The sequence below is a fragment of the Trichogramma pretiosum genome, unplaced genomic scaffold, assembly GCF_000599845.2.
Source record: "Trichogramma pretiosum strain Unisexual culture from Peru unplaced genomic scaffold, Tpre_2.0 scaffold105, whole genome shotgun sequence".
In the NCBI taxonomy this organism is placed as follows: Eukaryota; Metazoa; Arthropoda; class Insecta; order Hymenoptera; family Trichogrammatidae; genus Trichogramma; species Trichogramma pretiosum.
Window position 1 is genome coordinate 378,486 of NW_019641673.1, and position 72,089 is coordinate 450,574.

Below are 72,089 nucleotides of genomic sequence, written 5' to 3' on the forward strand. Positions count from 1 at the left end.
CTCCGCGCATCGCGTATCCGATATATAAAATAAACGTACATATATATACGTTTCGACTCGTCGAAATATAGGTCAATAATTATTTTCATTCCTCGCACGTTCGCCAGCTCGCTCTCTCGCTCTGTCTGGTAACGTCGTTGCAGCGAGTCGCACATACGCGCCATACATACGTACGACGCAAGCTCGCAAGCTCGCAAGCTCGCGCGCGCCGTGCGGTGTATATAATAACCGCAATTAAAGTGTATAGCTTGGATGACACACACACAGACACATAGACAGACGCAAACGCACAAACACAAATATACACACACCTGTGCGCGAGTAAAGCTGTAATCCTCGTATACACGTATAGTTTATTATATATCTCTATATACGCGTATTAAAACGCGCGTCGCTCTTGGCGCGTCTAGAGATACACCTGCGCGAGCAGCACACATATATAGATACAGAGATATATGCATGAATTTTTATCTGCGAGCGCGACGAGATGCAAGTTCATTAGCGAACAAACACACGTGCGCAGTGCACACACCCACATACACATACACATTTATATATATATCTGTATACGGGCTGCGCAAGCACGACGAGTCTCGTCCCCCCTTATATACAGCCATGTAGCATATATAATTAGCGTGTCTCGGGCGGCGTGCGGCTCTGCGTGTATATGTATGCGCGACCCTGCTGTGCTATATATCGTATATATAGCGTATACGAGTGTGCGATTCCTTTCCGTGAATGACTCGGCGCGACCGGCGGGCCAAGGGATTGAAAGAGCTGCATTTCTCGACATTCATTCGTACATATACACCGACGACGACGTTATTAATTGCGCAGACTCTTCTCTCTCTCTCACTTTTTCCATCTCTCACTTATGGACATACATACACAAATGTACCTGTGTGTTTGCGCAAAAAAAAGGAGAGGAGCGAGGCTTTGACAGTATTATGTATATCTCTCTCTCTCTCTGCGGGGACATTGCTACTGTGTACACATACGTATACAAAGCTCGGAGCTTTCAGATATGCACGAGTTAAAACTCGGACGATTGAATCCCGTCCGCGTAGTCCGCGCGAGAGACGCATGCGAAAAACGAATGCGGCGCGTATACACGCGACTTTTCTCTCTCTCTCTCTGTCGCAGGTTATATAGCCATATAGATGGACTTTTTTAACTGCGCCGAGTGTGTGTGTGTGTGTGTGTGTGTGTGTGCCGAAGGGAGAAGCTGGAGCTGCTCGGCAGCGTGCATAAATACACACACACACGCGCAAGCACAGACGGACAGGAACGAGCTTTTTGCAGCTCCGTAAAGGGATTTCGTCCGAGAGATACGATCTTATATCTTTTTTTTCGGGATATTATGTACGTATGGGAGAGTTGCTGCGCTCGAGACACGATTTGGAGAGGATTTTATTTTACTTTACTTACGTTACCGCTTTTTTGATTGAAAATCCTATGTAGGGATGATTTATTGTTATTTTTTTTTTTTTGTTTTTTCGATCGACCAAAGTCACACAGCTGATCTATGACGGAATGTGATTCAGCAATAAAAACTCGTTCGAGCGCTATAACATCGTATGTATCCTACGTACTAATAAAAAAAAAAAAAAATAATAAACAATTTCTGCGTGTGCGAGGAAAATATCAGATGGAAAAAGATACCTCGTTATCAATTTGCCCATTTAATTGCAGCTAATGGCTGATCGGAATTTGCGACGTGTGATAATTTTATTAAACCGAAGCTTCGAATAGCTATTTCATTATCAGCCCATTTTCGAACGTCCAAGAGACGAAGTCGTCTAGTTCAGTGCTCTATTATTCGTGTTGATTTTCGTGTTGATCAGTCGGCTATGCGTGCTCGCGTATAAGTTGTGTTTACGCGAGAGTATGTACTGGATGATTGTCGTGAGATCGCAAATCGCCATTTTGTATTGTATAGTTTTTTTCGCGAATAATTATGTGTGAAGTTTAAGTGTATTGAATACATCATGTTTTTTTTAATTAAATAAATGCCTACTGCCATTATTTTCCTGCAGCACGAGACTTAAATATTAAACATACTTACTCCAAAATAAAACAATAAGTGTACCAAGGATTCTTTTGGGATAATTTCACGAGCGTAAGTCATTATTTCTTTATAGAATATATAGAATAAATCAACCTTGAAAAAAATTAGAAAACCGTCCCAAGAGCCGCGAGCATTGAGTTTTATAGAAGAGACACTCTTTCATCGTTTGCGAGTTCCATATTAAAACAAAACGCGCTCCTCCTAGCGGCAAGAATCAAAACTAATCGCGATCTACCACCTGTATTCCTAGAGATTCATTTTTGTACTGTGTAAAGTAATAACGCGTTTCTTTTTTCTTACGAATCGTGACGTTTCCTATTCGCTCGATCTCAAAAAAGACAACTGCAGCATGAACCGTATTACACGCACGCGAAACGCACAGCTCCTATATAGGAGCTACTTTCTCATCGCATCCTCGCTCTTTTTTTTTCTCTCCCTCTTACTTCTCGTTCGTCGATAATCTCAACGACGCACGAGATATGGCGGTAGGCGTATACACACGCGTATATGTATCTATCGAGCCTCGAGCCTCGAGTAAGAGAGCTGTGCAGGAGAGGCGCACGCACAGACATCGATGACGCTATACATATTGACAAGACACTCGACGCGTTGTATAGCTGCCGCGGGGGGGTCCTTATATACATATCTCCCCGGCGCAAAAGCTCCTCTCTCTACATACGTGCGCTATATGTGCGAGAGTCCGTTTTCGCGTATGGTCCAACGCGCGCTCTTGGATATCTCGTGTATTAAAGCCGCACACGTCGTCGTGCCTCTCTCTCTCTGTGACACGTGAAGATGCCAATTAGGTGCAGCAGTGCCTCTCGTCGAGCTACACACACAGCAGCCTCCGATCGAGAGCTGCGGGCAGGAGAGCAGTACGGGTATATATAGCTATATAGCCGATTCCTATACGTATATGTACATCGCATCGTGTATAATGCGTACGCGTGTGCATGTGTATGCGCGCGAGGAATCGCGCCGAAGTCAGCTAAAATCGTATCGTATTCGATGGATGTGCGGTGACGCTGACTCGCGTGTGCATGTGTGTGTGTATGTAAATGTGTATATAATTTTCAACCCGTGTGTGTATAGGTATTGAGCTTGTCTCGGATTTCAGCTCAGCTGTGATAATAATGCTACTATACACTGTGTGCGTGACGCTGCACTTTTCAATTATAAATACGATATGCACGCAGGAGCCATATGTTATTTACCTTCGCTTCCATCCTCTCAAAAAACCCAGTCATACGTTTGTCGTATAATTTTCTATTCATTTTCTCTTTTTCCAAACACGTATATAACATAAATAAACAGGATACATCTGTGTGGGTGTACGTATGAGTGTGCGCCTAGAATAATGCGACGAACTCGTATAATTACTCGTCTACCCGGGGCAAATCCACCTCTGCTGCTGCTGCAGCTGCAGAACAAACGCAGCTCCCCGGTATTATACCCGGACGTAGAAAATAATCATTGCCACTCGAGCGTGTATACGTTGTTGTACGTAGTCGTCGTCGTCGTTCGATGTTACGTACAATGCGAGCCGATACATCTCTCCTCTCGATTGTTCGACTTTGCAGACTATATGACTCCGTCCGATATATATAATATGCGTAGAAAATCGAGCTTTTGTCGTTTTCGAGAGAATTTCGCCCGACTATATAACGTTTCGACTTCTTTTTTTTCTTTCATGTATCTATATATCGGAGCTCGCCGGTGATCGCGTAAATCGCTTTATCGTTTTATTATTATGTATCTGTTGCGCGCTTATGTGCTCCGGATTATTATCGTCGATATTATTATATACGCGATCAGCGATAGAAATATGTCCCGCGTGCATCGCTTTCTCTCTCTCTCGAGATTTTTGTTCTTCGTGTTTCGTGTATTATACGATGACTGTGACGATTTGTGCTTCGGCGCGTGGGCTATCGGTCATATACAAAACGTTGTGACCGATACTATATAGGCGTGCGGACAACGAGGTAAAGTATTTTCCATTGTACCGATGCAAGATGTACGAGAGAAAAATAGTTGGCTCTTTGTTTTTTCAGAGCTAATGAGTCTGCAGGTTCGCTTGTTTCTGGTACGGCGAGTAGAAAGCGCGGGTATATTGCGCGGCGCTCGCGATTATTTACACACAGCTGATTAATGGATTTTCAAAATGCAGTTGTATTTTCGTCGCAAAGTGTAAGCTTTATAATAATCCAAAATTCGTTCGGTATCGTAACAAGATCTATCGTGATGAAAGATGACACGTTCGAGTTCGAGCTTTCCGATTACATCGACAGATGGAGTACGGTGAAGCGAGCCATCGCTCGCAAGTGGTCGAAAAATTTCCGAAAGGTATATATTCTTCTTTACTCGTATCTATTATCGCAATTTTTCCAGTAATTTTATCGAAACGTTCTAAGTGCAAGAATCGCGTATAGACACACTTACTCGGTCCGCGCCGCGCAGATTAAAAACCCATATATACGACAGACGAGCCGTTTGAAAATTGTATATTTCTCGCACGCACATTTCGCTAATTGAATACGAGCGAAAAACGAAGCGCGATAGAAAGACGTTCTCGAATCCTTGTCATCTGTATAATACAACAACGGGCGGAGTAAAAGAAAACCTTCCGTCTCATCTCGCTTCTGGTCCTCTCTCTCTCTCTCTTTTCTTTGTCATCATATTTCAAACCCATACATAGTCGTCGTCGTCGTCGTCGTCTTCTTCTTCTTTTGCCTTTCTATCTCCAGAGAGAACGAGAGGACCGGGCTATATAGGGGGGACTGTGAGATGGCGTGCGAGGCGCGTCGAGATCTCTACGGTCGTCGTCGTCGACGTCGAGTGTCATACTGCGAGCGAGGCTGCTGCTGTTACCCTTTTCTCAAGCACAAAGACCCGCTGCAAGCTGCAGTATTATAATACAACACACTCGGCGCCGAAGGTGCGACGACGGTACTCGCGCGCACATAACCAGCTCGAGGCTCTTTTGCCTTTTTTTTTTGAACTCCTGCATCGTATATAATTTTTCAAGTTATATCACACGGCTCGGGGCATTTCCAGCTGATTTTTCGAATACGAACTGTGCGGCGCGTTTATTGTATTATAAATATTATACGCACGTAAAGTGGGATATTCGCTCATTTTTTTGCACGAGCGCAGCAATTATTTCGCGGATTATATACATCCGCATCCACTCGTCGCTGCCTACAGCCGAGACCGAGAGAGAGAGCTTATTAAAAAATTGAAAGGGTCGAAACAATGGCTCAGCTTTCGACTGTACACGTTTATGTATACGCACACTCGGGCGACGCATCCTACTATTTCCGGGGCGCGTACGTGTATATGTGTGTCGAGCGCCTCTCTCGCCACGCGGGTATCAGAATACTACAGCATCAGCATCAGCAGCAGCAGCAGTGGCAGCAGCGGAGAGTGGCTAGTTCGTACGATAGCTCCTGCACACACGTACGTATATACATATATATATCTGTACGTGGCAGTGAGCTTTAAGCCGATTATATCGAGAAAGGCGAAGGGGAGAAGAGGAGGAGGAGGAAAGGGTACATACAGAGAGGAGTGAGTGGCAGTGCGCTCGTGCACACAGCCTCGCGTATGGGAAACGAGGTCATAGGTGAATTCGACGCTGTACGTCCACGTGCGCTTGTACCCACTCACACACTTACACATATAGACGTACACGTACGATGTCCTTGTTACAACTACCTATACCGCTCGTTAGTATATCCAGCTGAAAGGGGGGGGGGGACAGGAGAGGGACAGAGCGGGAGGACGGTATATACGAAGCGGTCAGGAAGGAAAGAGCCCGGTTGCAACGTAGCTATATATATATATGTAGAGGGCTAGAGCTTGAAACGTCGAGTGAGCGAGATGGGCTTGATGGCTCGGACAAACTCTACTCTGCTCTTCAACGTCTATGTGTGTGTGTGTGTCTGTGTGTCTGTGTGTGTGTGTGCGATGCGCTTCGTCGTATAACCCGGTACCTATATATACCTATAGGTATATACGTACGTTATATATATACCTGGAAAGACTCGTCGCTCGTTCGCTTTGTTTTCTTTTGCACTTGCACCCCGAGCGAGCGAGCGCTATACTCTCGAGAGCTGCCCGTGTGTATGTGTGCGCCGCGTTATATACAGTACGCGAGTGAGCGAGATAGATAGCGAGAGAGAGAGAGAAAGAAAGAAAAAGCCGGGGTTATTTTTTCGACGGGAAAATGGACCGAACGTATATATAGCTATCGGGGAGAGAAAAAAGTTTACTCTCTCGTCCTTTTTTTTTTTTTTAACTTTACTACGTTTTTACCTTGGCTAGGAGCGTGTCGTAATTTTTCATTGGCCTGCACGCGCTGCGCGCAAGTATAACGCAGTAGTGCTAGTGGTGGTAGTAGAAGCAACGTAAAAGTGAGGCGAGCCGATGCCTCTGCCGCTGATGCCATCGAGATGGATTCGTCGTTGCCTCGTCGATGTGCACGTGTGTAATATTATATATGTGTATACCCGAGCGTCCGCCATATGATATATATGATAAAAAATGCGAATTCATCGTGTCTGCACGAGTAAATCTTATACACCCACACTGACACACACACGCGCGTGTGTGTGCAATATTGGATGGATATTAGATAGAGAGAGAGTGCGGTAAGAAGATCGAAGCGGATGTGGATGCATCGGTACATTGACCCATCATCTTGCCTGCGCTCTGCTGCTACTGCATACGAGGAAGAGAGAGAGAGAGAGAGAGAGAGAAACTCGCGTCACGATCTGAATACTAATGCCTCGCGCGTTTAATCCAGAATATGTGCTCCCCAGGTCTCTCTCTTACATTTAAACGCAAAAGCGAGTGGATAGATTTACACGCCTCGCGCATATATACGTGCTTGCGCGCCGAGCTTTTGCCGTTACGCAGCAGTTCGTTTTTCCCGCTCGCGCGCGCGTGCATAATATAGTATATATAATATCTGCTGCGCTGCGTACTACGCGAATGGTACATAAGCGCGTAAAAAAGATGGATGGACGAGGTGTGTTGTACGATCGATGTACACACGTATCCAGTTGCTCAGCTGGACGCTCTGTAAAAAGGCGCGGGGGGAGGATTATATCCCGTACCACGTACTGTTATATTATAATGCCAATATGGCGTATGACCCACAGCGAAGAGCGAGAGAAATTTATACTTTTGCGGTCGAGATAATCGTTGCGTGTGTGCGAGCTTGCAAGCTCGAGTTGGAATTATTATACGAAGCGATTGTCTAATTTTATGTATATCCAGGTGCGATCGCGTTCACGTATTACGGAGATCGTACCAAGCCGATACCGTGAAGGCACGTCTTTTTCTCCTATTATATATTACGAATCGATATATTTATCCACAAAAACAAATACACACGTATTCCTACAGGTTTTGTAATTTTACCTTTTTGACAAAACTCGATCGCATGCCTGTATGCAAGCTCGAGTTCGCGAAAGCGTGAATAACCACTGCACGAGGGAGAGAGAGACAGAGCGGAGCGAGCTTGATGAAGCCCGATGCGTTATCGCTGCTCACGTAGACGAATACACACGTCGATGCCTACAATGCATACATACATACATCGCGTAACCGAACGATCTCTCGTTGATACTGTATACTCCACTACGCGTTGTCGTGATAAATGTATATTACGTTGCTCGCGCGCGCGCGGGGTCGAATTCCGTAACGGCCAGAGAGAGCATCGTCGCGCTGATGCGGCCGATTTTTCTCGCTGACTCGGCGCGGCGGCGATCGCACACACACACACACACACGCGTGCTATATTACAAAATGATCTATTACAGTAGCATAGAGAGTCGAGTGTGTATATATGAGAATCTCGGCCCGCGATAGATACGTACGAAAATATATATATCAGTTTCTGCGCTCATTGGCACGTGCGCGCATAAATATTACACAGTATATTCTTACGATAAGCGCCCCGCGTATAGCTTTTATCCACACAGCTGCATCGCTCGTTCTCGAGATGATTTTCCAACTACGTATATAGCAATAACAATACACACGCAAAGCTCGATGTTATATATTATCGACACTCAAACTCGCGCGTCTGTGTATATATGGACAATTTCGGGCTACGATTTTCGTGCTTTACGACCGGATCGATCGATCGTCGTCACAGTAGCAGCAGCAGCAGCAGCAGAACAAAGCGTAGAGTCGTCGTCGTCGTATAGTCGCAAGCTCGCTCGAGAGCTGTTTCTATATACAAATATGCGCACGTATGTGCGCCAGTCGGTGGGCGCCGCGCGTCGATACACGTATAATACGTCGAGCGCGTCGAATATTTTTCCGAGCGCGCTTTTATCCCCCCTCGTTTTCTTTTTTTTTCTTCTTTCTCTCTCTTTCCTTTCATTCTCTCGCGCACGAGGACACATTTTAATTATGCACTATGAAAACTCGCGCGCGCACACACACACATGCGTGTTTTTAATACATAGGAACACATACACGCACACATACATCATATATATCGAAGCTTGTCCGCGCGCTATTCTGCATTTATATTGCTTTTATGACGAGTAAACGATGTTTCGCCGTTAGCCGGGGCTGCTGCTGCTGCTGCATATTTGCCTTAATACATATATCTATCTGTGTATATGTGTATGAGTGTGCGTACGCTACATAACTTACGATTAAAACGCCAGCGCGTGAAAAGAAATTGTACGGAGTTAGTTTATTCTTAATTCATATTCCGATATAGAAGGAACGACAACAAAAATGAAATAAAAAAAAAACGAAAATGTCGCTCGACGCTTGCGAAAAAAAGTTAAAAGGTCGGTACCATGAAAAAAAAAACAATTGAAATCATCGCGTCATCGCGGCTGCAGCCATTCGCGCGCGCTACACTCGAATAAGTATACAGAGTGACTGTATAGCGTAAACGTGAGTGTGTGTGTATATATAAAAAAATACAACACAAAAAAAGCTTCATTCGATTTATCCTCGCAAGCTCTATCAATTGGCGTGTGACGAGAGTCGCTATAGTTTGCGTATATTCTGCCGAAACACATACGCGGGCGAGGTGGAAAAAACTGGTTCGGTGGATATGTCTTTACATGTGTGTGTGTATGTGTTCCATCAGCAGAACCAGCCGCGTCTATATAGATATTGCCGTATATAATTCGGACAAAAAGCGAGAGAAAAATCAACGCCGCATTTCTATATAGGTCTGCGTATGTGCGCGAGCGCCACCAGCAGAAAACCACCCGACGTTGGGCGCAGGACGTATTGTACGTACGTGTGCTCGTGTGCGAGTATGTATCAGCCAGTGCACTGAGGGGTTATTTCGTCCCACACATACAGCCATCCTATATATATATGTGTGTGTATGTGTGTGTATGTACGGATACTCTGCTCATCGGTCCAGAGGACGTGAGAAATCGATAGACAGACAGACAGACAGACGTATTCCCTATACCTATCCCCGATTGATATATGTGTGAGTGTGTATGTGTGCGCGCATTTGTAGCTATTCTGCGATCCGCACACACTGCGATGCTTTTCCACTCCAAGTGCTCCTCTCGCCCATCTATATACCCTCCCATAAAAGCGAATACGTACATACGTATATGCATATACGCGTTGATGATTTCGTTACAGCCGATATAAACCCACACACATATAGCTGATTTATATAGATCGCGCTTGCGCAAGCACGTTATCGTCTCGTTGAGCGACCAACGAGCGATTGACTATACATTACAATACGTCTCGCAAGCTCGCCTCGACATCTCCGAGGACAGTAGAAATAAGACGATCGCTTTTTCGGATTGATACTGCGTATATACGTTGCAAGCTCGCGTGGCGAAGGATACGTCGAATATCGAGCGTGCGGGCATTTTTTGCGCGCGTGATACGTACGCGAGCGCCACGACCGCCGCTCTGGCAAGCACGTATTACGAGCTGCTGCCTCGCCTACACACACACACGCGCGCTGATTGGAAATGAGAAAATTACGATCGCGCGCCGATAAAAAAGGCGAGATGCTCCGTCAACGTAGCGGCACACACGTGCGCGCGAGCGGGGCAGAGCAGCAGTGTGCGGTTGCTGTTGCGCACATAACGTCGATGAAACTCGACGATCGCGATCGATCGTACCCCGTACACGCGTATACGCGCGCATCTCGTTCGTGCCAGGTCGATGTAGCTGCCCTTACCCCCTACAGTGTGTGTACTATATATACTCTCCGCGACGCGCCTGTTTAGCTACATTGTTCACGTTGAGTTTTTCTTTTTCAATAGTCGATACCCCTTTTTTCTACCGTAATAACAATCCGTGATGAAGCTCCGAGCACTCGAGCGCTCGATGTGTAATTTTTCTTTTTTTTTTTTTTCATTTTGCATGCCTATTTTTGCGACTTCGTTCTCGTACGGATGTGATCGCAGTACATACCGAATCGAATGTACAATGAAGCGCGCTATCGCCCGCTTCGTATTGAACTTTTTTGACGGCGCGGCGTGCAGCAGTGCACACACACGGGCGTCATTGTTCATTTCGCGTTTTTGCTTCATTAGTAATACGGCGCGTCCGAGATATTTCTCATAGATTGAAACATCCGGCGTACGATGGGCCGAGTGAAGGATTGAAAATTTCCCATCGGGTGACGTATATATATGGTTGTGCAGAAACTTGGACATTTCAGAATGAAAATTTGAGAATGACAAATTATAAAAAAAGCTGATCATTTGTTAAAGTAATTTACGTTTATTTAAAAATATTTGTATATACAATAGGTTAAATTGATTGGAGATGAAACAGCTCGTTGACATCTACATTACTCAGCAAGATTTTTGTTTTTCCTTCTTTACCTGGATCTTGCACTCATTTGAAAATTTACAAAGTCCTATGCACACAGTCCTTCCAGCTGCGTTCGAATAACATACGACCGAACCTTCTTTATCATTTCGGATCTTTTTTCTAAGCGTAAGTGGCGGCCCTCGCCGCCACATCGGCGATCTCGTTGCCTTCGATGCCGTGATGCGCGGGGATCCAGACACATTTTACGACTTTCCGCGAATTCGGTTCGATGCAAGCCTTATACAAGCGTCTGGCACAGATAAGTAACGCGGGCTTGCAGTCGCTGAATATCACGAAGTAGTTTTCGCGATGACCTTGACAGTACCTCAACGCCACCTCGAGCGCTTTGCACTCGGCCTCGACGCTCGAGTGGTGATTTTCGAGGCTAACCAGGATCTTGACGTCGTCGGTGGGAACGTAGACCGCCGCGCCTACGTACGGAGCACTACGCCACTTGCTCCCGTCCGAATAGACGGCAATTGCTCCGTCGTGAAGTTTCATGTACTCGTTGAGCAAGTCGTTGGGCAATTTTGTCGCTTGTAGCTGCTGGCCGAACTTCAAGTCCATTTCCAGGCCCCAATTATTGGAGGAGCTTCTAAAAGAATTCGTAGGGACATCGCTAATCGAGGAAGGAAATCGTTGTACGTATTTATAACGTCGGCGATCGGATGACTGATCTTCGCTCTCGACGTAGCTGCTGATCGTTACGTTGTTGCTACGACCGAGGGCTAGTTGCAGCAGTGGATCGCCCAACCTGTGCGGCGCGTCGATCACCAACTTACGCGCCAGGCAGACGTTGCGATTGAAAAAGATCGCCAGCGCGTCGGCGTCGAGATTGCGACAAATGACGTCCACGGCAGTCAGGCCCCAGACGTTGGCCAAATTCGGATCGGCGCCCCGTCTCAGCAACGACTCGGCTAGCCTCTCGTGGCCCTTGTCTACAGCCAAGAGCAACGGAGTGTCACCCAACTTGGCTTGGCCGTCGATCCGCACCGTCTGTCCAACCGCTTCTATGGCTTTGAAAAACCACTCCAAGTCATCGGCCGTACCTCGATCGCTGAGGACGTGCAGCGGTGACAGTCCCCACTCGTCGGTCGCGTTCGGGTCTGCCCCTCTTTGCAGCAGCGACTCGACCAGCTGCTGGTTGTCCGAGAGAGCAGCGTGGTGCAGAGGTGTGTTGCCCCGCTTGTCCTGGACATTGACCAACAGCGTTTGCGGAATATCTTCGTTGACTTCGAAAAGTATCTCGGCCAATCTGTTGTACTTGTTCCGACAAATCAGGATTAGCGGCGTGAATCCGTCTCTGTTGGTCGCCGTCGGATCGGAGCCTCTCCTCAGCAACCATTCGGACATCTCTTCGTCTTCATTTTCCAGAGCCCTGAGCAGGGGCGTGCGGCCCCAATCATCTCGGGCATGGATCTTCACCGGCCGACGTTTCGTATTCTTGATACCAAAGAATATCTTCGCCAAAACCTTGTATCCTTTTTGATCGATGATCTGACGAGGCGTCGACCCGTATTTGTTGGCTAAACTCGCATCGGCGCCTTTTCTCAGCAGTAATTCGGCCAATTCCTCGTGTTCGTTCATCAGAGCCCGGTGCAGCGGTGTGTTATCGTATACGTCTCGAGCATCGATTGGCATCGCCCGCTGGAACAAGCCGCTGTACTTGAAGAGCAGCTTCGCCAAGCCTATGTCGCGATTTTTCCGACTGCTAACGAGGTGTAGAGGAGTTCGTCCATCCTTAGTGGCTGCACTCGTATCAGCGCCATTTTTCAACAGCAATTCGACGATCGTCTTGTTGCCGGAGACCAGAGCGACGTGTAAAGGCGTCGAACCCTTCGCGTCGGCCAAATTTGGATCAGCCCCGCGTCTCAGCAGAGATTCGGCGAGTTCCATGTTTTCGAGATGCGCGGCGTAGTGAAGTAGAGATTTTCCCCATTTGTCCCGAACATTGACTCGCAACGTCTGCTTAGTGTATTCGATGACTTGGCAAATTGTTGCCTCTGAGCCAGGAAGTCCGATCGTTCGACAAATAGGATGTAGAGGAGTATGTCCTAACGTCGAGCGCATCGAAGAATTATCTGTTTCTTGCACGAGGCGATACAGATCTTGACCAAAACGCAGACATTTCTGAAGGAAATACGTGAAACAATCGTATATTTTACCAAATTCACGCATCACGTCGTCCGCGACGCGTGTAATGCATCTAACTGCATGATGGTGCAGCGGACGCGACGAGAATTCGCGAATCAAGAAGCGAATGATTTGTTCTCCTCGACGATCTCTACCCAAGTTACGTATGAAATCCACGAGTGGATGCTCGGTTCTTTTGGGATGAATTGGAAGTTGGCCCTTCCAATTGCAATTGCTGGATATATCTTTGATTGAAGACATTTTTCTGCGCACTCACACACAACGAACAACACAAGCACTAACGAATTGATATATATTTCTTGATTATTGCACGTAAAATCACTCGTCACAGTGAAGATACTACTTGACCTTAACGCGTCGACGTCTAAAAGTCAACTGTCCTCCATGTGCGCAACAGTCTACGATATATTGACTTTTGTGAAAGTACGCAGCTGCCTTTGCCTAGTCTTACGATCTAATTACAAAGTGAAAAGCACAGACGCCTTAGAACTATGGCTACTAAAAGTAATGCCCACTATGAGCGCGAGAATTCAAATTCATGTAAAGATGTAGATTAAAACATCTATTGTACAATTAAATTTTTTATGAATTTATTGAAATAAAAACACAGTTGTCAATCTAATATTGTGCCGGAAAACCCGAAATATAATTATTATAATTTTTTTTGCGCTAATTTTCATTGTTTTTCTCAGTTTTGCAATGCTTATTTTCTCTTCGGTGCTCATTGGATGATAAATAAATATTATCACGTTTATTTTTCAATTAAACAAAAAAAAAACGTGATTTTTCGATTTAAATTTGTATTAAACGCGTTCCGTATATAAAATTGAAACACGTGTTCGGTATATAAAATTAAAACACGCGTTGGTAGCGGCTAGTATAGCTCAAGCTGATGTACGAAAATAAGTAGCATATAGAACTGTAGCAGCCACCCGCGTGTATATTTTCATTACAATATTCGAAAATGTTGTAAAAACTTTGCTATTTAAAAAAAAAGATTTATAAAATATTACAGTAAAATAATCGTGATTTATTGTACTTATCAATATTATTTACAAAAGTAACAAAAATATCGCTTATCAGTTATGCCTAGTAACAACATAATTCTTATTAACTAGTTCAACAAATAACAATGGTGAAGTTTTGGATAGTGATTGAACCTCTACATAAGTGTGGCGATTTGTTTCAATGACCGACTAAGCATGAATATGTGTATCAAATGATACAGTTTCTAATAAGTTTACACGGAAAAAATTAATTTATCCGTTTTGTATATGTTATAGCCAGCCAGCTAATAAATAGTGCCATGCGTAGCAGTAATCATCCCGAGTTTTGGCTTTATAGCGGTGGTTCTGACATGTGCATTGTCGATATCGCAATTTACCTTCACGCGTGAAGCCAAATTCTTGTCACAGTGACAAATGATTCCCTTCAAAATATTAGTATACTGTTTTGTGTTCACTGTGTCATAAATAGTTGTTCATTTGATGAATATAAGATGTATTCACGCTGTAGAGATATATTATTCAGTGCAAAATTTTTTCAGTGTATATAGCGTCTGTAGCCAGAAGCACATGGCTGGGTATAGGCCACGCCCCTACTTCGCTACTTTCTCTTTCTAAAGCTACAATCGAGTTAAGGCCCAAAAATGAATGACGTCAGAACAGGCGGCTGGCGTGGACACACACATACGCGCATTTTCGTGTCTTAAAGTAGTGGGGAGATGATAATAATAGTAATATCGACAGATGGATAGAATAGTATAGATTTGACGAATTCAGATAGGTATTTACAAGCATACGAGGCACAGCTTTGGACAAAATCACGAAAAAATTCATCTTTAATAATAAACATCTCTTTAAGTAGTTCGTTGGAGAGGCATATTAAATTATATCAATAGCAAGGGGAGTATTCAAGCTATCTACTCGTATACTTTTTATTCATATCTGTGCGCAGATAACCAAGATGAAGTTTATTAAGTGCGATTTCTGGCCCTACGCCCATAAGAGATCGTGTTAAAGACGTGACTTTTACATTAATTGTTGTTGAAAGTTAGTTCCATAACCGAGGCGGAAATTTTGGGAAATATCAAGGAAGTCACTAAGAACAAACAACTCCTTAAATAATCAAAACGATGTATTCATTTTCGATTCATCACCCAACTACTTTAAGTAGGTAACGATCAGAAAAAGTGAAAGTTCGGCCATGTGTTACTATTATCGCGCTACGAGTGCATCTGCTACTCTTATACTTCTATATACTAGTCACTGCACACATCTCGATTTAACTTGTATTTCCTGTATCTACGCATTTGTTTTTTACTCTCTAACTGTAGTGCATGTGAATAAAGTCTATTTCAAAAGTTCATAATACTTTCAAACTGCAATTAATTTCTTCGCTATTGTGAAATTCCCAGGGTTATTTGGAGAATAATAATCATCCCTGTATCGAGTGTAATCAAAATTTGTGGCGCCTCAGTCAACCGCGCGCGTCACGCGCGCCTCTGCCCGTCGAGCCGCCTCAGCTGCGGCGAGAGGGGGAATTGTTAATTGATGTGATACTCGTTATTTAGTTTTAAGTTAGTATGTAAGAGATAGGCAATAAAGCCACACTTAATTGAACACGCAAGTTATCTTTTCTCCTTCGTCCTTACCCCGAGAACTACAAATTTAACATGTGCTACATATTGAATTCAATCGTAATAAACAATTAAAAATTATGATACTGAAAAATTAAAAGGATAATCATTTCTATAGATATTTATTGATTGAAATATACTAATTTATTCAAATTAATTGATAGTATTACAATTTATTAAACAATTATTTGGAATTATTATATTCTAACAAATTTGATAACAATGTATAAAAGATAAGAAAATTTTGTTTTTCTACATGCTTTTAATAATATACGTAAGTAGATTAAATTAATTCATCATTTGATAAATAAGTATAGTATTTAATCACAATTATTAAAATAAATTGTTCGCTCAGCTTTAGCAGCAATTTTTGCCACTAGACTATAATTTTTTTTTTACAATGTAAAATTCATGCACAAAATTTTACTTTTGCGCGTTCATGTGGTAAAAAGGCGATTAGCTAACCAGCTTATCATACTTTTGTTTCATAGGTCATTGTGTGATTTACAAGAAATCGAATGATTTCCAGAGTACATTATTTTTAGACTCGTCTTAACGTAATCGCCTTTTTACCACATTAACGTGCAAAAGTAAAATTTTGTGCATGAATAATTCAAACCCGTGGTAATACTTTTTTCAAAAGTTTAAATAGGGGCAAGTGTGACAGCCTGATTCTTTTGATTTGAGTCTAAATTTAAAATCCTCTTGTTTTTCAAATTGTTGAAACTCTTAATCTCAATCCACTATTAATTAATTACTTGGCTATGATAGTAATGAAATCAAACATATTAAGACATAAGTACTCACGCAGATGTAATATTTTTATTTCTTAAACGATAAAGACCACTCAAAGTTTGTGATAGAATAATTCAATCAAATATTTAATTAATATAATTATTAAAATTCATAGTAACTCTTATTCAATTGTCAATTACGTCTATAATAACTTGGTATGATTACTAAACATTTACTCGTTTGAGATATTAAATATCATCTGCTATGATGATTCCTTAAAAGCTATTCATGTTTTTCGGTTTAAACTGAAAGTTTAAAGTGACGAGAATAAATAATAAAAAGTTCAAAATTATTTAATTTAACGAGAGATAAGATATTCATGTCTATAGAGCCTGTTCGATATAAACTGTGTTATGGCTATGAGTTGTTGGTCGTCACGGTAAATGATTTCTACTGCGCATAGCAGGAGATTTCAGTTTTTAATTTTCTGATAAGTACGGTACACTCGCAAATATTGCGAACATAATAAATACATTGTATTATAAGTATTCTATATAATTAAAATAGGAATGAATCCCGGGGATTATTTTTCTTTATCATTTGTCTCTTTGCACAAACGCAATAATTCGTCGTAACTCATATATTCGGCAACTCGGCGGCATACGACATAAGGTAAATTTAATTTACAATGATCACTCATGAACAGATCGGATACCATCAATTCCAGCTGAGGTCTTATAAAAATGTTTGCTATGTGTCTTTTGATAATGATGTTGATCCAAGTGTGCGATAAATCATGTATTGGTGGGACACGCCAATTGTTTACATTTTTCAATATCGAGCAACCTTCACTATAGCTCATTTGACAAAGTTTCAACAGCGAGACATCGTCGGTTAACATAATATTCTCGATTTTCGGAGCTTCTACATCATACAAAATATAAAAAAATTTATTCCAAATTTTAAAATAATGTGGGCATATTGAATTCATTATTATGTCCGTTTCTCGAAAAAATTCCTCAACTTCTTTATGTTCATAAATAGTAAGCACAACATAAATTTGGCAGTTCCAAAAAATCGGCTTGAGGGCAGTCATCGTGTCTTCCGGGCGTACTGAATAAATTAACAAAAATAAATTAATGAAAAGTAAACAAAATTGATTGTGTTGGTAAAATTATACAACTTACTAGTGAATTCGGGGATCAGATGGTCAGTGTCGTTTCCCCGAACTTTTATCCAACATTTTAACATCTTGAGTCTGGAGTGAAAGCTCATGTTATAGTCTGTCGACTGCAATAATTGTACCATCTCGATGATATTCAGTGTGAGAGGATAGTTTCTTAATTCGTTCGATGTGAATTCTGCGCTGAACATTTTCTCTTCGTTCAAATTAGCAAGAATCGCGCCGTGTTTCAAAAGCGATTTGACAAGCTGCACATCAAAACGAGAGACCGCCAAATCCAAAGGACTATTACCATCACTATTTCGTGCTTCGATGTTGGCTCCATATTTAATGAGCACTTGAAGTATTTTGTCAGCTGGTCGCCGATAATCGCAAAATCTGTAGGCGTTGGTGCACTGGCATAAACACAGTCTCGCGAGTGCGTGAAGAGGTGTTGACTTCTCCACGTCCTGCTTATTTGGATTGGCTCCGTTCTCCAATAAAATTTGTACTATTTCCTCGTGTCTGTACTGAGCTGCAATATGCAACGGTGCATACTTGTATGAGTCGAGATTGACATCCACGCCTTGGCTCAAGAGTAGATTCACTGCTGTAGCGTTGCCCGACATGCAGGCTCCGTGTAAGTACGTGTAACCATGCTTGTCGCCGTAGTTTTTACATGGATTTTGTAAAAAATATTCCATTACCTTTAAGGTTTCTGATTTTGGGCGTAAGGTGTCTATATCAGTCATCCCATAAACTACTTCAGCCAAATAATGAAGAGCAGACTTTCCATCTACCAATTCAACCTCGTGTATTTTAAGCTCGTTCGCCTCGAGCAGTTTTATCATTTTCAAATTGCGTCGCTCCAAAGCAAATTTGAAGAAATATATTTTATCATCACCACTCGGGAATAGGATTTCACAGTTCATCAAATCTTTCACAATTCTGTCCATTAATTCGTTTTCTCTCGATATAGACCAACTTTTAAATACACGGCAGAAATCGTTGCGTCGAGCGTCGCCTTTTTTTACACTTTTAAGGCGATTTTTCATTTTTCGTAGGCGAGTCGCGTATTCTTTGTTATAAGTCAATGACATTTTGAATGAGCTACTTATAATACTAACTATACCTCGATTAATATTGACGAGTATCGCACTTAACACTGAACTATTAATACTGAGCAACGAGCACGTGGTCGAAGACGCTGTCGTACATAGAGGTTTTCTTCTTTTTCCCGGCCTCTGTGTCAACTGAACAGAGTTCTACGCACTTCTGTTTCTTACTTTTACTGGCCTGGGAGTCGAATGTTTTAGACTCTTGAACTTCCACAATACACTTTCTCCAAACCACTACCACTGCAGAGTCATTAAAGAGGCTCTACACCAATCATGACAATAGTATAGCGAGGCATCTATCTGTCTCTTTCTCGAGACATGTGTCTGTCTCTTTCTCGCATTAGGCAGACAACCGCTCGCACTATTCGAAATCAATGATTTTGTTTAATTACTCATTAGTTAGTTCGTTGAGGGGTAATTTTTAACATACCAATCGAAAGCTTGGAACTTTCTCTTTCATAAAATATATTTTTTATTAAGGAGGCTCGAGCGAAAATCACTTTCTGACAGATATGTCTGAAACTTTGCGAATTTACTCCTTTCATCAATACACATCTATTGTAACAAAAAAAAATATGGGTCAACACGCTTATTTAAGAGATAAATCCATGTAAAGTTGGTCGATTTAACATGGGTCTTATGGGAGCATCTTCATGATTTACCGTTCTTTAATCGTTCACGATTAAAGTACGTGACAGATATTGATGAAAAACTAAGGCTAGAAAGAAAAAATTATAAGCTTTCGAATGATGAAACAAAAAAGGGGGCTCAACACATTAATTAATAAAATATTTTAATGTAAAGAGTGACAAGAGTCGAAATCGTGAGGTTAAAATGTTTTGCGCGATGCGGTCACAGCACGAAAAATGCCGCGCTATTTGAATTTTGAAGCGCACAATATATTATTAAAACTTAAATGCATTACGTAATATATTTATTAAATATTATTTGCTTTTTCCATCTTGTTAGTAATTAAAAAACGTGCTAATTGAACGATACACGCGTAGACATGCGTAGATAATTACCCGCGTGTTCGACTATGTATAAAGTGTAAATACTACAACCGTAGCAGACGTGCGCACTAGGCGCGACGCAACCGCAGTCAATGCGTAGATGCAAGAGGTACGACGCGTAGAACGCACGAATGCAGGACAGCTACACGCGCTCGAGCCTCCTTTGAAATTAGTTATGAACAATAAAATACCGCGTCCCGTAAGAGCCCGTGTTAAAATTGCGATTTTCAAACTTGTTTATCTCGAAAGTTAATTCGTCAACCACATTTTTTTTTTGGAATCTCATTTTGAAGATCTAACAAATCGATTGATATAAGTTTTATCATGTTGGATGATCTTTTGTATAATGTGTAGAGCCCCCTTAAAATGTGTTCGTAAGCCGCTTCTGCGCAGAAGAGCGATGCTGCGATTGGCTTGCGCTATTGTACTCAAGAAGACGAACATTTTATGTACAGATCGTTTTCACTGTCGTCAGTGTCAGTCACAAATCGATTAGCCGATTTTCTCAAAGGCAAAATAAGCTTTTTTCAAGTACTCATAATTAGTTTTAAGTGGAGTAAAAAATTTTTAGATGAAGCAGAAGTAAAGTCTTTAGTTTCTACATGAAAAAATATTAAAAATTCGGTTTTTTTATGCATGGTACTGTCAATAAAATCAAACACAATGGTTATTATATGTTTTTTCGTATTGCAATACAATTAAATTACATTGTTTTTTTGTTTTTCTTTGATTATTGGAACGAATGAAAACGTCCCCAATTGAGAGTTTGTAATGCGATCCGAAAAATCAGGTCGCCATAGAGCCATTTAGAGAAATATTCACCAGAAGTTTCAGAAAACTGTATCAAAATTTTGATTTTTGGGCTGGGGTACGGATCTCCTTAAATGGTATCTAGAGTCTAAATGCAGAATTTCATTTCGAGTTATTAAATTTTTAATTATGATATTGTGCGAATTATCCAGATAAATTACTATTGAATTTGCATCGAAAAAGTTATAAAATAGCTTGAATTTGAATCATCGAAAATTTCGAATGATCGAAGTTTCAATTATCGAAGTTTTACTGTATAGAACTTTTTTTTCAGAGACCACAATCTTAAAATTAAAACATTTATCAGTTTTCAAGGGATTTCCATGCACTCCGTCAACGAAAAGATCTGCATTAGAAATATTTCATGCCTCGTTTACTTTCAAAATTGGATCGAGCCATGTCATCATAACCATGGTCGAGTCATAGTTTACACTACCACTTTCAGTCATTCATTGCGAATCATCAAAGTAAACTTAAACGGTATCTAGAGTCTTAATGCAGAATTTCATTTCGAATTTTGAAACTTTCGTACTATAATATTTTGCGAATCATCAAGGTAAATTGACATTGAATTTACATCGAAAACGCTAAAACTAGAGCTTAAATTTGAATTATCGAAGTTTAACTGTATCAAATATTTGTTCATTAGAGACATTCATCTCAATATGGAAATATTCATAAGTTTTCAAGGGATTTTTATGTACTCCGTCAACGAATAGATCTGCATTAGAAATATTTCATGCCTCGTTTTCTTTCAAAATTGGATCGAGCCATGTCATCCTAGCGATGGTCGAGTCATAGTTCACACTACCACTTTCAGTCATTCATTTCGAATCATCAAAGTAAATTTAAATGGTATCTAGAGTCCAAATGCAGAATTTAATTTCGAGTTATTAAATTTTGAATTATGATACTGTGCGAATTATCCAGGTAAATTACTATTGAATTTACATCGTAAACGCTATAAAAATTGCTTGAATTTGAATTATGGAGAATTTCGTGTCATCGAAGTTCAAATTATCTTAATCATTAGTCTTAATGTTGAAACATTTATTAGTTTTTAAAGAATTTTGATGTACTCCGTCAACAAACAGATTATTGAATGACCCCCATTTGGTAATATTTTTTGCTTTTTTATTTTATAATGGAAGTAAAAATGAACTTCTCTTCATAATTTTGTCATTAATTATATATTTTTGTATATCGGTAAAAACGCGAATAATGCCCCAGTGCCACACGTGGGCAGCGAAAACCGCCAAATTTCTCAGTTTTGCACTCGCTCGTAAAGGCTTTTACAAAATTTAAAAAAATAAACCAACGTTTTCGCAAGGTTTTTTTTCTCGGCTTTCTTCTATTGAGGTCGAAAGTGCAGAAATATGCCTCCATAACTTTAAAAAATAGACTTGAAGATAAAACACGTTGTAACTTCCAGAGTTCAACTCCGATCGACTTCCTGAGCAACTAGATCGAAAGATCTCGCCATATTGCACAAGAAATGACTTAAAAAGGGACATTCTCGATTTTCTCGAGCGGTGAAGAAGGGAAGAGCGTTCGGCCGGCCCTTTTTCAGCACCGTCGCCTTTTTTTTCGCTACACTTTACGTTTATTTATCTATCACGCGTTTTCTTGTGTCACAAATATAAACAAATATATGTTTCTAGTGTATTTGTTCACTCATCTCTTCAATGGTGCAATTAGTTTTCGGTAAAATTGCTTTGTTTTGCGATTAAAACGAAAATAATGAAACTATTAATCGAAAAAGTTAATTGATCTGTTCTAAACAGCCAATTTTCCAAAAAATAATTTTACCACTGGAAAGATGAAGCAAAATCACACAAAAACCATGTATCTGTTTATTTTTATGGCGAAAGTATAACGTGTGATAGATAAAGAAACGTAAAGTGTATCGAAAAAACAGGCTGCGTCACTCGAAAACGGCTGACTGGGCACTTTCGATGTTTTCGATGTAAAATTAGAGTTATCGTATATGTAAAATCGCGAGAATTTTCGATCTAGCTACTCAGAAAGTCAGTTAGAGTTCAACTCAAGAAGTTACAGCTTCCAGATCTTCAAGTCCATTATTATTATATTTTTGTTTATTACAGATTGAAAATATACAATATAGTAAAATATACAAAAATATACAAAGAAAAATTTCAGCTCTATTGCATAATAATATTTTTACCTTAAGAAAATGGGGTATAAGTAGACGATTAGAAATTGTAATAAATTGGAAGGTACATTTATTCAATGGAATGTCTTCAAATAAACGGATTCATAATCACTGTGATTGTCAAAGGTTAAATAACTCTGTTGAAGGTATTTTTATTTATGAAAGTGTTATTTTGATTATCCATTTTTAAATTTTACTACTTTTTACAAATATTTTACCGCAACCATCGGGTCCTAGGAATTTTTTTCTGTCGAAAATACAAATTTTTGCCTCTAGAAGCCATCACCTTCAATTCAAAAATCTGAAAAAATTTCAGGTTATGTATTTTGATGAAAAAGACAGGAAAAAAATTTTCCAGATGTTTAAAGTCTCTAGTATCGTCCTAAAAAAGTTAGTTTTGTTAGAAAAGGGGCCTTTGGCTTCAAAGGGTGCGTTCACTATTTCGAAAAAAATTTGAAAAAATTTCATTTTACATTTTTCAATGAAATAAAAAAGTGAACAAATTTTTCGAAACAGTTATTGCATCATATCGCCGTATCTAGGCTTTTGAAATTTTTAATGATTTTTTCTGAAAGCCTGAAGCACTCGAAAGATCTAAAAAAATTCAAGGTTGTTTGGATTACTGACAAATACCATTAAGAATTTTTTTAGATTTTTTAATTTCTTCAAAGCTTCAGAAAAAATTTGATAGAAAATGGGCGTTTATAAGGGCGGAGAGGGGCAGGAGGGGGGAGGGGGTCGAAAATGTTGGTTTGGACACTTTTTTATCGTGTACTATAACATACCAAAAGTGCGTCAAAATCGATGACACGCGTGTGGATGAAAACTTGAAAAAGGATTATTTCGACCCGAAAGTATTTCAAGCTGTATTAATTTCTCCGCTTTTGAGAAAAACCTTTCTTCTATTGTGAAAATATCTGGATTATTTAGAGAATAAGATTTGATGCGTAGCTGAAAAGTTATGATCGTTCCAAAGCAAAAAAGCTTTAAAATCATGATATTTGGCACAGATTTTTTCATTTTTTCGTGTTCAAACGATAATAACTTTTCAACTACGCGTCGGATCTCAAATTTGATCCAGAATTTGATAAGGTCATTCAATTCTACGCCAAACTATGTAATTTAAAAGTTTTCCCAAAGCCCTAAACGTGGAAAAAATTCCACTTAGCCATTCATTCTGAGAGTTAATCGGTTAAATGTAAATATCGATTTTAATTTTAAGGCACGGTTTAAACTTGGACCTATGGGTTATAAACCGTACTAAACATGTTTTTATATCATTCAAAAGTTATATCAATGCCTGGAGTAAGGATTTTCAATGTTTGGGAAATAACGTACACCCTAAAAATATTGATGCAAAAGCGCGGCCTGGTTTAATATGCGTATCGTAAAACATGCAACTCATTATCGATGTTGTTAAAATCCGCATGCTATGTCTCCAGATAAATGTTGTATGAAGATTGGTAAAACATGTAGACAACTCTCGATACTAGTTACGAAATCTAGACATAAGGCGAAATTTCGATTTTCTAAACTGAAACATTTTATTGAGATCATGTTAAATACATATGTGACATTTTGAAAATATGTTCCTGTATTTGTACACTTCGACTGTTATGTTTATATGCGTATGTGTAAGAGCGCGAAAACTCGATGTTGACGTGAGTCTGATTTTACATTTGTATAATTGTTAGTATTAATAGTAACGTGATTGTTTTCGGATCTCACAAATCAAATTGTGGAACATTAATTAATCCATTTTAAGTAAAATATTTATAACATTTATTAAACATCAAATAGTTTTGAATATATTATTTCATCAGTATCGAAGCATTTGGCACACGGAAAAAATGGGGCCAAATCGAGAATATTTTCTAACAAGATCGAGTGCTGACGTTCTCATTAATCTGGTAAATTATTTAAATGATAACGAAATTGAAGAAGAACAATTACAGGATCAAAATGTTTTGAAGACTATAATGAGTGAGGGGATGAACAGATATGTAAACTATCCACCTCCACCAAAATATTTAGACACACTTAAAAGTACGATTCTAACTTTTACAATGGATTATTTGAAAACTGTAAATTTATATCGCATCAATACCGCCGTACTTCTCGTGGGATGCATTGAATATATTTTGTTTCCCCAATTGGACGATGAAGAACTGAGAAAAATATATTATGGTGGTTACGAGAAGGCGAAAAAGATATATAATAAATTGCGTGGTTTCCCAGAACAGAAAGAACAAAACAATAAAATAGTTATAGCAGCTAAACAATTTTTCGAATGCAAAATGTTTTTACGAAAAAGTGAATTGTTAAAAACGATACGAAATTACTTGAGAGGCCTTGAGATAGACTCTAACGAACTGCATTTTATACGAACAAAATCTATTGAAGTAATGTGAGTACATTTTTTAAAAGTGACTTATATAATTTCTTACTCAAAAATAATTTATAATTTTCAGTAAAGAAAAGGCAGCTAACGTCATTGCTCAACTATCAGTAAATCGTAAGGGTACCATCGAAGATAATCTACTCACGTCTGCTCCTGAATTGAGCGTGTCGAAATCAGTAAACCATAAATCTATTTTACCTAACTCTATTAAATTAATAAACAAAAGAAAGCCACTCCTCATAACTCGAGAATATCTTAATGCTAAATGTAATGCAGAGGTTATAATAAATTTGCAAGAATATTTAATTTTTGAGGAAGTTGAAAAAGAAAATTTAAATGATGAAAATCTTAGTAATATCATTCGTAAGGGTATGAAAAAACGTGTGAATAGCTGGCCTAGACGAAGGGAACTCAACACATTCAAACGCACACTTCTTGATTTGACAACTGACTACTTAAAGACAATACATTTATATCGTATGAATTTTGGGGTATTGCTGGTTGTGTGTGTCGAGGTATTATTACACCCAGGGGAAAATAATGAAAACTATCTAATGGTATATCGTTGTGAAAAAGTCAAAGCAGTCCAAGAATATAACAAACTGCGTAATTTACCAGCAAATCAGAAACAACCAGTGGATATAGCTAAATCAGCTAGATCTTTTTTTCGTTACGATGCGTTCTTGAAGGAAAATGGATGTTTAAAAGCAATACGGTCTTACTTGAACGCTATATCTGATTATATTGACGATGACGAGTTATATTATGTAAGAGACACTTCAATTCAATTTATGTAAGTAATTACTTTGAAATTTTTAATAATACTTTTTATTCTAAAGTTATATTCAATTTTTAGACATGATAATGCAGCTAAGTACCGAGTTGAACCGACACAAAATATCATTCATCCAACCGATGATCATTAACTTTACCCAAGAACGATCGACAGCTTCGTCTACCAACGCAAAATGTGCCATTGGTAAAAGTCTGATTTATCAATCGTATCAGAAACTCTGAGTCCAAAACTCTTTGGACCAGATAGTATTGGCTAGGATATCCAATTCGAATTTATGATCAGCAAAAATTGTAGAAGTTCGCAATTATTTGTTGTGTGCTGGATTTATTTTCTATCTTCTATTCTATATATTCTATATATATTCTATATATATTCTATAAGTAGAAAAAGTCGGAATCCCATCCAAAAAAGATATTGAAAATCCACTGAAGAAGATATGAATAACACTAATACCTTCACATGAAACCCTGAGTTAACTCGAGAATATTTTATAATTCTAGTCGCATTAACTGTCCCCCGAATAAACAAAAAAAAATTTGTCAATGGAATATATCAAATCTTTTAAATATTAAAGAATAAAATTGTAATTTAGATATGAATTTATAATTTTTTTAATGTAAATGATATTTTATAATAAAAATGATCGGATCTATAGCGTTAATATCAAAATTAGTCTTTAACCATCAATAAGTTAATGTCCTCTTTTCTTAACTTACTATAACACTTCACACAGCGCTTATAAACTGCTTACGCTAAAAACCTCATCACTCTTATAGGATAGGGTATTTTGAAATTTTTTTCCATTCTTCGCCAAAAAATTGGACACTCAATTCCGAAATTACTCACATACGTGCGCACATACACATAAACAGTCCCGCACATACATTTTCGCGGTGAAAAGTGGATATTTTGGAAAATCAAATAGTACCACCAAAAAGCTGAGTAAATTTCCTATCGAATACAGTAGTCAGTTGAATTTTTTAGATGAGTTTTGATTCTTTTTCAACGACTTGGAAATCGAGTAATAAGTCGCATTTTCGTAAAAAGATGACTTTTCGGCTTCTAAAACACAAAAGTGCCCCAAAAAAATTAACTATTTTCAAATTTCACGTTCACGCGTTTTTTTTCACTCCTAGAAGTCCTAGGAGCAATTTGCGGGGGTCCAGGCCGCTATGCACACAAAAAAAAATTTCACCTTTTTTTGTTAACGAAACGGAATTTTATTTTAAGATTTGACCATATAACAATGGAATCGGTTCATTTGTTCATTAAAAACGCCTCAATTTGCAATAAAAATTACAAGCACTTACAGACATCGTAAGAATACTTAGGTGGGCTCAAATCAAATGTAATTACTTCTACTCTTGTACAAAAAACTTAGTTTTATCATAGATTACAAATCACAGTCGGAAATATGCTGCAAATGAATAATTTGTTCATTGACACTTGAAGTTTCTAAAACCGTTTGAAAAATTAAAATACACGGGATAGAACGCGATTTGGAGCGATGTTACTTATTTTTGGAAAATCAAATTTTATTGTTCATAATAAGCCTGCAGCTTATGACAATTTTGACACCCGAAACGTTACAAATTTTCAATCGGTTCAAACATGATTTTTCTGGAACCTTATACCTAGGAGCACTAACTGTAAAAAGTTAGACAAGATTACATTACTAGACAAAAGTACATAATTTAAGAAAAAAAATTTTTTGACCATCACGCTAACTATGGCTTAGCCCATATACTTTTGATTAGAGGCAATATACGCATAACACTATCACTAATATACATAACATGTGAAAATGAACGCGTGAGATAAAAAAGAATAAATGCAAGAAACAGAAGTGAAGTATTAAAAACCATTGTAAAATTTTTATTTTAATAACAAAAGTTAGAGCGTAAATAAGGCGATTCATGGGTGAGTTAAGCGAGTGAGCAAGTGATGAGAGAATAATGTTTTTTCGGACACATACCCACACTATTTAAATTATTCAAACCAACTTAGACTCTTAGATTATTTTTTTATCGATTGTTAAAGTAATTAACGTTTATTAAAAAATATATATAAAAGGTTACATTTAGTGGAGTTGAAACAACTCGATGATATCAACAATTATCAGTAGGATTTAAACATTTTTATTCCTTTCTCAACATCGATGTGGTACTTATTTGAAAATTTACAGAGTTCTATACACGCCTCAATGCCTTAGATCGGCTGATAATCGACTCGAGTGCACACGGTATTGACCTGAACCGGTTATTCCAAACCGTCGGAACAGATTACAATGCACTAGCCATTGTGCAGCACACAGTTTTGAATGCAACTCGTTCAAGGTCCTCCATACCCTTTTTTCGCATTCGCCTCGGGACTGCCGACAATGACCCTCGCGGAGCAGTGATCCCGCCAGACTGTGGCGATTGGATCGCAGACGATTGATGAATTCCACGGGCAACCTTGGGACTCCTTATAGTCCTGTTCTAGCACCTGTAATAAGAAACATACTTTACGAGTCATTTGTCCTGTGACTCGGGCTGCAGCTTCGTCGACTTCCCTTGCTTTCGAATTTTTTTCTTGACGGAGCCTTTGCCACTCTGATTCTGCTTCGGAGTCCCTCGGGTGGCAGCCCTTGCCATCCCATCGGCGATTGCGTTTCCTGCGATGCCAAAATGTCCGGGGATCCAGACGAATTTTATGAACTTGTCTGGATTTTTCTCGACATAAGTACGATGCAATTTTTTAATTTCTTCGATTCGATCTTGAGATTTTTTCCTGCTGTCGAGTTTCTTTTTACTTTGGCCTTGTGAGCGCTGTACAGCGCCCCCGAACTGCCACGTGCTGTCGAGTTTCTGCAAAACCTCCATGGCGTCGCTAAAAATTATAAAATTTTTTCCGCTGCAACTACAGCAGTGCTTCAACGCTATCACGATGCCCTCGCATTCGGCTTCGAAAACCGTCAATTTTCGATCGATGCTAACCGAGATCCGTATTCCTGCTCGTCCCGTATCGTCGTTGCTAGCAACGTAGGCCGCGGCGCCGACGTGGGGAGCACCTCTACACCTGCTCCCATCTGTGTATATCGCTTCGGCTCCGCCAATATTTTCGATGTACTTTTTGACCGAGGCGTTCGGATCGTCGGTCCCTTGGCTTTCTTTTACTTTGAGGCCGAACTTCAGGTCTACCGCCGGAAATGATTTCAGCAATTTGACCATCTTCTCGTTGTCTTGCTGCATTGCCCACTGCAGAGGTGTAGATCCTTCCTTGTTGCCCAAATTTTTATCAGCACCTGCACTTAGCAGCAATTTGGCCATTTTCTCATTGACCTGCTGCAGTGCCCATTCCAAAGGCATCAAGCCTTCCTTGTTGGCCAAATTTTGATCAGCACCTGCACTTAACAGCAATTTGGCCATTTTCTCATTGCCCTGCTGCAGTGCCCATTCCAAAGGTGTCACTCCTTCCTTGTCGGCCTTGTTGGGATCGGCGCCTTTACTCAGCAGCGTTTCGGCCATCCTCTCGCTGTTGTTCCGCAGCGCCCAATGCAGAGGCGTCGCGCGCCTTCCTTGTCGGTCCTGTTGGGATCGGCGCCTTTACTCAGCAGCAAAAGGGCCATCGACTTCTGTTCGTATTCCACGGCCCCGTGTAGCAGCGTATCGCCGGTCAGCGGCGCGCAGCAATGGACGTCGTGGCCGTGCTCGAGAAATTTCTCCGCGACGAGGTAGCATCCAGCCATGCAGGCCACACCGAGATGCGTCAATCCGGCTCCGTTCGCGTAGTTCACCTCGACGCAGTCGTATATTCGAAAGAGTTGAAAGGCCACCTTGTCCCAGTCGGGAAATTCGTAGGCGGCCACGTGGTGCACAGGCGTTTTGCGACGCGTCACGAGCTTGCCGTTCGCGTCGCGTGGGGGCTCGTCCCTGTAGCCGCTGTCAGCCACGATTCGGATGAATGGTTTGGCCAGATCCACGTAGCCGAGGTCGCAGTAACGCACGGCGTCCGTGAGAAGCAATTCCATCGTTTCGTCGCCGACGTGGTCTCGTAGAAACGTACGATTGCACGTCAAATTCTTGATCTCGTAGCAAATTTTCTCGAATAGACGAAATCGATCTATTTCGAACTCCGTAGTAGCGTACGAATTACACAATTCTTTGAATCTTTCTGCGGTTTCTATAGCGTCGATATACGCACGATGCTTACCACGGTCAGTGGTAGCCACCATTGGTAGCCACCAATGTCCAATATCGTCGAACGACATTGTCACTAAAATCACTTGACGTAATAGACGAGATAGTTCGTACTCACTATTCACACGCACTACAAACTATTATACGAGAATGAGACACGCAGCTCGAAGCTGTAACACGCAGTACAATTATAGAGAATCACTGGTTCCTCACACTTCGACGCCGCAACGAAAACTGATCGTGCGATACATGTAAAAATGAAACACGCGGTCGTAGCGGCTAGTTATAGCTTAAACTGATGTACATTAGAAAGTCAAAAAAGTAAATAGCATTTAGAAGTGTAGCGGCCACCCGCATGTATATAGCTTCTGTAGGATAATACAAGAAGCACATGGCTGGGTATAGGCCACGCCCCTACTCCGCTATAGACTTTACTTTCTAAAACTATAGCCGAGTTAAGACCCGAAAATTCATGACGTTTGTACAAGCGGCCGGCGTGGACGCACGCACACGCGCATTTTCGAGTCTTAAGATCAGAGAAAAAGTGAAAGTTCAGCCAACATGTGTTACTACTGTACACATCTCGAGTTAACTTGCATCTATTACTTGTATCTACGACTTTGTGTTTTTTACTCTCCGAACATAGAACGTAGTGCATATAAGTTACAATATGAATTACCGAACGATATAGGCATAAATGTAAGAATTTAATTAATTTCTCAATGATACGCAGCAAATATTATTGCGTAAATGAGTTTAGCTTCCTTCTTTTAATGATTGATTTTGTTAGACACATCTCGATAATATAATCAACAGTATACGAAAGGTCTATTTTAAAAGTTCACGATACGTTCGTAATTCACTGATAACAATAAATACGTTTACTTTATAATGTTGGCCGACTAAGCTCTATAATACGAATGCAACAATGCGCTCATTTTTTCACATACTTTTCAGCGCCCACGTCGCCAGTACACACATAATATCGATTCATCGAGAGAATGTACTACACGCATACGTCACATGAATACGCGCACGAGAAACGAACAACGAAACGCGCGTATTTGATACGAATTCGAGCTCATGATGCGGTCAATCTCGCGTTCGCGTATACACTCATACGCATACTACGCCATGTGGCGAGCATATACGTGTAATCAGTCATCGATCGGCCACCTCGAATGTCAAAAGCCATATATAGGCAGGCGCGCGTCGATACGTTAATGAATAAGCCCGCGCGCGAGCGCGAGAGGTATATAATTTCAAGCTGCGCGCACACACACACAAACGCATGTGTATGTGTGTGCTGACATTACGCGTACACGTATAATATATGTATTTTAATAGAATAATACTCAAATGATTGAGCTCGCTCGATTTTCAAGCAGCCGCGATTTGCAGCTCGTATCATCATGCGCACATGTATGAACTGCACGCGACGCTCGTGCTTAACGGCACACACTGATACGCCCTTGTCCGTATTGGCGAACTTTTACGCGAAATAGTCGTGAATTTAGATTCTTTTTTTTCTTGGAGGCTGTGAAAAAAAAACGTGGCCCACAACATCATCGCTTCTTCATAATGCACGACACCCACCGGCTATATAGAAACAGCAGCAGCGGCGGCAGCCGCACATATCCCCGTGACGCATAGCTTGTACAAGAGCTCGAGCTTTATCTCTCTCTCTCTCTCTCGTTTCGTCGGTATACAGAAGTTAACGTACGTACGTACGTATATATACGTATACGGTTGCACAACAACGTGCGCCAAGCTCGAAACCACACCGCGGCGCAACCTCGATCGCTGCCAATTCGCCATTGTATTTGGCAGCTTTCCACTTCGACTCGTGTATACGTGTGTGCGCGGGGGTGTGTGTACGTGTGTGTATATATTCCAGCGAAACGCCTGGAATTCGTTTTATACCCCGTGGAAGAGAAAATAAAGTAAAACGAGAGAGACAGAGAGGTAGAAAAAGGCAGAAGAAGAAACGAAATAAATGCGAGTGCAAGGGAGAGAGAGAGAAAACGCGATTGCATTGCCTCTCGTACTATGCGCTCTACTATGTACACATTGAGAAATAAACGGACATGTCGATGAATATCCAGGTGATTCGCACCGCCACTACTGCTACGTACTATGCATATATATATTCTTTCGAACCTGCGCGCGAGTTTAAAAATATATATATATAACCTACAACGATTCTCGTTTGTGTGTGTATTTTACAGCGGGTGCGTTTTATCCCGACGAGAGAGGGAGAGAGAGTATAATCTACACCGATGGATTTTTACGATTTTTTCGGGTGCGGGAGGCCTCGCTCGTACGCGCGTGCGATATTTAGTTTGGATTTTGATTGAATTGCGCGTTATTTATTTTTTGTTTGGCCAGAGTTTTTTTTCACCTCGTTCGACCGTATCGATTCTCCCCCGCGAAAATTGGGCAAAGATATTTGTGCGCGCAATATTATTAAATGCAATCAAAGCGATCGGTATACAGGGCAACAACAAACCCCCGGGATTGCGGTGCGAGTCGCGTGTATGGTTACGCGTACGGCGGAAAATCCAAGTGCGTAATAATAGTCCAGAGCAAAAGCGTTTATACAAATATACATACGATATTTCTTCATTCTTCCGTTTTGTTTTTAATTTCGTGGAAAGTGCCGCGATGATCGCGACACAAAGGGGTTGATGAACAAAAAAAAAGAAACGTATATAAATAAATCAACGCCGCAAACACACAGCGGAATTGATGCTCATAAAAATTTTCACCGCAATTGATTGAAAGTATATCGATATAGATATAAAACGATGGAAAAAAAGAGGAAGAAAGAGGCTTACCAATGAGCAGGAAGCAGCTTAACGGCAACAGCAGGGAGCTCGGCAGCAGTCCCATCCTTCTTCTCTTTTATCTTGCTCAATCTGTGCTCGGCGTCGACGTTCTCCTTCTTCTATGTCCTCTCTACTCTCCTCTTCGTCGTCTTCCTGCTTCTCGTTCCTCTTCGTCTTCCTCGACTTTCTCGACTTTTCAGCGACTCGATCTCATCGTTATAACGCCGAAAACTTCTCTCCGTCTGCTTTGTGCGACCTATCCTGTTGAGAGAAAAAAAACGAATATTAAACTTACGCATGATTTTATGGTACGTATTCAAAAATTTCAAGCATTCGACGGCAAACTCGTGCCTTTGCCTTTGAGGCCGCTGCGGTGCACAGCAGCAAGTATTGCTTTCTTCGAGTATTATTTTTTTTTTTGCACCCCCCCTATACTTTATGTATTATTTATGCATTCTTCCGCGTCTCTCGGTTTTGAGGCACAGCAGCTTTGGATGATAATAGGATGCTTGGATTTTTGATATTTATATACATGTATGGAGAGAGAAAGAGAAAAGCAAGAGAACGAGAGGAAGAGAAATAAAGATGAGTAAGATAATGAGAGGAACGAGAGGGGTATGTAGTCGTGTGTTTAACCTGGGCTCGTTACAGCTGCATTTTATATCACGGGGAATAGTTTAAATCCGAGTTGCCACGCACGCGTCTCGACTCTTACCTTTAGCATTAAGTTTGCTCGTTACGGTCTTAAAAGTAGGTATAAAAAAAAAGAAACTAAATAATAATCATCGTTACACGCCGTGTTTATACAAAGCGAACGAGCGAATGTATCGCGTATATATCACGGAGCTCCGTGATACGAGTGAAAAAAAAAATAAAGAGAAGAGAAGAGGTGGCGAGTAAACAATAGCCCGCCCACTATATAAGCGCGAATTAAATTTACTACTCGCGATTAAACAACAATAATTACGACGTGGCCGTGCTACGCACATATACATTCAACGAGCGCAAAAATAACAATGCCCTCCTACAACGACGCACACGTGGGAGCGAGCTGATATTTATGTTTTCTTGTTGTTCGCGCCGCGACCGCCACCACCGCTCATCTTACGCGCATAATACGCGAGAGGATGGCTATTTTACAGCGCCAGGCCGTGTGTGTGTGTGTGCGGCCAACATCCGTTTCCGCGTTATATACGTACGTAGTGGTGAGTATACGATTGGGGGTGAAACATGCGCAGAGAGAGAGAGAGAGAGAGAGAAAGAGACCGTAGCAGCGAACAACAGTGGAAAAAGGAAAAGGAGGATAAAAAAAAACAAAGAGAAAAAGAGCGACAGACAGAGAGAGCGGAATAACAAAAAGAAAGACGAGAGGCAAACGTGATGGGAAAACTCGTGGAGTTTTATTATATATCATCGCGTCTATGTGTACGTGTGTGCTTGCGCACACTACTGCCCTTGCCTTTTTCCCGACGCTATATGAGCAATTCTCCAAATGAAACGCATTTTTGGAGGTAGAATCGCGGCAAATTTTTTTTTCAACCTACGCGGATACGGACCCCCGGGAACTGTTATTGGGGGTCCTAGGAACATGTAACCACGTAGGAACCATTGAAATTTCAATAGTGCTTATTTTCAGAGCTACTTTTGTGATTTAGAGGACGAAAAATCATGTTTTCTCATAAATACGGCTAAATACTCAATTTCTAAGTCGCTAAAAAAGTATTAAAACTTTTCTAAAAAAAATAACTGGCTAGTGTGTTAGATAGGAAATTTTCTCAGCTTTCCAATGGTCGTATCAGATTTTCCGATAAGTCGCACATCCACCGAGAAAATCGCCATCAAACATGCCAAGCTAAATATCTCGAAAAACTCGGTACGGAAAAAGTGATCTTTGAGATTCAATTTCGATTTTTCCTCGTGAAAATGAAATTTATCGAAAAATCTGACTGCACCATGAGAAAGCTGAGGAAATTTTCTATCGAAAGCATATCTTCATTTATTTTTTCAGTGGAATTACGAGCTAGTTTTGATTGTAGCCAGCCGAAAATCTCGCGACCGCGCTGAATACAGCTCGGGAACAGAAAACAGCGAACAAAGTAAAAGAAATTCCCATGTATAACATTGTAATTCGACTCAAAAAATAAATGAAGATATGCTTTCGATAGAAAATTTCCTCAGCTTTCTTATGGTGTAGTCAGATTTTCCGATAAATTTCATTTTCACGAAGAAAAATCGAAAATAAACCTCAAAAATCACTTTTTTCGTACCGAGTTTTTCGAGATATTTAGCTTGGCATGTTTGATGGCGATTTTCTCGGTGGATGTGCGACTTATCGGAAAATCTGATACCACCATTGGAAAGCTGAAAAAATTTCCTATCTAACACACTAGCCAGTTATTTTTTTTAGAAGAGTTTTAATACTTTTTTAGCGACTTAGAAATTGAGTACTTAGCCGTATTTACGAGAAAACATGATTTTTCGTCCTCTAAATCACAAAAGTAGCTCTGAAAATAAGCACTATTGAAATTTCAATGGTTCCTACGTGGTTACATGTTCCTAGGACCCCCAAAAACAGTTCCCGGGGGTCCGTATCCACGTAGGTTGAAAAAAAAATTTGCCGCGATTCTACCTCCAAAAATGCGTTTCATTTGGAGAATTGCTCATATAGCTCGAGTGAGAGCTAGAACAGGACCCGGTATTATAAATAAAAACCCGAGGCTCAAGAGAGCTTTCGCTGCGTGTCTGTCTTTATACACACACACGTGGAAGTGTAAAGGATATCCCATCCCGCGTAATAATATACGAAATCTCGAGAATTTAATTCAATGGGACACTAGTCTCGCACTGTAGTCGTGTATTAGGACGATTTTGTTGGGAATGTAGCGTATTGGTTTATACGAAAGTCTGTGTTGAGGGGTGGGATACAATTTTATGATTTGAAAAGCTGCGCGCGATAAAAAAAGAAAGAGAGAACGAGCGGCGGAAGACATAGATTCACGCAGGAGCTGTTTCGCTTATCAGAGATTTATTTTTTCGGCGGCCAAGAAGAAACTATATCGTTCGAAAATATTGTACGTTTTAATCTTGACGCGTGTATAAATCAAGATGAGCGTTTTTTTTTTTTAATATAATATTTTCAGCGCTGTTCGAGCACAGCGTGTGGTGGCCTCACAAAGTTGAATGTATCGAGATTTATTCTGTGGATTATTTTCATTTGGCGAAAGATAAATACTCGACCGAGTCGTTTAGTTTTTTCCTATTAACGGTGAGAAAATATTTGAGCTTATTTAATATCCATTTTATTATTAAACGTACGTCCCTTTGATTGAAATGAGTTATCGAGTTTTTCGAAAATCATCGAACTTCATCGTTCAGGCTCGATTTCCATTCGATCAGAAAAATTTTACCACCAAAAACGATGCTTCAGGGTCTATTTTGCTCGCGTTTGATTTATTGTTTCTAGAATTGTATTCAACTATTTTTCATTTTTAACGATATTTCCTGTAATTGAATTATTTATTTACTTGTACGCGGTCGGGGAACAAAAGAATCGTATCAATGCATTCAACGGTGACGAGCTTCGAGTCTCACCGCCAGGTGGCATGATCGATTCCAAACGTGAAATAATGAAGTTTTGTAGTTATACATCGCTCTTGCATTCATTCAGTCGACTAAGAAATACTTAATTTGCGCATTAAACCTTAAGTGCCCCACTGATACTCGCAACGAATGTTCCTCTCCAAGATTCGTTACGTATCAGAAGAAGAATAACAATGCGTTCGTAGGCAGAAAATATTCCACGATACAATTTTAATCTCACTCGAAGATGAATCTACATTGCACCTAACAGACAAAAATGCCAGTAACGAATTTTTCCCAAGTTAAAAAAAAAATATACAAAAATATATAAGCGACTGTGAAAAACGTGCATACGTACGAGGGACACGAAAACTCGTCGATTTCAATGCAAAGTCGATTATTAAATTATCAGTTGAGAATCTACAATTTCCGGAAATCCATCTCTCTCTCTCTCTCTCTCTCGAAATGGGTAGGTTTTAGGCGGGGGGGCCATAATCTCTCGGTTAATCCTGGACGATGTAGCCCGAGCCACATAAAATCTTCATGTTTCAGCTCTCCCGCTTCTATGATATAGCCTAATTGATTTTCCAATTGCTCGGGCTTTGGAGCACTCGCACACACACACACGTATACATACCTCTACGTATACGTCTAGGTATATATAGCTCCGCACCGGGTGCATTGTCCGATCTCGTCAACGTCAAAATTCCTGGGGAAAGGTCGTGCACCTTTAACCTCTCTCTCTCTCTTTCTCTCACAGTTTGAATTTCTATAAACAACCTTTCCTCTGGATACCCACACACAAACACACACCTCTTCTACAAACCCGTATGTATCCCCCTCTACCCTCGCATCGGTTTGATCGAAGAAGCAATATATACACGATCCGGTATGTGGAAAAGTAACGCTAGCACTTGCAAAAAGGGTGTGTGTATAAAGCCGGGCGAATCTCGACAAAGTCGCGCTTGTAAGTGGGAACACGTATTATACGTATGAAATGCACGTGAGTGTGTGTAGGTGTGTGTGTGTTTGCGAGCACCGATCCGAATCTTCGTGTGTGCGCTGGTGAAAGAGCGATGCTTTTGACGTTCTTGCGCTAGCGCACACATACACATACACATAGCTGCAGCAGCGGCAGCACTGCAAAATTGAAAAATAAAACGAAATAGAAGGATCAGCGCGAGGAAAAAAGTTCACTCTACCCCGCCGACGCTCGCGCGCTGCTCTCCAAACGAGAATGTTCGGAGAAAAGAGTGATGTATTTTCGAGTTTAATTTCCTTTTGCGCTCGACGCTCCGAGATAGAGAGAAAAAGAGAGAAAGAGAGAGAGAGCTGTATGGATTGCTGGTGCTGCTGTGTATGAAAAGCTCGGAGAGAGTCGCCTGTGTGCGCGCGACTTTTGATGTCGCATCTGGCCTCTTTAAAAATAGACAGCGAGATTGCACGCGGCCATTGCGAGAGAGAGAGAGAGAGAGAGGCGAAGCTCTCGCTAAATGAGAACGAGATAAAGAGGATTGATTTATCCCACGTCTGTATAACGTTAAATACGTATATACGACTTTCGAATCGCGCCAGGGCGATAATATAATATTCATTCGCGCCGAGTCGAAACAAAAAATCATATGACTCGGCGAATCTCCGATGATTATATGCAAAGGGCCTCGCGTGTGCGGCGCGCGATTATTAAATTGATCGAAAGTGAAGAGATCCTCCTCTCTCTCTCGCTCTCTCACGCTCACTTTGTCTCTCTCTCGTCCCACTCATTCTCTTTTACCGCGCGCTTCGAGTGGATGAGTGCACACACTATATCCCGCGTATATAGGCTTATGAGGGAGAGAGCGAGAGGGAGAAAAGAGGTGGAGGGGGAGGCTGTAGCGCCCGGCAGCTGCAGAAATGAGAGCGAAAGAGAATAGATCGAGGCGATGCGGCGTTGAGGGGAGAAAAAAAAAGGATCGACGTGGAAAGTGCAGCGAGCGCGCGAAAAAAAGAGGAGCGTACAGTTTGAAAAGTAAAGCGGGGGGTCGGTGTGGGATGGGGCGAGAGCGAAAAAAAAGGAGGAGTAAGATAAACCGCAGCATAGAGAAAAGTAAGGAGGCAGAGAGAGAGAGAGATAGAGGCATTTAGCCCAGAGCGCGGGATCGAGTTGTCCTAATTGGAAATATATAGAGGATTCGAGACGAAGCAATGACGCGGCTGGTCTACGAATTTTTCAGAATAATCGATTGATAATTGCATCGAGGGTGCAGATTTTCAAAACTCATTCTACGGAAATTCAAATTTTCTCTATGATCTCTCAACCTCATAATTTCGTACCGCATGAATTTCACAGTTCAGGATTAACGTACCCCTGCGCGGATAATATCATAGAATATCCGCAAAGATTTTGAAAGTTGATCAACCCCCCATCCGATCCGCACCGAATCGTTGTATAAACTTGACACGATCGTGTTCAAGATAATTAAGAATTACACGAAAATCCGCCACCGCCTGTATACCTACATCCCTTATAATAACTCGGAAAGCCGGAAAATATCTCTCATTCTTCGCACGCGACCAAACTAATCAGAAGCAAGCCGGGGCGCATTATATTATTATATAGCGGCGAAACAACCGCAGCGAGGGGCTAGCAGCTCTCTCGTTCCGTCTCGACGCCTGAAATTTAGCGTCTGCCTCGTAGCCTATAATATACAAGTTCAAGAAGTCAAGTGCGCGAGCGACGCGAGGGAGAGAGAGAAACAAGAGAAACTCGCGCCTCGAGTCCTGTACACCCACCCACACAGACGCGATATATCTATATGTAGCAGCGACGGCGCGAGTTATGCATTATGATTTCGCCGCGTTCCACTACTGCTACTACTACTACTCGGCGGCAGCCGCGCGCACACACACCCCCGCCCATCTAATAATATCACTTGTTGCGCTTCCTAGACGATGCCAGCAGCAGCAGCAGTGGTAGTAGTGTCGCGTGCGCGTTATATACACAAAAGCTCGAGCCGCGGGGGTGGTGGATATTGCCTCGAGAATTATTATACGCGATACGTATGTGTATTATATAATCGTGCTGGTGTAAAGTCGATGAACATTATATTACCCAACGGCGCGCGACAGACAAGTCGACGACGCGAGATTAGCGCGCGCGTGGCAATAAGTCAGCGCCGCTTTTCTTCCCTTTTTGCCCACGCCGCTGCTCATTAACGTCCGAGGTTATAAATCAAGAGAGGAAGCGAGAGAGAGAGAATACAATAAACATTACCCGGCGACTTTTCGGATTGCACACACACACACGTGTACGGTAACGAGAGTTCATCCTTTTCGCTCGAGCTGTATCAAATGTATCGCGTGGCGTACGCTCGCGCGGGGCCATCTGTTTACTCCGCGGCCAGCGATGGTGAGCTTTAATTTAAACTAATCAAAATTGGACCCCGTTGGTGCGAGGGAAGGGGATGGATAGACGGACAGACGGACGCGACCATTACCGCGAAGGCTTTAATTGCGCGACGAAAGTATTGGATGATGAATGAAGCCCGAGCTGTGCAGCGCACGCGTGTAAATATATAATTATATTATCTATGATATACGCTCTTTTTAATCTGCTTGTCTTCCAATTTTGTAATGAAAAATTTGATAATAATTATCAATAATATTCTAATCTGAACATCAATACGATGATGCGTGATCGTTCATAGATAAATTCCAGCAAAGTATTCTTTCATTATAGTAACAACAGAATTTCAATATCAAAGTGACCGATGAAGTATTTATTGTAATTTTTAACAATTTAATTATAATTAATATTAAACCATCGAAATAATCGTCAAAGATGTTCTTTAGATGTTCTGTAGGTTTTTTAAGCGTTATTTACAACGACTACGAAAATGGCCCGACCCACATGGTGGTATTCCCTTAGATGATCCGATTTTTTTATTATAATTCTGTTTAAAAATACATTTGGATGCCGGTAGTTCGAACCAAAACTTTTCGTAAATCGGTAACGCGTTCGATCGAGACTCCGAATTTCCCAGCGTCTCGGCTCATTCGATTGAAAAATATACAAGTCACATTTTCACGCTCGCTGCACGAGAGCCATCTCGTCGATCTCATTTGTTGTGGTCGGTTTCTCGATCTCGTAGTTCTCAACGTAAACACAGCCGATAGAGAGTTGAAAGTCGGATACTCGTCTCTCGTTATTCCCGCAACTGTCAGACGTCTCAGCAGACTCGAGTCCATGTGTGTGCGAGCTACGATTAATAATTGGTAATTAAAAACTCAAATACCGATCCATTCGAGCATCGCAAAAGAAACTCGCGCTAGAAAATGGAAAATATGGAAGTAAGCTCGCAGAAAGTCGCTGAACTCAAGGCACTACTCAGGGCGTACGAGCGGAAAGCAACAGAGCTCCGTGAGATGAATGAGCCGAATGAACGGGCAACTTACCGAAAAAGAATCAATAAAAATACAGGAGCAATGGTTGAAAGTCGAAAAAGCGAGGCGGAACTTGGAAGATCACAAGAGCAAGCAAGAGGCAATGGAGACCCTTTTGCCCAGAGATCTGGGGTAGATTCGGACAGTTCGGCCGAGGAGAAGCGTAACGAGTTTATGCAGACCGAGGAACGGCTACGGGCGGAGACAGAGTCGCGCAAGAGATTACTCATGAGCGACGAATCGATGCCGGGCAGTAGTAACGAAGAAAAAAAAAGGCGAATCGATATCGATTAATTATTTTTTACCTACACTAGGAAAAACTGTCTAATTGTAACGTATATTTAACATTTCGTAATACTCTCGTGTCGCTAAATCGATAATGTTAAATCATGAATTACTCATTTTGAAATCTTGAGATAAAATAAAAATGAGATTCGTGAAAACAAGTGCTGTTATATTTTTGCTACCAATCTTCTATTCATATCTCGCGCAAACATCTTTATCTCCTTCACTTCGTTTTTTTTTTTTTTTAATAAAATGCAACTTTTTTCACTTCTTCTTTTTCATCTTCTTCTTTTTCAATGATTTATCGAGATACATCCTTAATGGAAGGGATACGATTTCAATAGCGCGCACACACTCACACGTGCTACTAAAGAGACACAAGGAGAGCCTCAAGATTAGTTGTTGAATAATAAACGAAGTACACCGTTCGAATCTTTATACAGCACGAGATGAATACAATTGTCGAAAAGATCATGAATGAATTTTTTTTAACGTAGCATAGCGAATTTTACAATCTTGAAATTGCAACGTAATACTTTCACGGCTCCGCAGCGCAATTACACGGATTATACGTCGAAGATGAATTAAAATCCAGAATTAGCCCGAAATTCGACCCGTATATATGTGCTCGCCATCGTGAAACGTGTGCGCGCGCCTCGTCGCACCGAAATCCAGCCAACCGGAATCCGATAAGCTTATGGACTTAGGTAAAGCCCGATTATAACATCATTGATATATTTTGATCGAACCCTCTCTTGTTACTCCGCGCGTAATCCGTATAGAAGTTCGAGATAAAATGCGGATGGGAAGCATATATAACGCGCCCTGTTCTCGCTCGTGTCCGACGCGATCTCGACTTGTCTCACTCGTGCAGCAACGTACGCGGCATTATACTGAGAAGCGAGGCGACGCGACGGTGCGACTCTTTACACGATGCCATCGCATTTTTCTCTCGGTAATTTACTCGGCAGCCGAGTCGCTCGAGTCGTCGTGTGTTCACGGCACGAAACAAGGCCCTTAACGAGATAGCTAATGTAGAAATATGAGTTTTCTTTTCTCGCTTGTTATTGTGCGCGTGGATATACACCCGTGTAGTACGACGCACAACAAGGCCCTGGAGATGTCTTTAATGGAAATTATTTGACGGTTCGTACGTACGTTTTGCGCCGTTGCTTCGACGTGCAGTGTGTGTGTGTGTGTGGCATATCGAACTTTTTTCTTTGGCACGACACGTACGATATTCTATTACACGAATTGTTAAAAAAAAGCCGGTTGAAGGTTGAAGTTGTGAGAGTCTCGAGATCATGATGGCAACATCGACACTAATAGACCAGACTTGTAAATGTGCCAAAAGTATATCGAAAAAATTGTTTGAATTGAATTAAATCGAACGAATTATAATGTTAATTCAATGAAATTGACGAATCAATTGAAAAAAACTAAAATTTATGCACATCGAAGAATTCGATTAGAATAACTCAATTCATTCCAGCTCATATGCAAAGTCAGCTTGAAGTATCAAAAATGCATCGTAATTTGATAAAACTGTTTTTGTTTAATAATGTTATTTTCCTCATTGAATTATTTATTTACTTGTACGTAGTTGTGGAACAAAAAAAACTTATCAATGCGCTCATCGGTGACGAGCTTTAGATTCCTCCGCCAGATGTCATTATGAAGTTCAAACGTAAAATAGTAAAGTTTTGTAGTTAAAAGTAGAAACCTTGTTAAATTTACTAATTGTTAGCTATTATAGTTATTAACAAGCTGCCCGATGATTTTGAACACGACTTACATTTCTGTATGGATAGTATATCAATACTCGTTTTGTATTGCTACAAGATCTATCACGACCGAAGGCGTCACGTTTGATCATGAACTTTTAGATTTCACCAACAGATGGAGCATTGTGAACTCGCGAGTGGCAAAATATATCTGCATCTATATAAACTGCGCATAATTTTTTCATCATCGATCTCCATGAAAAATGATTGCTCTACAATTTTAAAATCCAACAAAGTATATCCTACAATTAACGTTATTAATTTTCACATATTGAACAACTTGATTGGCAACGAACGAATTCGTAATTCTCGTCTCTTCACCGTGGCGTACATTTACACGAAAATAAACAAACCAAGAGCACGAGTCAAAGCATCCGCAGCTTCAACGCAACTCACACGGAGGATGCTTTGAGCAAAGTAAATAAGAATTGTAATATACACTTTAACTCTGGCGTAACGCACATAAATATCATAAATATAATAATTACATGCCTTTGATAAGTGCGCACGTGGAAAGTGCTTCGAGCTATATAAAAAAACTCGAGCTTTAAAGCCATACGTTCGTTCAGCGCTCGTATCGTGTTTACCTGCAACAAAAAAAAGAGTTTAATCGTTATACATTTTTATCGTTCGTTTTACATTCGTTTCATAAATTCATTGTAACGTATTATATGCACAAGTGCTCGACGAAATTAAAGTACCATCGCGTCGCATCCGCGAATCGTTATTATTGCGTTCTGTACATGCGCCATCGCGTGATAAGCTTAGTTTTGCCGAATCAGGCGAAACGCACGTGTATGCGCAGCGTTTCGCAACCTACGGTATATCGAGATCAGCGCTATGGATGTGTATAAATACACCTCCTCGCTTAATAAATTTAGCTCGAGCGCACCGCACCGCACCGCACCTATACACAGGATTAACCCGCGCGATTCTAGTCTGCGGGGTGGAAAAGAGCTCGACGAGCGCCACGTACATATTACGTACGCTCGCGTAACGATGGTTTCGCGCATTTACACGCGCGTATTTTAATCGGTCGCTAAGGTACACCCAGGGTGGTGGTGGCGCACCGGCTTGCAGCTATACTCTCTCGGAATTCAGTGAGTAGTATCATCATCGATGCATTTATGCGCGAGGGTGTAAGCGTGTAAGCTTGGACTGGACGCGTCTCTGAGCGCAGAGGTAAGGCTTATTTTCGTCCGTCTGCAAATAGCACCGATCGAGTCTTACTATATTTACACACACAGTCGGAAGGGACTGTGTGCATGTGTGTTAGTTGCCCCCGTCGAAATCGATACATAAGGCATTAGGTCTTACACACATCGCACACATGCGAACTCGTTTTCGTACGAGGGAGAAAGAGAAAGATATAGCGAGTATACACGGATCCCCGCGAGTGCAAACCGATGGATATAGCGCGTACGTGGGGCACGCGTGTGTATAGGTATACATGGAGCTCTAGTCCCACTGCTACTGTACCATAGCTCGGCGCGCTCGCTGCTCCGATAAAGATGCGCCGAGGGAGTTGATGCTGCAGTTCGTCGAGGCTATATGTAGCTAGCTAGCTAGCTAGCTCGGCTCTCGCGTCTACCGTAAGGGTTTTACCAATTGGTACACGTACGTATACGTACGGATAGCTGTATATTTAGGGAGAGTCTGGAGGTATAATTTATCCCTGAGATGAGTCTTTTTTGTGCTTTAATACGATTTCGCCTTGCTGCCGTAAAGTAGGCTTGCTCTTTTTTCTTTCTGTTTTTTTTCTCATCAACAAAGTACGCGTAGTTTTATACGCGCGATAATAGTTAATGTGTGATTTATGAAAGATTGCTGATACTCTTTTTTTGGCAATACGTGACGTATGGTTTTTTTTCTAAAAAAAGTCATACATCGCGATTGTACGTCAACCACCGATGCAAAAAAAAATGTGAATAAAAATATACACTCGACGTACATCAGTGGCAGCTCATCGGAGGCAAGCTTTAGATTCCACCGCCAGATGTCATTTTATCGATTCCAAAAGTGAAATAGTAAAGTTTTGTAGTTATTAGTTAAGTTAGTTAGTTAATATTTGTCGCTCATTACATTTCTTATGGTTTTTTTTTCTAAAAAAATTCATACATCGCGATTGTACGTCAACCGCCGATGAAAAAAAAAAAAAATACGAATAAAAATATACACTCTCGACGTATACTACTCTCGCCACCGTGTAGATGAAAGACCGAGAGGCTCCGGAGGCTAAAAAGCAAATTAGTCAGACAAATTTTTTGTGCTTCTCCTGAGCTAGGATCGTAAAAGCATAGCAGCAGCAGCAGCAGCAGTTCGCTCCTTTTATATTCATGCGCACGAGGACAGCAAGAGAGACGTAGCAGAGAGTTGAAAGAGCCGCGGCTCGCCCGAGATGTATACCTCGCGGCGCGAAGATTGATTCTCTGCGGCTCCGAGCTTATATATACCTAGGTGTCACACGCGTATAGCGTGCCTGTGGGCATGCATGGCGACGCGATGCTCGCGAGTCGGCGTCATTTTTCAGTTTGTGCAGCAGCGATCGCCCAGCGGGTAGTGGTACACGGCCAGAGAAGTCGAAAGAAAAATTGATGGTCTCGCATGTATGCGGGCGGTACACTGGCTGCGGTGTACGCAGTCAAACGGAGCCAACGAAAACAAAAAAAAACATCATCGGCAATCATTGCGTGCCCCGGCAAAAAATAACACGCGCGCGGGCGCCCACAGACGCACGGACGAGCTAGCAAAAAAAAAAAAAAAAAAGTAACAGCAGCGAAGCTCCAGGTATTAGGATCTATCTGTATAAACTAGGACAGTGAGAAACGACTAGTAACGGCATCGGTAGAGCAACGTGAGCGCCAAGGCTATATAATACGATTGAGCTCGTGAAAGAGAGAGAGAGAGTGGCAGAACGTTCCATTATTCATTAGTAGACCATCGCTCGCTCACACACACGTACACACACAAACACTTCGATTGATGTATTTTTCAGTATAAGCAACTCGCGCCCGAGAGAGAGAGAGAGAGAGAGCTTTGCCACCCTGTGCGAGCTTCCGCCGAGCTTTTCTAATGTGTAAAAAGCTCCGGCTGCGATCCTCCCCCTGGTAAAGCGCCTAGAAATTCCGTTTTATGCCGAGCGGCGCGCGCGCGCGTGGATCGTTTATTCATTAACGCGCTACTGGCGTTGCAGCAGCGAGCGTCGATCGAGTGTTTCATAATACATAGCGATGCACACGATGCGCTATTTCGTATTCACGAAAGAGAGCGAGAGAGAGAGAGAGAGGAAAAAGTCGGGTAAAAATAAAAAAAGAAATACAAGGAAAAGAAAGTGTCGATTTTGCATCGAGCGGTTATAAGCGATATTCTCAATGAGATTTTCGAGCGTATCATCGTTGCACGCGATTGTATTACCGTTTAAACGTGCGAATGACGACCCATTTCGATATATAGAGAATAAAACTGGTTTGTTCTTTTACCCTCTCCCCGGTTTTACATATTATACGTGTACGCGCCCCGGCCTGATTCTTGCTGACTCCGCCGCGACGATAAAATTGCCGTGTTAAAGACTCGCTCGAGACTAATTCGAGTCTGAGCGAGAGAGAGACTGAGTTTCTGCAGTTAGCATTAGCCTCGTCGTCCTCCAGAGACGTCGGCATCCAGTTTTCCGTGCGGAGCTCGACTGCGCGTCGCGACTGTATATATTTGCAAAAAAAAAGAAGAAAGAAAATGTAGAGGAAGACTTTGAACGATTCGATGAGATGACGAAGCTCGGGGGATTACGTTCGCTTGTTTTTTCCTCGTTTATTTTTTGTTGTTGTCGCGAAGCCGTAATATGTATCGATTAATTTTATATCTCAAAAACATCTATTTAGTCAATGCGTCACGAGCGAAATCATTCAACAAAAAAAGAAAAAAAGAAGGAGCAGGCGAAAAAAGATAGAAGACGTTCGATTTAAGGTCGGATGTACGCGCCACAAAAGAAGAAAGAAGACTTTTGCGATCGCGTATATTTCTATATGTTATATGCGAGGAAGCGAAGCGTCGAACGGGGAAACGTCTTTCTTTTTCTCTCTGTGTTGCAAAAGACCGACTAAACTCTGTATGTGTGTGTGTGTGTATGTGTGTGTGTGTGTGTGTGCCGCACGACAGACAGAAGAGTCGAGTATAAGATTCAGCTCGACGGGCGACTTTTCGATTTTCCACATCGTCGCGAAGAAAGCAGCAGCAGCGACATTGTTCCTTTATATATATTTTATATATATATATCTATGTATATAAAGCGACGACGAATCTACCGACAGCCAAAACATAAGTCCATATATAACCGAAAAATCTATCTTCCTTTGCTGGATTTCTGTCCTTTTTCGTCTCTCTCACTCTTTCTTTTTCTTTTTTTTTTTTTTTATTTTACGATTCATCAGCGCGCGCTCGGGCACCACCGCCGCCGCTGCGCTGATTACTTATACCTTCGGCCCTTTTTTTCTTGCTTACTGCTGCATTTTCCGTCCTTGCCAATTTGTCCGAAAAGCATAAAGCTCTTTTTTGCGCTTCTCTCGTTTTTTCACCCTCTCTCTCTCTCTCTCTCTCTCCGTTGGGTTCGTCTGTGCGCCGCCGTCATTCGCCTATCCTTTTCTCTCGCTCCGGCGGGGGGGTTACCTATACGTCTGGCGAATGACGAGTATCGATCTGTATTGCACACGGTGCACACACTCGCACATACACACACACACACACACGTGTATTTATATATATTGACGTTTGCACTCGGATAGAGAGAAATAGAGAGAAAGAGAGAGAGAGAAAAGCTATACATCAGCTACGTGTATATATCGGAAAAGTGAAAGAGAGAAAATGCATCCCTGTCTCTCTCCCTCTTTTTCTCTCTCTCTCTCTCTGTGTATCGCGATTTTGTCGTGAACAGACGCGCAGAATGCACGCGAACCCGGTACACATACTAACACACACACGACGACTCGTTAAAAAACGAGAGACGTCGCACGAGCTTCGCGTTGCGCTGATGCCGCCGCCGCTGCTGTCCTCGGATGTGTATACTCTATATACCAAGCGCAGCCAGCAGCAGCAGTTCGATGGATTTTGTCAAAGAAAGATTTTTTTCCTCTCCCCCACGGTATACGTGTGTACGCTGGTATGCGCCTGGATGATACAGACGTTTTTTTTATATATACGCGATCGACATTTACGCGGAGTGACAATTTTTTTCGTGCTTGTTTATTGGTATGTATCCAGGCCACGTGTAGAGCTGATATACACGCCCGAGTGGTAATTAATTTTCGTTCGCGTTTTTTACGCTATTTCTACTCTACATACAGAATGAGGCCCCTCGTACGTACTATAGCTGCGTCTGACTATTAGCTGACTCATACCACTTATAAAATGTTTTTCTTTTGTCAATCGTAATAATTGCCTAAATAAATGCATAAAAGGAGCTCTCTACATCTCCGATCTGTATACATGATCACCAACATACATACATATAGGTAACTGCGGAAAATAAAAAACGTACACGGCGAGATCACGTTTCGCTCGGCCTCACCTTCGTGTGCGCCTACTATACTATACTATTACTAGCCGCGCGCGTGGATGCGTCGAAGCCGAAAGAGAGCTTCGATCGTGTACAGTAGCAGTAGCAGTGTAGCAGTAGCGGTAGTAGCCCCCGATCCTCCCCCGAGTAGTAGTAGTAGCAGCGGCCTCGGGAGATTTATGCGCTATTCATTACGCGCCCGCGTGTCTCTCGTACCCGCAAATGTACAAACCTCGAGCGCAGTATAGCGTCTGTGCGTGTGTGTGTGTAGAAATGTGTGTACGTGCCTACTGCTACTCTGCTGCTGCTGTTTGCCGAACCAACGCCGCTCTCGGGTAGAGAGAGAGAGTGAGAGGGCCGTTACGCAAACGTTGCGCTCTCGCACACCCACACACACGCACACATACACAGACAGAATCCGTAGTAACAGCAGCAGCAGCGCCAGTAGTAACAGGTAATGGTAGTAGTAAAGAGCGATACATTAATGACAGGATCACAGACGCGTGGGATTAAGGACGCGTATGCGTGTGTGTGTGTGGAGGGTTACTATACCGTTCGGCCTCGTGCGCGTGTTCGAGCGCACGACTATATGCGCTATATACATACGTAACCCAGTAGTGCGCCGTTGGTCCAGCCCTCCTGCAGCAGCACGTATAAACGCACATACACGTACACACGTGTGAGTTTGGGGAACCACTACTACCATATATGTATAAACGCAGTCGAGAGAGAGCTGAATTATGCTGCTGCAGGTTCTCTCTCTCTAGGCTCGACGCGAGCAGACATCGTACATTGGGACTGTATGTGTGTGTGTGCGTGTGGTTGTCTACGGTACTACGAGGCGATCGAACGACTGCGGCTGTACGCTAAAGCACACCCTCTCGTATATACGCGCACATCCACACATAGCACGTTTCTACCTTGGTGATTTCTCAGGATACGTCGTTGGCGCGATTCTCGCTCGGCTGGCTATCCGTGTCATCGATTCACACGAGAGGCGAGGCAGAAAGACGCAGCGTGCGCTAATATAGCTGCGTATGGATGCGTAAACGAAATGTACGACTCGCTTAGCCTTTAGGTTCAGAGATGATCAACGTTTTGGTTGTTGGCTGTATAGTTTAATGTCGTTTTTAAGAATCGGTAAATATCGGATGAACTAATAGAGTACGTAGTCAGCTGCTGTTTTAAGTGACTTATACAGTTATTTTTACTTTGTCACTTGCGGATCTTTACGGACGAAGGTACTCGCCATCTAGCGGCGATGGCTCAAACTAGGTATTGTTGAGTGTGATCTAAAACGGGTCTAAATATTTTGAAACGATGCGATTTTAATTTAATTTTAATATTATTGACAATGCACTCAATATTTGTAACATAATTGTAAGAAAAACAATCGACAAAAGCAAACCAATCAATCTTGCTCTTTGATCGTAAGCATACATCGCGATTTCCCAGACGTTATACATCATGATTCTCGCTTCGAAAGTCTCATTTTGTGACATAAAATGTAGGAATGTAGCAACGCAAAATTCAACTCCTGACCGAGCTCGCGTCGCGAAATCAAATACGATAAACTGCACACAGAGCCGGACGAATTCGGACGCCAATCGACGAATCAAAAATTGATACATCCATCGTCGAGCGCTTCATTAATGAATCTCTCTCTCTCTCTCTCTCTCTCTCTCTCTCCGGCGAGAGATCATTTTTGCATTCCCGATCTGATTACACGAACTCGTCGGGCTCCCCAAAAGCTGCTCGCGCGCCGGGACAATTTCATCAGTTCGGTAATTATTCAAGCCGATCTTTCGCCGATCGTATCCGACCTATCCTCTACATAATATAATCATTCGCGTTCGATGCTTCGATGAAATAAAAGCCCGCCCAATGGCCGTTGTATACATACGAAAGAGATACATTCGGCGCGCGCAGCGATTCATCGATACGAAAGAACGCATAAATCGGCCGACATAGCGCAGTATTAAGCTCTCTCTCTACTATCCGTGTGTGTGTATACGGGAAGGCGAGGGGACGAGTCTCTAAAATATGTATGCTGCTAGCACCGGTGTGTATGCACAGCGGTGTGCCAGCTGCACCCGTGAAAGCTCTGCAAAAAGAAGAATCGAGGGGGGACGCGCGCACACGGCACGATCGCTCGAGTGCAAACTCGTTGTTTTCCAAATATCCTATACGTAGGTATATATAGGACACACGAGCGCACAGAGTCGATCAAAAACTGACCTAAATTATATTCCGCTCGGATGACCTACATGTCTATATATCGAATCCCTCTCTCTCTGTGCGCTTTGTGTGTCGTATGTCGGCTCTCTCTCTCTCTCTCTTTGTTGCAGAAGCGATCCGCGCGCGTCAAAAGTGTATATATATGTAAGCCTTCCACCGCGCAGCTCTCTTTTCACGTTCGTTTTTGCGAGATCGGTGATCCTGCTGGGCGCGCGAATGAAACCCACGCGGCATTTATATATTATAGGCGTTCATTTTGTGCGCGTGGAGCTTCGTATTACAAGAGAGAGAGAGACACACAAAATCGCGGTACTCTCCATCGTTTGAATAGCGCCGGATCGGTAGTGAATAAACAAAGTATCTGTAATGCACATCGCACGCGCTGCGACTTCTATAGCGAAGAGAGAGAGAGAGAGGTGAATTTTGCCAAAAAAAAGGGAAGAAAATATTTGGAATCCGCAATATAATACCTGCTCGCGATCGAGAGCCGAGCGAGGGAAAATGGGTATTATACAGCGGCAGCAGCAGCAAATTGTTGAATACATTTTCCAGCGATGAATTTCGACTCTCTCGCTCTCTCTCTCTCTCTTTGCACAATGGGAAGAAATTCCGCAGCAGCAGTAGCAGCAGCAGCAGCGGATCGCGCCCTCGTGCCATGGCGTTCAATTATTAGCGAGCGAGAGTATGCGTGTGTATTCGTGATTTGTACAGGAGACTACTGCCGGCCGGGCTGACCGAGTGTGTGCATTAACATGAACAATAATCATCGCCGAGGCCTCGTGTATATATACCATATACATACATAAACGCGGGCGTGTGTGTGTGCGTTGTATATATATGCGGGGTGGATAGAGTGTACTAAAGCTTTGGCCTAATTAGCATTGCCATAGTGTAGCGCCCGACTCTTGGACAAACAACAGTGGCAGCGTCGGCAGGGGGCATACTATGTATATATACGATGCATATCACAATTCACACATAATGCAGCGGCAGCGGTAGCAAATACCTGTGCTCCAGTGGAAAATTCTCCAGCTCTCGCTCCATCCTTTCCGTACTATTATTATTAATCATCCGTACATTACGAGGTCGAAAATTCCCTCCCTCTCTCTCTCTGTCTTTCTCTATATTATAATGTATGTATTGCATCGTATACATATCGTATGACGCTCGCGTTATATATTTATACGCGTTTATACGCGTACACGTGTGTGGGTGTTCGAGCTATATGATATATATATACCAAGCTCAGCGGAAGTTCGTGAATAATTTAAGGACTGCACGCGAGTCGAGTCATGAAACTTTTTACAGCGCTGTGTGGTGCGCATTTCGAAATTCTAACGGACCGCCACCGACACGGTTTTCCCCCCCGGTTGCAGTGATATTTTCATTATATATATTGCTGTACGCTCGAGGATGCGCTCCTTTGAGTATAAGAATTAGATTTTGATGGTTTTTTGGGCTCCGTAAAAACCGCGACACGGAGAGGAACGAATGAATTCGACTCGAGCGTGTAGGTACATACATACACGAAGCTGTTTTCTTTGATTCTCTGGGATTTTACGCGGTCAAGAAATAACTTCGGCTTTAGGCGAGCCGAGCGTGTCTGAGATGACGAGACTGGGTACGCCGATAACGCGTTAAAATATATCGAGTAATTGAGAAGGGAATATTATTGTAAATTTCCTTCAATCTATTTTTGGTTCTAATAAATTATAAATTTTTTGTCGTAACAGATTTCGTGATGCAGATACCAATTCTGCTCGATTTCTAATCACACTCGACTGAATCATACGTCCGAATCAAGAAATAGCGTTGTGATATAGCATTTCATCCTCGTTACACTTGCGAGTAATTGACGCGCCATCTACGCGTGACTTAGTACAACTGTACTTTAAAATCACTTGACAGCTACGTATGTTCTTAGCGTGCAGTAAAAACGAGCGACATCATAAAACTCATGTTTTATTTTATTCTATTGTAGATTTAACAGCGATAGAGTATCAATTGTAAGATTAATAGAATCGTATGGATCTGCAATAAGTAAAATTTTGTAAAACGTGATAACGAGCAACCGATTTCAAATTCTCCTTAGTTCAGTTTTACTTATAAATTCGAGCTAAGAATTTTCTTCCCGATGTAATACGTGTAGAACGACTCGGAACATCGACATCGAGGGGAAAATATGCCGAGTAACACGACTATATATTATATATCTAAGTCGCAGTCGAGAGCCAGCGAGGACAATTTCATCGGCACACGTGTGCGCTACTGCCGCGCGTGCACATGCGATACGTGAGCATTTTCACCCTTTACATACATCCGTGTTACGCTGAGTCGTAGTCTGATTTACGCACTTGAATTTTCGTTTTTCTTTTTTTTATTATTATTTCTTTCCGCTCTTTCTTTCGGCAACATCTGTCGAATTTTTCTCGTACGGTGCACGCGCGCTACATGCACGCTTGATTTAGACGTTTCTCTCTCCAATCTTGGATGCTGGCGTTGGTTCGCGTGTAAATATATAAATTATATATATTTTTTCATAGAACCGAGTCGGCCAATGAAAAAAAGGGAGAAAAAAATAAACCGCATCCACAGCGAGCGAAAGTACGAAACGTGTGCAGCTCTCTCGCACTCGCTCTTCGATCTGCTTGCCTCTACTGCTATACCGCTACTAATACTGCTCTCTGCCACTGCTGCAAAGAAACTTCATATAATATTTCGCTTTCCACGCATAGAGAAAGAGCTTCGCGTCGAGTAAAATAAAAAAGAAGAAAAAAAAAAAAAAATAGATATCCGTCGATTTTTTTTTTTTTGCAACTGCTGCACTGCCATACAGTTATCATTCCGGAATATGTCTATTCGTCGTGCTATAATATGTATATCTATGTGTACGTAACTTTCGGCCGTCTCTGCGCGCAGCGATGAAAACTTCCCTCATCAGTTTAATTAAAACACTTTCGAGTGGCCTGTATACACTGGTATACGAGCGTATATACATACGTAAACATAGGAGGCCCGACGAGGGCGAATCGTTAGCCCAAGTGCGCACCGGCGCACACGTATAAATAAATAAAAAAAAAAAAAAAATAATAAACCGTCGAATTTATGATATCATCGCGCTTTTCGGATCGAAATATATACGTGTATAAATACGGATCTCGTATATCCCATTGACGCGCGCGAGCAGTCTCTACGTAAGAACTTAAATAGCTCGAACGCATTCGGGCGACGAAGATGTCGCGTACGTAATAAGGAAGAGAAGAAAAAAAGAAGAAGAAGAAGGAAACATCAGCAGCGTCTTCGCGACGTCTTCGTTATTTAAAGATTCGCGAGCGCCAGAGAAAGAGAGAGAGAGAAAAAGAAGCTCAAAGCTAGCCTTGCGTATCGCTCGGAGCTTTACGCGTGTAATACAGGTATATACACGAGCACATTTCCAGTCTGCTCGCAGCGCGCACCCTTTGCAGCTTCGACTCGCGCGTATACTACACGACTGCTGCTGTTGCCTTATATATACTTTCACCTGAACGTTGACGACGTCGACGAGCGTCGTGCCTTTCACGCGCCGCTACCCTTCAACGTCTTCTCCTCTCTCTCTCTCCCTTATACGCAGCGAGCGTGGGTGCGAGCTTTTTTTTCCTTCTACTTCCTTATTTCATTTTGTATACGTATACACACGAGTCGAGTGTAGTGTTGCCAAGCTCGCCTCATGGGCACGCCCTTCAGCCGGGGCCGCGCGTAATTATGTTTGCTCGCGTATTACGTGCACCTCGATATACACACACACATACACGCACACGAGTCCATGGGCAGCAGCGGCAGCAACGTCGATCGTTGCTGCCAAGCTTTTTTTCCTTCTCTCTGTTCCGTAATTTTTCTTCCTTTTTATACTATATAACCTTTTTTTTTTAACTTTGCTTCGAACGCGCGAGCGAAAAAACGAAGAAAATCAGCGCGATTGCACAGAGAGAGAGTAAGCGTCGAACTATACGATTGATTCGACCCGTAAAAGCGCGTAATTAAAGCTCATCAAACGATTGCTAGTAGCGCCTCGTTGCCGCTGCTTATGATATAAACTTTGCCCGAGGCTTCGTTTATACATACCTATAATGTTTTGACGCACCAACCCAGCAGCAGCGTCGACGCGCAATCGGTCAGAAGTTGCGGCGCGCGCGCGCCTAAAATAATTATCGACGATGACGACGACGTCAGACGGTTGAGCTTTTCGAGTGCCACTGCTGTATTTATAAGTAAATAACGCGATTACACCATTGATATACACAGCGGGGCACGAGCTTGCGGAGAGAGCGAGAGAGAGAGGCCACTTTCGAGCGATCTGCTGCTGCGACGACGACGAGTACATTTTATTTATTTACGGGTATATCGGTAATGATTATAATGCCGTTGCGATAGAAAGTTTGCATCGACTTTGCCGCACCGCAGCGCATCGGAGCTAGCTGCCGCTTCGACGTGATGAATTATCAGCAAAAAGAAAAAAGAAAAAAAAAGTAAAAGAAGTTCTCTCGCGGGGCGCGTTTGCGCTACATCATCGCGCGGTAATTTATCGAAACTTTCTATTCTCGTTTTTATATATATAATTCTCCGTAATAACGCCGACGCGCGCGAACGTGTTTTTTTTCGATTTTCGCTCTCTCTCTCTCGCTCTTTTTCTTCGTTATTATTATATCTTGGCAATCAAGTTTTTTTTTCCTCCAAACGCACGCGCGAGGAGCTGCACCTGGACAGATCGTGATGTAACTTCGAAATGGCCTCACGCACGCGTCGAGACGCCCTTTGGGCGCAGCTTTCGAGCTTTTGTCGAGATCGCCATTGAACTTCTTCTTTTTTTTCAGTATAATAGCAGCAGCATGAGCAGCATCGATTACCCACGCTGGAACGCGTGTGCTCAGCTCGTCTATACGTATACGAACCTTTTCTCTTTTTCTCTTCTAATTAGAAGTGATTTCAATCGATCTCGGGGGCAAACCGTCTTTGTTTCGAAATTGCTCTTCTTTTTGTTCTCTCTCTCCCTCTCTATATATATTGCCCTTCTCGCCGCGCGCACACGCCGATCGTGATTGAGAACGAAGCGCGGCGGAAAGAAAGAGAGAGAGAGCACAAAAAAAGCGTACATGCAGCAGGAGGAGAGAGAAAAATAGCCGCACGCGCGCGGAGCAGTGTCCTAATGCTTTGCCATTCATCGCAATGACGACGACGACAACGACGACACGATCGAGCTGGACTCTCGTTAGAGTTAGCTGTATTCCGTGCTTGCGAGCTCGGGCGCGTGTATAACTGTACATGGGGCTAGTCGATCGCCCTCCTAAGTAAGCCAAGTCATAGACATTTTTCCAGCTCTAAATAATTTGGAATAGTTTAAATTATTTTTATTCACACTTCAGATAACTTGAGCGATAAATTCGGCTCGAAAATCAACGAGCTTTGGGACAACTTCGGTTCGGATTTCACGTATCCAGGTCACTTACCTGCCTATCTCGAGGAGTACTTTGAAGACGAAAACAGGCAGACGACAAAACCCGCTCAGTTAGACCCGCAGAACGTAAAATGTCTGCCGCTTCCAGGTGAGTATTCGATGATCGAGCAAAAACTAACTTAAGCGTTATATAATTAATCAACTAAAGGTCCCTCCTCACCGTGCCGAGATCTATTCGACTGGTGTACACTTCGTTGCGGCGTGTGGATCATCTTCTTGCTAGCCCTTCTGGGCAACGGTCTGGTCGTCTTGGTCCTCGTATTTTCGCGCAGCAAATTGGACGTACCGCGATTTCTCGTCTGCAACCTCGCTGCAGCGGATTTCTTCATGGCCCTCGATAAAAACCGTCTGCAATTTCACCGAGCCGATTTTTTGACTTATAAAAGTTATCTTTACTTTTACCACTTGCAGATTTACAGGTAAATGTAATCGAGGCCATCTGGCGATGGAGGCTGGCAACTTAGTTCTATTGAATTTTCGTAACTTTTTTGAGAATAAAATCCAGTCTTCCTAGTTTGTTTTTGAACCACTATTTATTCATCAACTTTCAATCAACGTCTTGTGCATAATTACTTTGCAAAAAAATTGTACTGTAATGATGCCTTATCAAAGGCGGTGATTCACGAGATATGAAATAAATAATATTCTTTTTTAATTCTACATGTAAGAACCATTTATCTTTGAACTGTGGTGATAGTCGTTCTGTTTGTACACCCTATTAGAGAATAATCAATTTATCTGCTACGATGCTGATTTTTGGTCCGGCTAATTTTTGATTAGCCAATGGAGGACTCCCTTTTGAAAATTATTGAGGCCTCAATCTGTCTAAACAAAGGGCAAACGACGCCTGTTTGTATTTTATGTTCTTAAAAACTATCCAACGGATTATCCAGAAACTTTGTATACCTTTTCTTTACTCTATTAGCAAGGTTCCTATCATGTTTAAACTACCCCCTTTTTCTTTTTTTATGAAGATTTTAATCTTGTTTCTACTCGCCCTCTTATTCACTTAGTTCGAACTTCAGTGCGAATACAGCTACAGTTTCATTGCGCTAACGTTCATTTTTATTTTTGAATCTATTGTATACAAGATAATAAACGCAGGATGCAACATGTTCAGATCTATATCTAAGTACATTGAATTCGTTTTATTGGCCTTTGTTTTATACATATTTCAGGCTCATTATTTTTTTTTTTTTAAATCTTTTATTGGCTTTGTCAGGCACATTACACTTGCGAGTAGTTGATGCGCCATCTACAAGTGAGTTAGTACAACTTGCCTAAAAGTGACGACATAAACTTCATGTCAGATTTTATTCTATCGAGATTTAATAGCGATAACATAGCAATTGTAAGATTAATAGAATCTTATGGATCTATAATAACCAAAATTTTGTAAAACGTGATTACGAGCAACCGATTTCAAATTCTTCTTAGCCAAGTATTACTGTTACATTCGTTGTGCGAACGTTTTTTAAAAAGAAACGTTGTAGACTTCGCTTTATGAATAAATTGGTCTGATATGGTGATGAAGATATAAGAGAAAAAATGGATTTTGAAAAACGAATGTAAACGAAACGAAAAAATACTTTTTTATACTTCACGATATGATTATGATATTTTTTTCGACAACGACCACCGCATGACACAGCTGCGCATCGAACGTTTTGCTATCTTCGATGATCGCCTATATATCTATACGATGTTTGTCCAACGATCTCCAAACTTAACTACGTATAAAAACACACGCGTACACACACATACACGCGTGTACATTCACGTAAATCTAATTAAAAAGCATCAATCAATCGCGCGCAGCTCCGCCATCAACGGGGGGAGAATTTAATCATTCATTTTTGCGCGATCGGAAAAAGCTCAGCTGCCGCTGCAGCTACTCACTGCAGCGACGATTTTCAATGACGCAACAGCGGAGAACGAGTGAGAGAGAGAAAGCAACAAATGCAGCAACGAGTCTAGCGTACATCGGCTCTCTATCTCTATCCATCTATCTATCTATCTCTCTCTCTCTTTCCGACTCGTCAAAGCCCAACGAGATACAGAGTCTCGCTCGCTCGTCACGTTAATCAAACGTCCCCGCATGGATGTACGCCGCTCCATGTATCCGTGAATCTCGTCGCTTTATTTTTTTTCTCTCTCTCTACTCCTATGCTCTCGACGCGCGCGGATGTCATCGAGATTACTTCGCATTTTCAGAGTGCAGCGTACGAACGGAGTTGGCTTGATTATATATACGCGTTGCTGTCCCTCCAATCATTGGCCTCTATGGTGCGGTGGTGGAATGACCTCTGGTTGAGATCGCCGATTCACCGCTTATATATATATAGGATCGATCGATCCGTGATTTATATACGTACTATACAGGATCCAACGCATTAGGCGAATTAAAACTTGCGTCGTCCTGCGTCGTCGTCTAGCTTCTGATATAGTAATTATCGTAAGAACGCGGCCCGTCGGTCATACATCGTCTAATCAATTGTCCGCTTCGTCCTGCGGCTGCGACGGAGCTTTAATGCAGCGATTGCACTTCGTGCGTATATGCGTACACAGGCGTCAGCTAGACGGACTCCGCACACTGCGTATACATAAACTCGGGGGCGATGCATCATACGCACGCAGTTGCTCATCGGGGACTGTTGTATGTGTGTGTGTACTTTGTAACGGTGTAAGTGTGTGCAGGTGCATATATGTATAGCGATTCAGGACACGTGCGTGTGTGTGTATAATATAAGCTCGGCTCGCGTATAAGCCGAGCGTGAAGATGATACGGGCGTTGCTTCGGCCCTCGAGCGTGTCATTACCCCCGCATGCGAGCATTATAACAAATATAATAATGGTAATGTAAATGGAATTTCCATATTATATCGTGCCGCGTCAGCAATTTATCAGAGCAGAGCGACGAACTATAGCGTAAAAATAGCGGAAATCTTCTTTAAGGATGGGTACGAGTATAAGTTTACGCGAAAAAAAAGCTCGCCCTTACAGATGTTTCAGCTACGTAATGATGCTCCGCTTCGATACTCTTCCCTAAACACACACCCACACACATATATACAAAAACGTTTTGCGCGCTCCCTTAATTAAAAGCATCGCTCGCGTTCGAAAGTTTATACACGCGGTTTATTTAAAAGGCGGCGCAGAGAGAAGCTTGCGGGCGTAATCGCATCTCCACCCATTTATATAGCGATTTCCATGATAGCGCCGGGTGTGTAATATAACGCACGTAATACTATCGTATAACGCGTCTACATAGATATGCAAATATAGATTTTTACCTAGGCAATCCTAGTAATACACGTTATTATTATCAATTATATCGTGCCGAGAGTATAATATACGTGCGAATGTATACAGTTGCGTGAGTTTATTAGATATATAGTCACTCTCGCACACGCAGATAGAGAGCGAGTGGCAAAATACAAACGGACCAGTAGTTTCGCGTTGCAGCGATCGTCATCGCGCGCATACACCAAAGCATCTATCTCTCTCTCTCTCTCTGTAGGCATAGCTCTATATCTTCGCACTGGCACTGGAACTCCTTGGCAGTATGATGCAGCAGCACACCAACACCAACACACGTACACAAAGTGATGTAAGCCGCTTAAGGACTTAACATCACTGCAGCAGTAGCGGCGTAGAGCTTGCGCGCTATACTAGGCAATGTATTCGGGTATATAAACACGCAGTTTCGCTTCAGGAAGACCGCGCGCGCCGCCGATGAAAATGCGCCTTCGCGTATCTGTATATAGTTTTCGACACGTACAGAGATATAGAACGTACAGAGATAGAGAGATAAAAAGAGTCTCTCGAAATGTGGAAAAACAAAAAAGCGACGACGCGGGCGGGGGGTGGGGTGGTGGCGCGCGGTCGCGACGAAACTTTACCGTAAATCCCTCCGCGCGCGCTTGCCAAGCTTTTCACTTTGCGGACGCGCTTGGCTGCATCGCGCACTAAATTATATACGTGTGTATGTATAGGGGGTTTAGCGGAATACATTTTTTTTTTCTTTCATTTTGACAAAAGCTATAAGGAGCTTGCGATTTTTACGTAAATATAATATTCTATATTGAACGAATGAATGAATTGATACAAGAAACTTATACCACTGCGTACTTCGTACTTTCGTACCTCGGTACACACTTTGTTATATTAACACCTATTTATGTATCGTACGCACGAGTGACATCGAATAAAAACTCCTGAGCATCTCGACTCTCTACGATTCTCCAGATTCTCACGACTCGCGTATATCCCCGCACAAACTCAACACACACACTTACAAAATATCGACGTGTTATACATATATATAGCATGCGGCAATACGGTCGCGCTCGAGCGATATATCAGGCATTACACACGCGGCGGCACATATCGTGCGCGATTCTCGGGCGTGAATATTTGAAGCTTAGAAGGCAAGAGTATAAAAAAAAAAAAACATCTTCGTCGTCTCGGTTATATCTCCGCTGTATGCATATGATATATATCCAGCGCGCGAGCGCGCTAGAAAGTACAACAGCAGGCAGTGGTAGTAGTAGTTGTCGTAGTCGTCGTTTTGCTTGCCAGCGAAACATGATAATACGGCTGCAGTTGGTATACACACACACACATACACGCATATATTTATATTACACTCGCCACGCGGTGCTTGCTATATATAAATGTACAGCAGCAGCAGTGCACACGCTTATAATGGCAGAAACGCTCGTGCATAATGCAGCGAGACGAGGAGCGCACGAGAGCCGAGAAGGAACGTCGACGTATATATATATATATATATAAAGTATAAGAATATTCGCGCCGTGACAGCAGCAGCAGCAGTGGCAGCAAACACGTATACACGCGCGCGGGCTGCTATTGTACGTTTAGCTTCGCGCGCGAATCTCGAGGTAGAGAGAGAGAGAGAGAGCTCGAGTGCAAAAGCTCTTCCGTACTGTCGCGCGCGCGGACTTGAAAAGACGTCGAGTCTTCTATTTTTTTTTTCTTTTTGGCCCTCGTAAGAAGCTCTAAACGCAATTTTAATGTACATGCCAATGTTCGCTGCAGCTATCCGCTCTCCAGCCGAAACGCGTGTGACAGGCTTTGTGTAAGCGAGCTTGCAAGCTCACGAGCCATATTATATATATATACATGCAGTATACACGGCAGCCGACGTATTACACTCCGAGTGCAATTGACGTATGCACACGTGTTTGAGCTTCTACTGCCGCCGCTGCGATGCTGGTATGTGACCGTATACACTTCACACGGGGCGCCTATATATGTATTAGTATGTATGTGCGCTTATGCGCATGCACGCGTCTGTGTGTGCTTTATTAGCGACGGACGAGTAGTGATTAACCATCAGAATACATATGCACTTCTGTGTCTCTCTCTCTGGCTGCGTTATATAACGTCAAAGCGAAATTCAGACGTATTAGCGATACATATTATGCGTACCACATACGTAATACACACACGCACATACGTCTACGTCACGTGGATTTTTGGCCCTGATGGATTATTGATAATCACGAAATTGACAGGTACAGCTGTAGCTCGTATCGAAATATACACGTTATAATAATAACGTTTCGTTTATTTCCAAATCATAATCAGCTGGACAGGCGAATTTGTTTCCCGTAATAAGCCAAAGCATAGAGACAGGCGGCGAAGTCGCACTCGGGCGCCTCGGGATTTTTCAGCCTCGGTAATCCCATCGCTCGCTCGCAGACTGCGCGATGCCTCTCGGTCTGATCGTCGGTCCAGCCGAATTCGGATCGAAGCGCCGCAGGATTCAATGCGTTGCCCAGCTCGCCCTCGGATAGCTGCAAGCGAGAATGAGATATGTATACGACGATAAGCTTCCAGGAGGATGTATGCGAGAAGCTCGAGCTTGAATAATTTATCGTGTGCGTATATACTCACGAGATCGCGTAGCTCGAAGAAAAGTCGGATGTCGCATCGATTTCGGGTTTTCCAATCTTTAGATGTATAAAATTTAGAGATTTAAGGAATGATAAAAAGATATTAGGGAGAACGAAACAATTCACCTTTCATCACTTTGAACAAGTCCTCGACTGCTCGCTTTTCTCGTTCGCGCGTCCGACTTACGTAATTCTATAAGATGAAAAATGTTTCGGAAATTTGAATCTCAGACGTGAGACGATCTCTGCAGCATATACTGCAAACAACTCGATCGAAAAAAACTTCTTACCAGCAAAATTACCGAGCAGACGATTGCCACCACGACAAATTTCTTCATCTCCGCAACTAATTACGATGTTTTGATTTTTTTCACGAGAAGCTATATAAGGCGCAAAAAAAGTTCACCTCTAGGTAGACGACTACTACTGCACTACTGGAGCGAGTGCGATAATTTTTCGCTCGTAAAAAACTCGTCGCGAGTTCGTGTCTTACGTTGACGGTCTATAAAAAATATAAAATCGTCTTACAAGGTAGACACGCCGCTGCTTTTTACGGGCGAAAATGCACACATAAAAGCATGTATACACTCGTATCCATGAATATAAATTGCGAAATTTATAACTAAATTAAAAACATGCACGTCGTGCGACACGACTCGTTGGTAAATTCAGAGAGTGCGAGAGAGAGAGAGAGAGAGAGAGTGAAAAAAAAATAACAGCTCAAAACTTTCATCGGTTTCAAAACACGCGTACAGCTAAAAAGCAAAAAAAAAAAAAATAAAAATCTTATAAAAGCTTTCAAATCATTCCACCGGCCATTGAAATTAATTCAATTACACACGAGCAATTACCCTGCGTTCGTCATAACCAGTACCTACCAACCCTCCTCGGGGCTCACTACGTATGAACGTGTCGGGGATACACACACACACGCGCACATATATATAGCGCGTTTCACGTGAAAAATTAAACGCGCTTCGAGCGCATATTTTCCATTAACCCAAATACCAAATACTCATGATTCGCTCGAAGCTTTTTGGTTAAAAAAAAAAAAAAATCGAGTGAAAAAAATTAGGAGCACGCTCGACCTATCGGCGCGCGGGCTCGGGCCAGAGTTTAACAAAATTTTTAATGAGATTCCATTTAGCGCGGCGGCGGCGGTGGCGCAGAGCATGCGAGAATCGTCGATCCCCGAGACCCCTGCAATAATCGAGGGATGCGGGAAGGGGATCTGTGGATGGCCCAAAATTATTCATGCGTTGCACGCGCGCGTGGAGCGTCGAAAAGTGATATCGCCTAATGATAAACCGATAATACAACCGCATCGGTTGGCTAACTTTCGCCGCGCGCGCGCGCATGTAAAAAGCACTTAACGCAGCTTGCATATTTCAACGGAACAATATATAAGTAATCGTAACGATTATAATTATCATTATTATTGTTATTTGGCCTGGCGCTCGAAAATCGTGTTTAATGTGAGCGCGCGATTACATTAAATAGCCAAACGATATTATGATAGCCGTAATTGCGCGTAACGCTCGCGGCTCGAGGGAGCGGGGGCCGGACCGACATTTAAACTTTAATCTCCCTCTCTCGAGAGAGAGCGAGTAAAAGAGAAGAGGTCATTAAAAGACGTAATCGATATAAAAATTACGGATTATTTTTCGATCCGATCCACGTGTATTATTATGGTACATATCCCACAAAGTCACGGAGAGATAATACACGTTTGATCGAAAAATGTCGATATTACGTTAAATACAACACGTATAGATATCATTTGTACGCGTCCGCACCTGTACAGTAATCTGTATGAGTGTGTGAGTGTGGGTATGTACCGAGTTGGCTTTCATCGAGCTCGTTCGCACATGAATTTGATAACAAAGCGCCGAGTGAAAATAATTGGGAATGAAATGTGCTCGCGCGCCCGCTGTATATTCGTGCGGGGGCGTACACACACACACATATAAATACACGTGTATTCAGGATGCAATAGTATCTCATTATGCGACGACAATGCGAGAGAGAGAGAGAGAGATAGCGTGTCCGCAGCACGCGTATATACGTACATTTAATAAATATATGTATACGACGATGATATGTAACGCGGCTTGCGAGCATTATTTTCCATTTTCCAAATAATAAAGTCCCATTGAAAAGTCAAACACGCGTGCCCCCGCTGCGTTATATTCGGACGTACGTACGTTCGCGCGCGTGACCTATATTAATTCTTGTAAACACGCGAGCGCCGCGCGTCTCATTGTAATATATCGAGAGATTATATATATCGTGTGTGCGTATACGCGTAGGTGCGGTGTGGGTGTACTCGGAGTCGCTGCTGCTGCTGCTGCTGCTGCTGTACACACGTGTTTGTTTATATACGATCTCTGCGCCGCGTCGACGTCGATGTCGTGCGGTGGTGGTGGTGATGGTGGTGGTGGTTGAGACTCGGCTCTCATACGAGTGCGCGAGTATACGTTCGCGTTGACACACATTCATACACCTGACAATTTTCATCTCAATTTCCCGTATATCGATGCCCCACTGCCTCTCTCTCTCTCTTTCTTCCGTTATACGCGCACACGTGTGTGTACGTATGTAAATACCAACGCCGCAATAGTAGCGATAGTATCCCGAGCTGATTACTAAATTCTGTTAGCCGCACTGGCATATATCCCACATATGTGTGTGTATATGTGTGTATATTGTACACACTGGGCAGGCGCATTCAGAGGCTCGTTTGGGGCTCGTTCCATTGTCGGACTATCCTCGCTCCCCATATACATATGTGTGCGCCTTACGCACACTTAATTAGTCGCCGCGAATCATACATTATTTAACTCTAGTATTTATACAATCACCTACAATTCAAGATTTCGCGTATTCGTCGTAGTCAGCCGTGATACTCTGAAATATATCGGGGGGTTGCGTTTCGCGTCACACATATAGAGAAATTAGGCAGAGCCGTGAACACGCACGAATGCACATTTTGACGTATACGAGCTGGGTTTATTTGTAGTAGAGGTGCATACACACACACACACACCTACAGACTCGTATCGAGTATATGCGTATTATATGCATACATACAATAAAAGAGACCCGGCGCGTATACTCTGTGCCGCGCACTGGTATTATTACATAAAACGAGATTCGAGATTCGAATCGATATCGCTCGCATGCACGCCCGCCGGTGCCGCGCGTTGATTGTGTTGATTGAACTATTCTCGCATGCGAAAAATACTTTTGTGTTGATTTATACAAAAAAAAAAAAAAATAATAACAACAACAACAACAATGATAACAACAAAAAAGGGACGGAGCGAGAGAGAGAGAGAGAAAAATATATATGCGTATATGACTAGAATCGAGAAAAGAATTGGATATCGACGTTGCGAATTGAATAGCTGGCGAGAGAGAGAGAAAAATATACATACGTATTATACGGGTATATACAAAGCGATAAATATATATTTGTGTGTGTGTGTGTGTGTGTGTGTGTGTGTGTGTATGTGCGTATACGCATGAAAATCGTAAAATGATAGCTGTTATTCTTTTTTTCTGCATCCTTCTATTAGGTCGACAAAGAGACATTTTTTTTACAATCGCCAGAAAGCGAATACTTCGATAAATACGAGTAAAAAAATAGATGAATTTGATGCAAGCTCGCGAAACACGATTGACCGATTATGGATGGACGCGCGACAGATACGCGTATACTTAATTTAATTGAGTTTTCGGTACTCGTCGAAGCGGAAAAAAATGTTTTTTTCTTTCTTACAGTAAATTTGGGACGAGAATTTTATGTATGTGTGCGTGTGTGTGTGTTTTTTTTTGTATGGGAAACCGTTGAATCGGGTTTTCTTCACCACGTATGAATCAGCATTGTTTCGAGAAGACAGACTCGTATATGCGGATAATGAGCAATATAATTACGCTTTTTCACTGCTGATATATACATATTGATGTATGTGTAAGTTAAGGCGCCGGTACGCGTTGACGATTGATCAATTTGTAAACAAACGCGTACGAAAATAAGAGAAAAGGATGTAACGGTTTTAGTTTGTAAGAACAATTGAAATAAATTTATAGCAGAGCTTCTCGAGACTTCGACTCGAAGGCAGAGGAATTTAACCGTCTCTCTATACTATTTTCGAGACCCATCAATATATATACGAAACGGAGATTATTTTTGCCACTTGCGAATTTACAACGCTCCATCTATTGATGGAATCAGGAAGCTCTTTATCATAATAGTTGAATTTTGAAATGTCAATCCCTGCAATTCCCTGCGATCCATTGCATTTATGACGATCATTCCATTTTTTAGACAATTAATCAAATGTCACATAAACAATTCGTCCAATTCGATCGTTTTTTGTCTCATATACAAAAAAATAATCAGAATAAGCCCCGAAAACGCATGCTAAATTTATCGACGATAAAGCTCGACTGAACATACTTCACCAGTGTATAATATAACTCCATGAAACGCAACAAATCTCAGGAATTGTATTGCACTCGAGTAACAACGCGATATCAGGAGCTCTCTCTCTCTCTCTCTTTTGGCGCGCGCTCGCACTGCACTTAGACATGTAGATATACCCAAGCTCCGTATAATCGCCCGAGGGGCCCGAGCCCGGCTCCTTGTATACACTCTAAATCGTCCGTTCCGTATACGCACGTATGTACGTATGTATGCAAAGAAGAGCTCGAGCTGCAGCAGAATACTGTTATAATATGCATGGAGGTGCTCGCGTAAGGGCACTTAAAGTGCGGTCAAGAGCACATTTGTAGTTTACCATCGATGTAATTCCGAGTGTTTCCTGCCGCAAGCTTCTCTCTACCCTCTCTACCCTCTCTTTCGCACTGCAATCGTATTAGCGGTATTACGAGTCTAGTTTGCTTTTCGATGATGCCCCAGTGGTATTATACCGTACGGAACATATATATGCGTCTCTCTATATACTCTATATAGCGAGCAGGAAAAAAAAGTACAAAGCAAAGGGGATCGGAGAACAAAAGACGCTCGAGCTCGGCTGTATCGGGAGCGCAGGAAGACGGTGGAAGCGTGTATTTTCGGTGATACGCGTGTACTTGGTACAATGCGGTGTGGGGTGGGTGGGTGGCGCAGGGGGAAACTACCGCGCAAAGTTCGAGACGGCCACCCTTACGTATACACGCGCATAATATCACAGGGAGTGCCCTTTAATCGCGTTGCCGAGCGGGCGCCCAGCCCTGCTTGTATAATACGCTCGACGATCGATTTACGACCGCAAATATTTGGCCGTGACGATACGCGATGACGAGGAGATTAGCGGCGGCACTTCTATCAGGCTAACATACGAGGGGGAGCATTTTTCGTATTACATTTATGTGTGTATCAAGAGAGAGGTCGATGTATCGGATCCGTCGGTTGTAACTGTGTTTTTTTTTTCTTTCGTCGTCATTTCCTCTCGTTAGTCACGGTGATGTACGCGTATATACGAGACGTTACTTTCGATTTTTGAGTAAGTCGTCAAGTCGTAATCTTAATTCGATGCGGTTGTAAATAGCGAGACAAATTTACGGAGCGCTAATATTTGTTTTGATTCATAGATGTACGCGCGTAATTTCAAGCCTATTTACGTTCGAGTTTATCCGTATATACGCACGGTGACATTAATTGGGACAGATTTAGAGAAAAATAATTGCCTGCTTATAATGTCGGTAAATTGAATTATCATCAAAGTCAATATTTTGTCACGCTCGTCGATGTTAATGAATTAATACACATTTTCTTTTTTTGTATTCCTAGCATTACGGTCTAATTTCTTATCGAGGTTGACTCGCGACGACGATGGCAATAGACATTATCAGATATCATCAAGCTTGTTCAATGCTGAACAAATCTACGCAAAGTAAACGTATATAAATCAATGAAATAAGCCCACAAGTTTCGGCTTAATGATCCGTACAATTTTGTAAATATTTTCGAGGCGATAAAATCAAGTTAATTAAACCAACAGCTCATTACGTCGTTAAGACGTCTAAATTTACATCATCGACATTGTAGGCTATATCTGTGCGGGGCTTTCTCACGTTTAAGTTTTTCACGTTAGATTACGCATTAAGCCGAAATGTTACATCGATTGACCGCACTTATCAGACGAATCGAATTTTGTCGTAATCTTGCATCATACGATAAAAATTGCAATTTTGTATTTCAAAGATTGCCCGCATTTACAAAAGCCAGAACTCTTGTATTTTCCAAAGTACACGGCATCAGCTTCTCCGCGGCTGAGTTGAACGAAAAAATCGTCGTAAATCTCGCAACCTCCACTTCGGAAATCAAAATAAAAAAAAAAAAATAAATAAATAAAGTAAAAAAAAAGCATCAACACTCGAGACGTATCGCATATACGCATAATGCGATATTGCGCTTATGCCGCGGAGCTTGTACATACATAGTGGCGCGTCGCGCGGCTACATCAGCAGCTACACGGCGGCGCATCACGAGCAGACATTCGCGTGCTCGTGACATGGCGCGCGCCGAGGCTATACGGAATTATATATATTATTACGCGCGTATGTACGAATAAATCATCCCTGGCACACGCATAACTGCATACATACGACTATTATTATACGCGCGAACGTAGATGTGAGTATGTGTGTGTGTGCGTATACACTTGCGGAGTAGTAGAATTAGCTGGCGCAAGCTCGAGTATTCGGCATACATACAGGCAGATATGTACTATGCATACGTGTGCGATGCTTCTGCTGCTGCAATTTCGGCCAGAAATTAACGGCCAATGAGCATAATTTTTTGCAACGACGCGCTACATCTGGTGACGTGGAGTATAGAATAATACCACGCGAGGCAAAAGGTTGAACACGATTATATCATGACACAAGTACAGATCAGTCTTACTTAATGCCAATACTTGGTATTTTCTCTTTTGGTCTCCGAGAATTTGGCCATGCGCCATCTATTGGCAAAGCCTTACGGACGACTGCGTACCTGGAACAAGAGAATTAACGTACGTGAAATTTTTGTGTTTGTAAACATTAGTAAATTTCGCAAATTATTTAATAATAATTTACTGATCATTTATACAATGCTTTAAGTTAAAAAAAAACAACGGAATTAATGATTCTCGCGCTAGCGTTGCAATATTGCAACGAGAACTCGAGAGACGCGATACAACGTCGAGCTTAATATATTATCGTATATGTATATATATCTCGAGTACGCAGCGAGATAACGGATCTACTGCTGCTGCGCACATACAACACACACGGGTGTATATAATGTAAATAGAATATAAAAGTGCCTGCCATACTGCCATTATATTAGGTTCCGGCGAGGGTTATACGACTCGAGAGGATTAGGAAAATCCTCGAGAATCGTCTGTGTGTGTGTGCGCGCGTATACGTCCTATATTTGTGCGTAAATATGCAAGCGTATATGTGCGCGTGTCTCGAGGGCCTGTTTTATGTATAATAAATACGTATGTGTGTGTGTATATATCTCGAAGCTGAACTCCATACAACTACCTTTCGTGCGTGTGTATGTAACGTAGACTACACATAACACAGTTGTATAATTCGCTCGGCCAGCGCGAGCTGCAGCACATATTTCATACATCAAGCCCGCGTGTGCGAGAAACATTTATCTCTCTCGCGTTGTTGCTCCAAATTTCAGGGCCGCTATACGATCGACGGAATATTAGCGATTTATTTAATTGTATCAAAAATGTATTTATCCCTCATTTACGTATACACGCGTTGTATTTATCGTATACACACGTCGAAGCGAATCTCGAGCTTGCAAGTCCGTATATGAGCTTTGACGAAAGCTCGGCGTGTGTGTGTACGGTCGAATCAAGTATGTATGACGTACGCAATTTGCGCTTGATATGCAAAATTCAGGGCGATTTTCGTAATAAAAAATCGCATGCATAAATATATAATCGCGTGTATACATGTGTATACGTACACGAAAGGCGTGAACATTTTTCATCACTTTTTTTCAACGTGGATGAATCTTAATTAATGCCCAGATTCGTAGTCCGGACTCGCGCCAATGTACGTGAGCCATTTTCAAGTAGTATCCGGGCTCTCGGAGCTTTTCTTATTGAAGCTCAACAGTGGCGTCAGTTTCATAAAATTATTTAAACTAAACAACCAATTCCAGTCACTTATCTCACAAATTATGTATATCTACGAGTATGCGCAAGCTCAAGCGCATCGAGTTCATTTTTCTGATAATACCAGTATAACGATTTTAATAATTTCACCTAAATTTTTCATTTGGTTCTTCGAGCTAATATACTTGTCAAGATCGAGATCGATTGGCTTAATTAATTTCAATTTACGGATTTAATTCTAATTCTGGCGATCTATTATGCACGACCAGACCCGACTGCGGGGTCATCTTCTCGCTCAGCGCGAGCAACAGGGGCTATATAATGTACATCGTATTTCACTTCGCTCATCGATGATAATCACCGCGCATAGAGAGAGAGAGCTAATAATAAGTTGGATCGCCATCGCCAAGGCTTTCGCCGAACCATCTGGCTGATATAGTCGTATATATATAATAATAAAGCCGCGTAGAGGAGCTCTCGAAGCATCGATCGGGCGATTATACACTTTTACGTTGTACGCTCGGCAACGTCCGGATATCGAAAAATAATAACCCGGTTCTTCGAGTCTCGGGCTCGCTCTTGCCCCAACTAAATATGTCGAATTCGCGACACGCTCGCTTTATAAAATCGAGTTGACCTCGCTTCAAACGTCAAAAAGTGAACGTAATGCACGTACAGACGTTTACGTTGAAGCTCGAGCGAGCTTGAAGAGCGGCTCGCTTGTCGTGCGCACTTAGAGCTTTCGTACATTCGTACGAATCCACGAGTAAAGATGTGCTTTTTTCCTATGATACGCGGATGTGTCACACGAGTGCATGTACAGAGATGCATTTATGACGTTTCGGCTCTGTATATAGTCCTTTTATATATTGCAACAGAGAGCACAGAGATCTCGTATGGTCGAGCTCGCAAAAGTGCAGTACCGGGGGATGAAAAATAAAAAAAGGTATACGCGCTCGACTCGTGCAATACTCGAGCGCCAACGCGCGTATGACGTTCGTACGCGTGTATTGTTATACACGCGATCGTTTCATGCCCAGCGATATACTCCTCGACAGCAACTTTTCACCCCGAGGGCAGAGCCTATATAGGTACGAGTCCGCTTGTGAAAATAATAATCGACAGTATAAAAATCGCAAAAATGAGATGCGCATATCAGAGTGTTATTTTTTTTCTTCTGTTTCGACTTCGTAAAGAAATTCGCACGATGTACGTGCAAACGAAACCATATCCACGTGTGCGTGCATAATTTTATCTACATTGCTTATATGTCTCCTGCTGCACTGTATACCTTATATATGATCTGGAGTTCAAAGACAATATACATGCATGTATTACGATGGTACGCGGCAATCCTCGAGCGATGGGCTTTGATTGCTCGTGTATACACGTGCTGCCACGCGAGGGCATATACCAACGAGAAATACCAACGCGCCAAGTACGTCAATCGAGCTGCGGAAACACGAAGAGAGAGAGAGAGAGAGAGAGAGAGAGAGAGAGAGAGAGAGAGAACAGCTCCTTGCGCCGAGGCCTCTTCTCCACTCAACGTGGAGCAATAGTCGAAACGTGCATTATCTTCTCTCCGTCTCCCTGATTCCTTCGCTATGTATATATATCAACGATATCGTTCGAAGAGCTTAACTCGAGGCATCGCAATTTTGGGCTTTGGCTCTCTCCAGTATCGATGGTCATCGTAATTTATGCATAGGCAGTACCATATACAGTCGTATATACCGTCACGCTTGTATTTATACACCACTCGACGCACGCGATACAC

General features: G+C 42.0%; 1 protein-coding gene across 1 annotated transcript; it reads left to right on the forward strand.

Annotated features, from left to right (window-relative positions):
• Window positions 1-24,425: 24,425 nt before the first annotated feature.
• On the forward strand, window positions 24,426-26,446 carry LOC106659222. The gene is made up of 3 exons (XM_014381644.1): window positions 24,426-25,116; window positions 25,181-25,903; window positions 25,967-26,446. Exons 1-3 carry the CDS (start codon window positions 24,560-24,562, stop codon window positions 26,034-26,036), a joined length of 1,350 nt encoding a protein of 449 aa, XP_014237130.1. The 5' UTR covers window positions 24,426-24,559; the 3' UTR covers window positions 26,037-26,446.
• Window positions 26,447-72,089: the final 45,643 nt, after the last annotated feature.

Bases quoted from the DNA above. Each gene is read 5' to 3' on its own strand.
- LOC106659222 (XM_014381644.1), top strand. From the start codon at position 24,560: ATGGGGCCAAATCGAGAATATTTTCTAACAAGATCGAGTGCTGACGTT. The intron at 25,117-25,180 runs GTGAGTACATTT...TATAATTTTCAG, and splicing joins ACAAAATCTATTGAAGTAAT to TAAAGAAAAGGCAGCTAACG. The intron at 25,904-25,966 runs GTAAGTAATTAC...TTCAATTTTTAG, and splicing joins GACACTTCAATTCAATTTAT to ACATGATAATGCAGCTAAGT.